The 72,089-nt window shown below is 47.4% G+C and overlaps 1 protein-coding gene and 1 long non-coding RNA gene across 2 annotated transcripts; one reads left to right on the top strand and one right to left on the bottom strand.

The window, feature by feature from the left end:
* Nucleotides 1-6,378: 6,378 nt before the first annotated feature.
* Nucleotides 6,379-25,736, bottom strand: LOC134757226 (uncharacterized). The gene is made up of 3 exons (XM_063698391.1): nt 9,786-25,736; nt 9,296-9,452; nt 6,379-7,099 (listed from the first exon to the last, which is right to left on the bottom strand). The coding sequence occupies exon 1, from the start codon at nt 16,559-16,561 to the stop codon at nt 15,569-15,571; it is 993 nt and encodes a 330-aa protein (XP_063554461.1). The 5' UTR covers nt 16,562-25,736; the 3' UTR covers nt 6,379-7,099; nt 9,296-9,452; nt 9,786-15,568.
* Nucleotides 25,737-32,782: 7,046 nt separating this feature from the next.
* On the top strand, nt 32,783-34,289 carry LOC134757225 (uncharacterized). Its single transcript, XR_010130908.1, has 2 exons — nt 32,783-32,976; nt 33,772-34,289. It is a non-coding gene; the product is annotated as an uncharacterized lncRNA (long non-coding RNA).
* The last annotated feature ends 37,800 nt before the right edge of the window (nt 34,290-72,089 follow it).

The following is a 72,089-nucleotide window of genomic DNA, read 5'->3' on the forward strand; positions in this document are numbered from 1 at the left end:
TCCCTAAGCACCCCCAGCAAGGTCTCCCCTGCAGGTGACCCCCCTGTTTTATGGGTTTTGTCTCTCGTGCACTCTTGCTCCCTGTGGCTTTCCTGGCATGGATCGGGCACTCGGAGTGCATGTGGAAAGAAGGAATGGTCTACAAGGAGCAGTGCAAAACATGCTACACACAGGCGTGTGGAGCCGTGAACCCAGGACAGGGCTGAGGCCGCACACTGAGTGTCCAGGGGAGAGGAAGGATGTGTCCAGAGCCTGGGCGGAGGGCAGGGCCAGGCTAGCCCCAGGATAGAGGAGACGGTCTATGTGGAGAGCAGAGCCAGGCCCGGGCCGGGACAGAGGAAACGGTCTGTGCTGGCTGCATAGGAGTCCTGGCTTTGTCTCGAGGGCAATGGGAAGCCACAGAGGCTACAGGCAGAGCTATGCTGGACGAACCCTCCCTGGAGAAGGTTAATGACAGGTGGGGGAAGAGGAGGGCCAGGCTGGGGACAGGCCCAGGGCAGAGCTGGTGGCCAAGGTTGTGCACAGATGGTGAGACACTCACAAGCAGGGAGACTGTGCCAGGGGCCATCTGACCTCGCTGGACACAGAAGAGTGAAGAGGCCTCCTCCATCTGTGCAGAGTCCAGGGCCCGCCCCACCCTGGACACTGTCTGCCGAGGGCACGCACCCTTCCTCCCTCTCCACTGAGGTGGGGGCACTGCTTTCTGACCTGGCAGGCAGCCCCGGGCAGAGGGAGCTGAGCTCTGTCGTGCCTCTGACTGTGTGTGCGTGAGAGATGGGGGCCCAGGGGGTGAGCAGGACTGTCCCTCATCTAGGCAGCCTGCAGGGGTGGTGCGCCCACCGGCCAGGTGGGGCTCCTCAGTGTGCGCTGTGACCATGGCAGGAGAAGGGCTTATTAACATGCAGCTGTCAGGTCTGGATATAGCTTGGCCAGGGGCCAGGCTGAGCTTGAAGGAGTGATAGTTTGCAGTGGTGGGGCTCATTTTAGGGGGCTCCATGAGAGCAGGGATAGACCTTATTTGTCTCTGTACTCTCAGCATCTAGCACGATGCTTGGAACAGAGTGGAGGAGAGTAGACTTTCTGTAGAATGGATCACCAGTGGTGTCCCACAGCCCCACCCTGGGTTCGAGTCAGTGTGGCACGCATTCAAGGAGAGACTCGAGGGTTCCACGATGAATGCACTGCTGTCTGCAAGATGAGAGGTGGCTGGTAGGGCAGGGAGGGCTTCCTGGAGGCACTGGGGCAGGGAGGGATCATGGGGTGGTCACTCTCTCAGGACAGAGTTAGCTCCAGGGCTGTGGCCTGTAGGCGCCAACCCTGGGGAGCTACTGGTCCTCTCCTCTGCAGAGCCCTGCCCTGTCCTGTCCCTGGAACCCCTGGGTAGAGTTCTGTGACCCAGCACACCTGGACGGTTCAGGCTGGCCCCTGACTGTGCAGAGAGATCAGAGGCCCCAGGCCACCGTGGAGGTGCTTGAGCCAAGGTCCACGTGAGGAGGGCTTTGATGCATGAGGAGTCAGAGCCAGGCCGAAGCATCTGGGGTCAGTGACACAGGCTCCGGAGAGCTGGCTGTGCTCCTGTGTCTCCTCCCAATGCTGCTTTCAGTGCCTTGGGGGCTCCAAGTCAGCCATGGTTGGGTTTACACCATGGATATCAGCAAATGCTAAAGTCAGGGCTCTCCCAAGCCCTGATGCAGAGCCAGTTGTTAAATCTTTACCAGCACGGCACTGACAGGGAAGAGGGAGAACTCAAAACAGAGAAAGGTCCCAGGATGAAGGTGTGGAGAGGACGCCCAGCACATGCAGGCACATATAGACACGCTTACATGCAGATACATCCAACACCTGAAAACACAGAGACTTCAGACAGGCAGACAGACACATGCACACACCGACATGCCACAGGCACAGCTATGCCCCAACACAGAGCCACATGCACACATACATTCACCCATGAGAGCACACTCAAACAGGCTTGCATACAGTTAGAAACACACACTGGAACTCTCAGACACACAACTCCATGTGTACACACAGCCACACACAGATGCACACACACAGGCAGGTGAGGCTCAAGGCTATGCAGCCTTGTCTTGCTGCCGTCTTTCCCCTGGCTTGGGCTTGTAGAGGGTGTGTTTCTGACAGCTGCCCAGCCCTACCCTGGGGGCTGCTTGATCTGGCCTCTGTTCATTGGCCACACTCTGCTAGGATATGGCCCCAGTTTGGGCCTTTGATTGACTCATTGTCCCTTCACTTATCACACACTTTTCATTTATGACCCAAATATTTGCTCACTCATTCATCCACCAACCTGAACATCCATCCATCCATCCATCCACCTATGTACCATTTATCCACCCATCATCCATGATATAACCATCCATCCATCCATCCATCCATCCATCCATCCGTCCATCATCCATCCATGCATACATGCATCCATCCATCCATCCATCCACTCATCCATCATCCACCCACCCATCCACCCATCCACTCATCCATTATACACCCACCCATCCACTCATCCACTCATCCATCCTCCACCCACCCATCCACCTATCCACTCACCCATTATCCATCATCCGTGATATATCCACCATCCACCCATCCATCCACTCACTTGAACATCCATCCACCCATCATCCATCCATCTATTATCCATCCACCCGTTCAATCACCCGTCCATCCATCATCCACCCATCCATCCACCCACCTTAATGTCCACCCATGCATCCATCCATCTACCCATCCACCCACCCATCCATCATCCATTCACCCATTCATCATCCATCTGCCCATCCACTCATCCATCCATCTATCCATCATCCACTCATCCATCCATCCATCATCCACTCATCCATCCATCCATCATCCATGTTACACCCATGCTACCACCTATCATCCACCCATACATCCACCCACCTTAACCTCCATCGACACATGCATCCATCCATCCATCAACCCATGCATCCATCCATCTACCCATCCACCCACCCATCCATCATCCATCCACCCATCCATTATCCATTCACCCATCCATTATCTACCCATCATCTGTCACCCATCCATTCATCTGTATAAACAGGTATTTCCTCCCCCCTCACTTGCCCTTGTCAAACCATCAATCTTCCTGGGGCCATGCTGGGTGTCTTGGGAAGACTGTACTCACCTCAGGCTTTGTGTTGTGTGGTTTGTGTGAGTGGTTTGTAAGTGTGTTGTGTGTGTGTGGTGTGTTGTGTATGCATGTTCATGGGCAGAGGCCTCCAGGAGCACCCACACACGGGCAGGGATATTTGCCCTCCCTTCACACTGTCCTGCCACTCCCCTCTCTCACTCAGCCCCTGCTCCCTGTAGGAGCGGGATTTCTCCTCCGTCCAGGTGGGGGTGGTTTCTGACACCTTGGCCTGGCCTCCTGCTCTCACCGTCTGTGCCCCTGGGCAGGGGCAGGGCCTTGTCCTGGAGCCCCCACAAGATGAGGGCCCCTGAGTGAGGGTGGGGGGTCAGCAGGGTGCCCCGTTTCCTGACCCTGCTGCCTGGGGAGGCTCCCAGCTGAGCGGGAGCTGAGAGAGGCCCTTCACACTTGCTGGCCTGCCTGTTAGCTCGGAGCCCAGCCTGGAGCTGCACATGGGCTCTGCTGTGTACCGGGGGTGGTGGGGCAGGGTGGTTGGCGCCCTTGCCTCCAGCAGCACCCAGGCTGCAAGTTCCCCAGGTTGTGAAGACCAAAGAGAGAAGAAAAGCAGGGACTTCCTTTATTTTGGGGGGGAGGTTTCTCATGGGAGCTGCCTTGGGCACCAGCCTAAGGGGCTGAGAGACAGGCTGGTGTGTGGAGCGTGGAGAGCGAGGCTGGGCAGAGAGGCATCCTCTCAGGGTGCCTCGCCCTGGGGGCCCAGCGGCAGGTTACAGAAGGGAAAGGTCCTCGTCACTCCTTGCGGAGTCGAGGGTTGCGTGGTCTGGGAAGGCCGGGGGTGAGGACTGTGTCTTCCTGACCACCTGGAGTGTGGAGACAGAGCTGAGGATGCCTGTGGGTTCTGTCAGGGACTGGGGCCCACATGTGGGAGACGGTCTCACAGACCCAAGACCTTGAGAGCAGACCCTGCTCCCCAAGCCCACTCTGCATGTGGGGTGTCCCCAGGGTCCCATGGAGCTCTGGAGTCATAGAGTCACCTTGCCTTAATTAGTTCTTTGTGCTGTTTGAGTTTACTTAAAGGGCGTAGGGCAGGAGGAGGCAGTGACTGTGGGGGTTTGAGAGGATTTTGGAGGACAGATCTACGGGTGGGGGTCCCTGAGGGGTTCAGGGCAGGCATTACTGTGTGTATGATGGACTGAGGGCAGGGAGTGCCGTGCCACTGTCCCAGGCCACTGGGGCAGGAGGACTCTGCCTCCCCTCTGGGATTGTTCATTTCAGAGACCCTGGCCTCCTGGCAGTGAAGCTGCAGGTCTCAGTGCATCAGAGATTTCGAGTTTCTCTCCCTGCCCACCTGGGAGAAGTGTGGGCAGACCCCGGAGGCTTAGCCAGTGGGGAGGAGGGGTGGGCCCATGTGCAGGTTGCCACAGCAACCAGCTACTTCTTTCCCACAAGGCTCCAGGCTGGGAGACAGCAGAGGGCCTCTGTGTTGACCCTCCAGGCCCCAAGACCTGATCCCAGGCAGGGGAGCAGGCTCTAGGTTCTGGGGAGGGGCTGGTCCAGTGGAGGGTGGGGAGGGAGCTGCAGGCAGGCTCCCCATAGCTCAGTCCAGGGGTCCGAGAGATCTGGGGGAGAAGGGTGGGATGGGGGGTCTATTCTAGGGGTGTAAATGCCCCAATCCCTGAGGAAGGGGGTGCTCTGATGGAGAACAACACACGTGCCACACACTCATGCAGACATCATACAACAGGTGCAGCATACATGCCAACACACCACACACACCATGGACACCACACATGGCACATGCATCAGACATGCAAAACACCACACACATCACATGACACACACAGCACACACAGCATGCAAGCAACACACCACACACATCACATACACCATGCACAGCACATGTATCATACATGCAACACAACACACACAGCACACACACCACTCATGGCATATGCCACACACCCAGCACATACCTCATACATTCAACACACCACACACATCATATGCCACACACAGCACATGCATCATACATGCAAACACACCCCACACAGCACACATGGCACATGCATCAGACATGCAAACACACCACACATACCACACACGGCATATGCATCATACATGCAAACATACCACACACAGCACACACCACACACATGCATACTGCTGTAAACACACACACACTACACAACATAGAATGGAGTCTCAGCCACATGGGCTAGAGTCTGGGTTGGAGGATGGCTCCCCTACCCAGTGACTCTGCCCCTGGGCTCTGCCCCTCCCATCCTCAGCTTCTCCAGCCAGTCACCAGGAACTTATCCTGAACCACCAGCTGGCAGCCAGCCAGTGTCCAGGCCTAAGGTTCTGCCTCCTAAACACCTCTTTCTGTGGCCTTTTGCCCTCTCTCCCGCCCCCGGATCGAGGCCTCTGCGATCTCTCTCCTGGACGATGAACTACAGTGGCCTCCGACAGGTCTCTCGGCCTCCCACCTCCCTGCAGCCCGGCTCCCTGTCACTTGCTGATGGCCCCTGCTGCCCTGGGATGCAGCCCAATTTCTCAGGCCGGTGTGGCAGATGGCATAGTTGGCCACAATTTTTCACTCTGTCCTGCATCCGGGCCCTCTGCCAGGAGACTGTTCCTCCTGCAGAAGGAGGAATGCGTGTCCTGGCCCTGAACTGGGCTCACCCCGGGGCACGTGGGCGGAGGAGAGAGTGTGCAGGCCCGGGGCCTGGGCCTACAGAAGCGGAGGGTTTTCTACTCTCCCCAGCACCTTCGCCATTGCTGAGGGAAGCAGCTCGTCCCCACCAGCCCGATGTCCACGAAGGAGAAGCAACAATGGGACACCCCAGACCCAACGGCTCCAGCCAGCCAGCCTCCCGGTGCAGCCCAGATAAATTACTGCATTGTGCACCGTCAAGATTTCACAGGTGCTTGTTGGCTGCAGGGGCTGACTGCTATTGGGCCCTGCACCCAGCTCCAGCCTCCTGGGCAGCCTGCACGTCACAGACTGCTGTCTGCCCAAGTGCCCACTACGGCCTCCACTTGTCCAGAAATGTTCAGTGAATACCTCCTCACCGCACATCTCCCTGCCCCCCGGGAGGTGGGGTCAGAACTCAACGGTCAGGAAGATTGAACCAAGCCCTCATGTCGCTCCAGTTCCTCAGGCTTTGGGGAGGTGCTGGGCTCGGCGTCCTTTGAAGAGTCTTGTATTAGTCCGTTTTCACACTGCTGATAATGACATACCCAAGACTGAGTAATTTATGAAGAGAAAGAGGTTTAACAGACACACAGTTCCACGTGGCTGGGGAAGCCTCACAATCATGGTGAAAGGCGAAAGGCACGTCTTACGTGGCGGCAGACAAAACAGAATGAGAGTCAAGCGAGAGGAGTTTCCCCTTTTAAAACCATCAGATCTCAGGAGACTTATTCACTACCATGAGAACGCTATGGGCAAACCGCCCCCACGGTTCAATTATCTCCCACTGGGTCCCTCCCACAACACATGGGAATTATGGGAGCTGCAATTAAAGATGAGGTTTGTGTAGGGACACAGCCAAACCATTTCCAGTCTCATTCTCCCCTCGCCTGACTTGGTCTCCCTGACTCTTTTTCTTTTTATGCCACCCAGGTCTTTCCTGCTGTTGAACGCGTCATTTCATGCAGGCTTTGTGGACTGGGCTCATCTTTAGGCAGTGTTTTCAGGTGGGTGGTGGGAAGGCCGCACGCCCTTCACCTGTCCGGAGTGTCTCGCTATTGCTGTCTCGGCTGGCGTGTGGGTACTGGCGCATAACCCGGCACCACAGACTGGGGGCTTCAATAGCAGAAATGTACTTTCCCCCAGCTCTGGAGGCTGGCAGTCTGAGATCAGGGGTTGTCACGGTTGGTTTCTGTCTCCCTGGCTTGCACACGCCGTCTTCTCCGCGTGTCCTCACAGGGCTGCCCCTCTGTGCATATCTGTGTCTTCATCTCCTCTTCCTATAAGGACACGTGTCAAATTGGATTAGGGTCACCCATGTGACCTCACTTTGTATTAATCTCCCCTATCGAGTCCCTGTCTCAAAACACAGTCACTTTCTGAAGTCCTGGGACTCAGGGCTTTGACAGATGGATTGGAGGCAGACAGAATTGCCCCAGACGGCTGAGCACAAAGTTCCTGGGTCACCGTGAACACTGGAGATGGGGAGAGGTGGCAGGGGGGGTTAGTGTGATGGCCCTCCAGGACCCCAAGCCCCATGGTGGGTGGACCTCAGGCACGGGGTCCCTGTAGGGGCAGGCGGCCTAAGGCGGCACTGAGTGGTGCGTTTCACCCCATTTCCCCAGCCTAGCTTGCCTGTCCACCTGCGGGAGTGGCAGCAGTGTGAGCTGTGGTCTCTGTGGATTGCAGGGATTCTGGTGGTGGGTCGGCGGGGTCTGTGCAAGGGCCATTTGACAGGCCTCTTTAAACCAGAAGTGTTTTCCTAAACTCTTCGGGTTTGTGCCCCACATGTTTCTTTTGTCTGCCTTTAAGAAATGGCATTCGCGGTTGAAGCTACAGATTGATGCCCAATGACAGTTTGGGCTCTGTCCCTTGTTTGCTACGTAGTATGCTTATATTTATTTTATTACAAATGATATGTCATTGTATGTCCTCTTTGCTCCATTACTTTTATATTTCTAAGTGGTTGGCTTCTTTGTTTAAACTTTTATGATTTGTAGCTTCATTGCATTACAAGAAAGCAAGAGTGGTGTAAATTTTGCATTTTAAATATTTGCTTAGATTTACTTTGCATCTAAATGGTTGCAGTAGGCATCCCTGTGCGAGGCGCTCCTGCAACGCCAAAGCCCTGCTCATCTTGTCTTCCCACCCCTCACTGGACTCATTTATTATGGCCTTCAGAGTGGACCTAATCCCTTCCCCCATATTTATAAAGATTTCCCTTTTTTTTTGGTGTTTTGCCGCTGTCTTGGTGAGTTCACAACTGCTGCTTACTGTTAGCACTCCATCTTTATTTGCATATATGAAGATTATAAAATGATTCCTGATGTAACAGTGAATGCTTCCTGTTGTAAATTCAATTTTGCAATATTAATGTGCCAGCCCCAGCTTTCTTGACTTTTACTGTAGTCTGTGCTTTTTTTCTTTTCATTTTAAACCTTTCTGTGTTATTTTGCTTTATGAAGTCTCTTATAAGTGGTAAGACATTAGACTGGTCTTTTTTTTGTAACCAGAAATCCTTTATATTTACATAATTCTACCTGGTGTTTGGAATGAGTGTGTCATATTGACCTCTCGTCCTTCCCCTCCCCCTCTTCCCCCCTCCTTCCCTCCCTTCTTCCCTCCTGTCCCTCCCTTCCCCTCCCAGTCTCCCTTCCTTCTTCCCTCCCGTCCCTTTCTTCCTCTACCTTCTTCCCTCCTATCCCTCTCTTCCCCTCCCCTCCTTCCCTTCCCCTCCGTCCCTTCCCTCCCTTCCCCTCCCCTCCCTCCCTCTCTTCTTTTCTTCCTCCCTCCCTTCTTCCCTCCCTCCCTTGCCCTCCCGTCCCTCCCTTCTTCCCTCACATCCCATTTCTTCCTTCCTTCTTCTCTCCCATCTCTCACTTCCCCTCCCTCCCATCCCTCTCTTCCTCCTTCCCTCCCCTCCCTCCCTTCTTCCCTCCTATCCTTCCATCCCCTCCCCTCCCTTCCTTCCTTTTCCCTCCCATTCCTCCCTTCCCCTCCTCTTCCCTCCCTCCTTTCCCCTCCCATCCCTCCCTTCCTTCTTCCTTCCCATCCCTCCCTTCCCCTCCTCTCCTTCCCTTCCCCTCCCTCCTCCCTCCCTTCTTCCTTCTTGCCCCTCCCTTCCTTCCCCTCCCTTCCTTCTTCCCTCCCCTCCCTCCTTTCCTTCCCACCTCCCATCCCTCTCTTCTTCCTTCCCCTCCCTCCTTTCTTCCCTCCCATCCCTCCCTTCTCCTCCCCTCCCTATCTTCCTTTTTCCCTCCCATTTCTCCCTTCCCCCTCCCCGCCTTCCTGGACAATGAGACGGCTGACCTGCACCCATCATGATTGTCTAAGGGACCACCTTCTTCCTGTTGACCACCTCCTCTTCTTTGTGCCCCTCAATTCTTGTTTTTCTACATGTGGTTACTTTTCTTCCCTGCTCTATAAACCCCTAAATTTAGCCAGTTGAGGTGATGGATTTCAGAATGAGCTCTTACCTCCTCAGCTGCACACCTGCATGAAGCCTTCCTTCTTCCCTGCAGTATTCATTGTCTCAGTGACTGGCTTTCTGTGCAGTGAGCAACAAGACCAACATCAAACTCCTGGTGTTTCAGTCACATATTTTCTGTCCACATATTTCTTCTTTTAAAAAATCTGTAATGATTTAGAAGGCAGACATCATGTTTTTGAAACAGTCTTAAACTTATATTTGTCTAACAATGAAAGATTAAACAATGACTTTTGACTCCCTTTTATGGAAAACAGAGAACTTAATGCTGCTCCTCCTTGTTATCTTCATCCCTTTCCTAAGTGCATTAATTTCCTCTGAATTTACAAACCTCATACTTCTTACTTGAAATTTTAAACCCCTTAAAGTTTTCCAATGCGTTCCACTTTGTTGGCATTGTTATAAACTGTATTTTAAATTTGTGTCAGCAGCAGCCTTTCTCACAAGAGTTGTGAATGCTTTGATTCTCTTATTTTTACCTGGCTTATCATTCCAGCCCAATTCTTTCTATGGTGATGTCCCTGCTGTCCTGTTTGGTATTTTGAAGGATTCCGTTCAAGCAGCTTTTACAGAAGAGGTGACAGGTGCAGCCATCTGGAGATTTTAGAAATGGCCAGAAAGTTCTCAGGTCCTGGGGTTTCCCACACAGATATGCCAGTATCAGTTATCCCATGGTGTATTAGTCCATTCTCACGCTGCTGTAAAGAACTGCCTGAGACTGGGTAATTTATAAAGGAAAGAGATTTAATTGACTCACAGTTCTTCACGGCTGGGGAGGCCTAGGGAAACTTACAATCATGGTGGAAGGGGAAGAAAACATGTCCTTATTCACATGATGGCAGGAAGGAGAAGTGCTGAGCAAAGAGGAAAAAGCCCATTATAAAACCATCAGATCTTGTGAGAACTCACACTCTATCATGAGAACAGAATGAGAGTAACCACCTCCATGATTTAATTACCTCCTACCAGGTCCCTCCCACAATACTTGGGGATCATGAGAGCTACAATTCAAGATGAGATTTTGGTGGGGACACAGTGGAACCATATCACATGGTCTGGAGGCATCTTTTATTTCAGCAGACACATTTGAAGACAACTTAATTTTAGCTTATTTGAAGATAATCTGTTTACTTTTTTCCTCTTGGGAGCTTTTCTGATGTCCTGTTTTTCCTGAAGTGCAAACTTCAGTGTAGCACAACACCCTCTGGCATTATTGCTCTCTCTGCATTATTTTTTTGCTCAGCATTTTCAATTTCTCCACCTTGAAAGTTTTCTTCTATTATGTTTTTGGCTGCTACTTCTGCTCCTTTCTTCATTTTCTCCTCAGGAGCATCTGCTGTGTGTGGTTTGGCTCTGTAAGACCTTCACATCCAACCTGCCTCTGTTCTTGACTTTTCACTTCTATATTTTAATTTCACTTGCGATTTGGAAGTGTTTCTCAAATTTTTCTGTTGTACCATGACTTTGCTTTTCTGCAGCTGCAAGTCTGCCATTTACACTGAAGATTTTACAGCAGCTGTTGTGTTTCTTGTTCACAGAGGAGAGAATTGGTCTTGCCTTGAGCTCTGAGGGAGAAATCAAGTTTCAGCCTTGAGAGTATGATGAAATGAAAGGGCCTCCACAGATAATGATCTTGTCCTGGTCAGCATTACCCAGCCTCCAGAGACAGACAGTTTTAAATCCTGATGAAATTCAGATTCCTGCCTCTGTGAAGGATAAAGCAGCAGAGTTACTGGCTCTTCCATTTTCCTTAATGAATGTCAGGAGTTGTCTTAGTTGGCTCTCTTTGCCATAAGGAAATGCCACAGACTGGGCAGCTCCAACAGCAGACATTTATCCCTCACACTTCGGGAGACCAGGAGTGCAGGATCTTGGTGCCAGAAGGGCTGAGACCAGCAGTGCAGGATCCATAGGCCAGTAGGGCTAGCATCTGGGGAGGGCTCTTCCCTGGGCTGTGGGAGGCCGCCTTCTTACTGTGTCCTCACAAGGCCTGTCCTCTGAGTGTGAGGGAGTGGGGGGAGAGAGAGCTCTCTGGTGTCTCTTCTTCTAAGGACACTCATCCTGTTGGATTGCACTCCACCCTCATAATCTCATTGAACCTTAATTGCTTCCTTAGAGGCACCAGCTCCAACTATAGCCACATTAAGGGATAGTGGTTCAATGTATACATTTTGGGGGTACCCAGATATTTGGTTCCTAAGAGGAGCTGAGCAAGATGTTCCTCAGGGAAGAAGAAACAAAGAGGAGGAGGTCACAGGCACCTGAGCCCCAGGCATTATTATTGGTGGAGGGTGTTCAGTTTCTTGGCATTTTGAACAAAGACTTGGACAAAATGCACAAACCAAGCAAGGAAAGAAGCAGAGATTTATTGAAAATGAAAGTACACTCTACAAGGTGGGAGCCAGCAGCAGAGATTTATTGAAAATGAAAGTACACTCTACAAGGTGGGAGCTGGCTGAGCACAGGGGCTCAAGAGCCCCGTTACAGAATTTTCTGGCATTTAAATAACCTCTAGAAATTTTCCATTCGTTACTTGGTGTACACCATATGTAAATGAGGTAATGGCTTGCAATCAGTCTGATTGAGAAGCCACCAATCAGAGGCTGAAGTGACGTTACAAAGGTTACACCCCATGCAAGCGTCTGATTGGTTGTGAAAGCAACCAATTAGAGGCTAAAGCGAAGTTACAAACTTACACTTCTATGCAAATATCTGATTGGTTGCAGAAAGTTACCAATCAGAGGTAGTTTCAATTTTCAATCTGCCAAGCAGAAAAGGAGGGGTGGGTTGCAAAGGGAATAGCCCCTGGTCTTTCTGTTACTTAGGTGTGGAAAGTTGTGGTTTTCCTTTTGATTTAGCTCTAGGAAGTCAGCGTGAATTGGCCTCAGGTTCCCTGCCTCCAGACCCTATTTTCCTGCCTCAGTGCAGCTGAGTGAGCCTTCTGTTTGGGTCATGCCCTAAGACCCAACCAGCTTTTGACCTTCTCCTGGGCAGGAGCCTGGGGGTGGGGGGTGGATCACAGACATTACATTCTCCTGAGGCAAATGCCCAGGATGTGAGGACAGTCTGTCTTGGATGGGCTGCAGGCCCCTCTCCCTTTCTCTCCACTGCACCCACGTCTAGGCCTCCTTTCCAAGGATCCAGAGCACCTTGAGTGAGGAGGAAGCAAGGCATGTATAGTGCATGGAGCAGAGGCCAGGTCGTTGCCAATGTTTAACGCACATCAGCTATTTTTATTGTGAATTCAAACACACTTTTATTGGAGTATAAGGTGTGTTATAGACAAACACACTGTTATGAGTGGAATAGTGTCCCCCCAAAAGATATGTTGCAGGAGGCTGGGCACAGTGGCTCACAGCTGTAATCCCAGCAGGAGTTTAAGACCAGCCTGGGCAATGTAGTAAGACCCCCAAATCTAAAAAAATAAAATAAATTAGCCAGGCATGGTGACATGCACCTGTAGTCCCAGCTGCTCAGGAGGCTGAGATGGGAGGATCTCTTGAGCCCAGGAGTCCAAGGCTGAAGTGAGCTGTGATTGCACCATTGCATTCCAGCTTGGGTGACAGAGCAAGACTCCATCTCAAATAAATAAATAAATTAATAAAAAAGATATATTGAAGCCTTAACCCCCAGTAATTCCAGAATGCAAGCTTATTAGTATATAGAGTTGTTGCAGATGTTATCAGTTAAGATGAGGTGATATTGGGGCTGGGTGAAACTTCTGCCTCAGGTGACTGCCCCATTGACTCTCTCACCAGCAGCTGCAACAGAGTTCTAGTTGTTCCATATCCTTGCCGACACCTATCATTTTCTGTCTCCTTATTTTAGTCATGCTGGTAGGTGTGTAAGTGGATTACACTGTAGTTTCAATTTGCATTTTCCTGATGATTAATGGTGTCAAACACTTTTTTGTATATTTCTTGGCCATTTGAATTGCTTCTTTTGTGAAGCATCTGTGCAAGTATTTTCCCCTTTTCTGTGGGATATCAATCTTATTTTTGTTGGTTTACATGAGTTCCTCATATGTTTTGGTTAAGAGTCCTTTTCAGATATATGAATTGCAGTTCTCATAACAGTGTCTTTTGATGATATGAAGTTTTTTGTTGTTGTTGTTTTGTCTCATTTGTTGAGACAGGGTCTCGCTCTGTCACCCAGGCTGGAGTAAAATGCTGCGAACTTGGCTCACTGCAACCTTGACCTGCCAGGCTTCAGCAATCCTCATGCCTCAGGCTCCTGAATATCTGGAACTACAGGTGTTCACCACCACAGCTGGATAATTGTTGTAATTTTTGTGGAGACAGGGTTTTGGCATGTTGCCCTGGCTGGTCTCAAACTCTTGGGCTCAAGTGATCTGTCCACCTCAGCCTCCCACAAATGCAGGGTTAATGATTTGTGTTTTGTTTAAGAAATCTTTGCTTAAGCTGAGGTCATGAAGATGTTTTTTGTGTTTTCCTCTAAAAGCATTATTGTGTTCCCTTTTGCATTTAGATCTCCAGGCCATCTGAAATTTATTTTTGTATGTGGTGTAAGGCAGGGGTAAGGCTGCTTTCTTTTTTCCATTTGGATATCCAGTCGACTCAGCAATGGAAAAGACCACACCCCTCCAGCCCCCCAGCCCCACATCTCAGCCTTGTCTTTGTTATAGATCAGGTGACTGCAGAGATGGCGTGGCTTCCGGACTCTCTCTTAGGTTCTGCCCGTCAATTTGCCTATCCTTATACCAATGCCACACTGTCTTAATTTCTTGTTCTTGTTTTCAAGGGTGATCTACTTGTTTGGTTCTCCTTGGTGGATCAGGTGGTCTCGGATACACTTTTCCCTTGATTTTAGTTTCAAAGCCCTGAACCGTTTTGTTAGAACTCCATCATATCCTAACTGTGTAACCTGGCCTCAGTTCATCTCAGTGTACCATCTTTAACATAGAAACACAAATTCCTATCTTAGAGAGTCTCTGGGAGAATTAAATGAGATAATGCGGCTGTTGTGCTTGGCACATAGAAAGCATTTAGTAAAGGTTAGTGATTTCGTAGTTTAGTGGTTGGAGGTACAGCACCTGGAGTGAAACTGCCTGGATTCAAATCGTGGTTCCTTCACTTTGAAATGCGTGACTTTGGGAGAATTACTTCATGTGGGCCTACTGTCTTTAAAATGAGGATACTTGTAGTGAACACTGGAGCTTAGAATGTGGATGAAGTGCACACAGCAGTTCTCAGCTTTGTGCTCATGGGGGAAGACAAAGATAATAACAATTTCCATGCAACATCTGGAGGATACAGGACCAGGCACCCCGTCTAGACTCACCTGTGACTCACCCACATACCAGGCTACTCCTGCATGCCAGGGCATTCCGCCTGGAAGTGCTGAGTCCATATGTGTGAGGGGCACTCCGTTTTCTGGCATGTGGTGGGCAATCACTCCATTGACATTGCCTCTTAGAATCTTCCTCCTGTTGATCAGAGTGTCCTGGCCCCTGTGAGCTTGATTTTGATTTTTAGCAGCTGCAGTCCTTGTGCCTTATGGATAGCACAGTAAATCTTTTTAAAAATATATATATTTTTTTCTGTTATGTGAAGCACATCTATTTGTGAGGAAGGATTTTCCTCTGAGCCCTTGTTCCCTTGCTCTTCTGCTTGTGCCGCTGGTGTTTTCATAAGCTCAGTGCTGATTTCTTTCTGAATATCACTGCCCCTTATACACAGGTGGTCTGATTCTGCCTTCTGCCCCAGTGAGGGTGGGCTGAGCCCCCTTCCAGAATGACAGAGCAGGTGACTGCAGCACGCTTAGTGCAGGCTTTGTGCCTGATGGGATGGTGTCTCCTTGGGGATGTATGTCCCAGGCAGGTGCCCCAGGATGGCTTAAAGGGAGGGCCTAGAGCAGAGTCGACAGCCTTTCAAGTGGGACCCACCAGGAGGTGTCACCTCCAGGGCTCATTAAAGCGTGTCCAGGCTCTCAGATTTCCTTGGAAACCAGAAACTAAAGGCAAAGTTGGCGGAAGGGTCTTCTGGCATCTTCCTGTGGGAGCAAATGTGGGCGGGAGCAGCTTCCCCCTCTGCTGCAGGGCTTCGCCACTCCCGCCCTGCTGCCTCCCTGTACCCCACAGCCTTCCTACTCCGCTCCCAGCTCTGGCTCAGGCTGCCCTTCTTCTTGCTGATTCCTTGCTCTAGTGCAGGGTTTCTCCAGTGGCTCCCCACGACATGCCCAGGGTGACATGCCAGTGTGTGTCACCAGAGCTGCCCACGCACAGCCCTCTCATAGAAAGCAGTTACAGCGAGCCTGGGGGGTGGGCCCTGTGGGCTGTGTGGGGGAGGTCGTTAGCACAGTGACTGTGACCAGCAGGCAGGATGGGTGGGTGGAGGCCCAGGAGGAAGGAGAAAGGAGCAGGGAGCAGCAAGACACGGGGGAGCAGCATGGGAGTGGGAGAAGCTGAGTGTGGGTTCTGGGAGGGATGGGGAGGGGCAGCCTGGGAGGGGGAGAAGCTGAGTATGGGTTCTGGGAAGGACAGGGGGGAGCAGCGTGGGAGGGAGAGGCTGAGCGTGGGGTCTGGGAAGGGCAGGGGAGGAGCAGTGTGGGAGGGAGAAGCTGAATGTGGTGTCTGGGTAGGAAAGGGAGAAGCAGCCTGGGAGGGGGAGGCTGAATGTGGGGTCTGGGAAAGACAGGGGAGGAGTAGCCTGGGATGAAGGAGGCTGAACATGGGGTCTGGGAGGGAGGGGGGGAGCAGCCTGGGATGGGGAGAAGCTGAGCGTGGGTTCTGGGAAGGACAAGGGCAGAGCAGGTGGAAGGGAGAAGCTGAGTGTGGGGTCTGGGAGGGATGAGGGAGGAGCAGCGTGAGAGGAAGAAGCTGAGCCTGGGGTATGGGAAGGACAAGGAGAAGCAGTGTGGGATGGGGAGAAACTGAGGATGAGGTCTGGGATGGACTAGGGAGGATCACTGTGAGAGGGAGAAGCTGAGTGTGGGGTCTGGGAAGGACTGGGGAGGAGCAGCTGGGAGGGAGAAGCTGAGTGTGGGGTCTGGGAAAGACTAGGAAGGAGCAGCGTGAGAGGGGGAGAAGCTGAGCATAGGGTCTGGGAAGGACAAGGAGAAGCAGTGTGGGATGGGGAGAAACTGAGGATGAGGTCTGGGATGGACTAGGGAGGATCACTGTGAGAGGGAGAGGCTGAGTGTGGGGTCTGGGAAGGACAGGGAGGAGCAGCGTGGGAGGGGGAGAAGCTGAGTGTGGAGTCTGTGAAGGAAAGATGTCTGGATTGGATTTCTTCATGGTGTTCCCTGTAAACCGCAGGGAGGTTTAACAAGGAAACTGACAGTGAAGAACTACAATTCCTCAAGTCCCTCAGCTCTGATTTGGCTTCCTTTGAAGGGAAGTCTGTGCATGGACTGGGCCATCTGGACCCCTGAAGATATTTGGGTTACAGTGCCAGGCCCTGGATTGAATTCCTGTTTAGTAGAGTTCATTGATTACTCACAGCCACCTCTCCAGCCTCCCCCCACTTAGATCCCCATCAAGCTGTTGCCAGAATTACACCCCAGCCTCTTTGCAGATGCTGCTTGCCCCTGCTTGCCTGGCCAGAACCGTTGGAGACTCACAGCTGGCTCTGGTCTCCTTTCTCTCCATCCTCCTGCCCCAGGTAGGACCAGCCTCCTCCTCCCCAGGGTCAGGCACAGGGGGACACCTTGTGTATACTCTAGTGTGACTGGCAACGACTTGTCCCCCCAGGGCCGACGTGAGCACATGTGAAATAAGGAAGGGCTCAGCGTGCCTCAGAGGGGCCGCCCCTACCTAGGGGTTGCCATCCTTGGTGTTTTTGCTGTTGTGGGGACAGTGTTGACATGTCCAACTGAAAGCTTTGCCTCCATGCCCCCAATCCAGGATCCGCCATGAGGAAATCCCTTCCCTCCTGCTGTGCCAGCTCAGCAAATATATTTTTTCTTCCTTATGACTTTCTTTCCTCTATCTTTTTGTTTTTGTTTTTAAAGACAAATTCTCACTCACCTAGGCTGGAATGCAGTGGCATGATCCCAGCTCACTGCAACCTCTGTCCCCTGGGTTCAAGCAATCCTCCCTCTTCAGCCTCCTGAGTAGCTGGGACCATAGGCATGCACCACCATGCCCGGCTAATTTTTGTATTTCTTTTTTGGAGAGAAGGGGTGTTGCCATGTTGCTCAGGCTGGATGCCTCTGAGTCTCTCTGATGGTGCTCTGGAAGCGGCCACAGGGGCCTCTCAAACACACTCCCTGGGCCTGCCCTGCACCGTCACCACATCACCGCAGAAGACAGGATCTCAGATGAACACAGCTCTCAGCACCCTCCTGGCAGCTGGCATAATTGGGACTGATCTTGTTAGAGGGAGACAGCTAGCTCAGTTGACAGTTTTGTGTTCACAACTTCATATATTTGGTGAAAAGACACAGGGAAATATGAGATGCGGAAGCAAAATGGCTCACAGGGGCTGCTCGAATGCCCCGCGGCCTTTGGAGACTCTTTCTCAGCTCACAGAAGGGCTGGGAGGCAAGGGAGGGATGGCGAGGGGTCGCTCTTGCTTAGTAACACCCAGAGCAGGGTGCCAGTGAGGGGTCACCCTTGCTTACTAATACCCAGAGCAGGGTGCCGGCGAGGTGTGGTGTCACCAGATGTGGACCACACTGGCCTGCCAGCCTCCTTGCCTGTGGCCTCGAGGGTCCCTTATCCCTGCAGCCCGGTTCACCAGGGACTCGCAGTGATGCTCACAGTACAGGTTAAACAGGAGCTTGTGCTCACTGCCTTCCCAAGCAGCCCGGTCAGCTGGGACTCAAAGAGCCCATCTCGCCCAGAGCCTCCCAGAACCGAACCTGTACTCTGGGTGACCTGAGGGCTGAAGGCAGTGTGAAAGGGAAATAAATCTTGGGACGCCAACATCACTACACAACGGGAAAAATCAAGCTGGGAACTGCTGTGGGCAAACCTGCCTCCCTATTTGAAGCCATCCCTCTGCTCACTGAGAGACGTGCATATCTGATTGCCTTCTTTGAAAAGGCTAATCAGAGACTCAAAAGAATGCAAGTTTGTTCTTCACCTGCCTGTGACCAGGAAGCCCCCTCCCTCCTTCCAGTGGTCCTGCCTTTCTGGATGAAACCAATGTACCTCTTACACATATTGATTGATGCCACATGCCTCCCTAAAATGTATAAAACCAAGCTGCACCCTGACCACCTTGGGCATCATGACCTCCTGAGGATGTGTCATGGGCGCACGTCCTTAACTTTGGCTAAATAAACTTCCTAAATTGACTGAGACCCATCTCAGATATTTTGGGTTAACACCAGGGTCAAGACTTCGCTCACCCTGGCCTGTCCTGCCTGTCATCCTGTCCCTTCCTGGACCTGTGGGGCAGGACCTGGGGCTTGGCTTAGACCACAGCCTCCCACCCTCCCCCCATAGCTGTCACATATGTGAGCCCCCAGAGAGCCTGTGCCATTGTGAGAAGGGTCATTTGTACAGTGCCTGCGTGGGGCCTTGCAGTGGGTCTGTCCCTCCTTACCACATCAGCCACCGAGCAGAGGGACCCTGTGTGCCACAGTTCCTGGGTCCTCATGGAGCCCTGGGCCACAGCTGGACATGGGGCCAGGAATGCTGGTGTCTTCCCTGGGCAGGTGCAGTCAGAAGAGAGGGGACCATTGTCCCCATCATAAGAACCACTGAGAACCAATGCCAGAGAAAGACACGTGCAGTCTTAAGGGAGGGGCCGGCTGCAGGGAGGAGGATGCCTGACCATGAGCTCTGCAGGCGTCTCGAGGGTTGGGACAGGGGTTTTCTCTTACAGAAAGTGGTCGGCAAGGCTAGAGGCATGAGTGTTGGGAGAAAGGATGACGGTACCCATGGGACAGTGGAGTAGAGTTCCTCCTGGAACCACCCTGGCCTCTGAGGGGCTGTCTGCTGCCTCCAGTTGGGGCCTCAGATGAGGACCTGGAGGGCGGCGCCATGTTAACCCAAGCCTGGGTCACAGGCATCCTGTGGGGTGGCTCAGTGGGAGGAGCAGTCAGGGGGATCGTTCACAAGGCAGAGGGACTGGGGAGTTTCGGGCTGGCCTTGCCCCGGTAAACCAGGGGGTGTTGTGAGTCTTGCCTGAGTCCCATGAGGAAGCGGTTCCTTTCAGGAAACCCTTTTCAGGAACACAGAGTGGGGGCATGTCCGAGCCTGTGCTGGGTCCAGGAGCCCAGGGCCCCAGTGAAGTTCAGTATCGGTGCAGAAAACATTTAGAACTTGTTTTCACATCAGCTGTCACATATAATTGTCACCACAGCTCTTCAGGGTCCAGGTTCGAGATCCCATTCTAGGAACAGTGCAGCTTAGGAGCAGAGAGAGAAAGCGACTCATCCAAGGCCACTCGAACAGGAACGGGGGCTGGGCAGGAACCCCGGACCCTTCTAGCCTCGTCTCAGGACCCCTGCTTGGTTGCTGAGGGTGAGTGGTTTGTGGAGGGCACGGCCCTGAGCAGCCTGAGGGGAGCTGGCGGCAGACACCATCCTCATGGTGGAAAGCAACACATGTCAAGGTGGCATGTGTGCCTGGCCTCTGTGAGTCTGGATCCTCAGGGGTCCACCCAGCCGGGGCCTGGTGTGGCCTCAAAGGTGAAGGCTCAATGCGGCCCTGATGCTGGTCCCGAGAAACCGTGGGACTGAGGAACAGCCAAGTGTGGAGCCTCTGAGGGAAAGGCAGGCAGCTGGGGGCTGCAGGAGGCAGGGCAAAGCTCCCACCCAGAGTCAGTGCCTCGGCCACCTCTGAGCCCACTGCCGGTGGGCGGGCCCTGCTGACCTCCCAGCGTATGTTCCAGCCGCTCCCACCCTTTCCCAAGTCTGAACGTCACTCAGGTGGAGGATGAGCCTGTTTCCAGAGGCTTGGGGCTACAGCAGGTGGCCCGGGCTTGGGAAGTGAGGCTGATCGTACCTGTCCAGGCCAGCCCTGCCTCCTATTCACCCACAGAGGGGCTGGCATCTGCTGCTTCTCACAGCCTCGGTTCTGGATGGCTGACAGCCACTCAGTCCCCTCCAACCTCCAGAGCATCCTCGGGCCTCAGAGCCACCGTGCTTCCTGTACCCTCTACCTGGAATGCCCTTCGTGCTTCATGTCTCCCTCGTCTCCTCAGATGCCGCCTTTTTCAGAGAGGCCTTCCCCACCACCTCACCCAGAAGAGAAGCCCGTTTCTCCCTCCAGGACCCAGTTCTGCCTTACATGTAGCACTTATCCCCTGACATGCAACAGCTCTTTGTTGATGTTTCCTGTTCGTCTCACCCGGCTAGAATGCATGCTCCTCTAATTTGTTCCTGAGGTGTACCCAGCACCTCAATCAACACCTGGTGTTGGTGAGTGCTTGCTAAGTGTTTGTTAGTGAATGCATATTTGTTGAATGAATTTGTGGGTGGCTGGATATGTGGGGAAGAGATGGAAGGAGGGTTCAGGAAGTGGCCTGGATAGTTGGAAGGGGTGGACGGATGACAGGTGAAGAGATGGGTAGATGGATGGGGGGCAGTCACTATGGATGCTTGCCTGGGGTGTTGGATGGATGGGTGGATGATGGGGTGGGGGGAGGAATGGTTTGGCAGGTGGATAGCTGATACATTGATGGACAGATGGGTAGGTGGCTGGTTAAATGGATGGGTGATAGTTGGTTTGGTGATGTGTGAATAGGAGGATCAGCCAGACTGACAGATGGCTGGTGGATTAGTTGGTGTGTGGTTGTATTACTGAAGAGGTGGTTTGGGTTAGGGTGGATGGGTGAATGGATTCCTGGTTGAATAAAGGGGCTGATCAATGAATCTTTTGCTGATTGGATGGAGGTACTTGTTGCTATTGGATTGATGTGGCAAGCAACTGGATAACTAGTTGATAAGTGTGTGTTGGGTAAATGAAGGGCACATGGGTGGTAGGTTGACAGGTGGGTCAGGGTGAGTGGCTGGCTGGATGTGCATGGAGAATGGGTACACAGGTAGGTGGATGGTTTGATGGCAATGAATGGCTAGTGGGTAGGAGGACTGTTAGGTTGTGCTTGTGGGAGATGGTGGGTGGCACTGGAGGAGCTGGGCATTGGCCGGTGTGTGTGTAGATGGATGGTGAGGGGGCTGCACTGGCACGTGTTGGTGTGGGGATAGACTCATGGAGGATGAATGGCCATGTGTAGATGGATAATGAGGGGGATGTGCTGGCAGCTGGATGAATGGTCAAGTGGCTGGCTGGCTGGACTGAGCAGTGGGTGACCCCATCCTACAGCCCATCTTGTAACCCGCCCTGCACCTGGGGGCTCACAGGATCAGGCCCTGCCAAAGCCGAAGTGTCCTGCCTCCCAGCTCCTTTCCTGTCCTCCAAGGACACTTGTGGTTGAGGGTCTGTAGGACTCTTTGGGACCCTCATTCTTCTCAGGAAGCCCCAGGTCAGCACTGATCCTCAGCGGGAGTTTTCTGGAGCTGAACCCCGCCTGTGAGAGCCCAGAGCTCCTGCTGGGGAGTTTCATGGGAGGGAGGCTAGGAGCAGCCACTCAGACCAGAGGCTGATGGAAAACCCTGGAGCTGGTGCTCCCCCCGTGGGGGTCCTGATGAGAGTGAGGGATCGATTTGGCATGTCCTGATGTGAACCTACTCTCCCAGCATCTGAGCTGCAGCCAGGCCCGCCTGCAGGAGATGCTGGCCGGGCAGAAAAAGGATGCTAATTCCTGTTTAAAAGTCAGGGATCCGGAAACCAGTGCTGCCTGGAGAATCCAACAGCAAAAACTGGGGTGATGTGGTTACACCACTCTAAGCGGGGCTGGAAGTTGCCTCCCAATGCTAACATTAACTGATGAGATTCTGACCAGCTCTGTCTGGAAGGTTCTGTGTCTCTGCGTGCAGCTGTCACTGTGCCCCTCCCTCCCATGGTGCTGTCCCCACCTCACCTGGGGTGGCAATGTGGGTGCACTCTGGCAGGAGCAGCACCACTCCCTCCCCCTCCTGAGCTGCATCGGCTGGCTGGGGTGGGGGTGTCTGGGGCTGAACACCTGCCTCCTGGAAGGATGTTGGAGGCCAATGGGCTTGGTGGGGGGTCCTTTCCCTGTGCCCCTTCCAGCTGGCAGAGCACCAGCCCCTTGTCGGAAGGGCAGCCTTCACCTTGTGACCGCCTGGGAGCTGTATGGAGTGGGCAGGAGTGTGCGTGCATGTGTGTGTGTGAAATCGTCCCCATAAACTTCATAAAATTAACCAGGGAAGAAGGGAGGGGGAGAAACGAAAATGAACCCAGCCTGGCGCCCTCACACTCGTCCCTGGGTGGTTGTGCTCTGACAGGCTGCCTCAAGCCTGTCTGCTGCCTGTGGCCCCAGAGTCACACAGGCCCGGCCACAAGTCCACTGCCTTCTCGACTGCTCTGCAGATGAGCGCTGGGAACATGTGTTTCCCTCTGAGATGCCCCTTCAGGCCCTGCGTGCCGAGGAAGCTCCTGATGCCAGCCGGCCCGTAGGACCCTGGAGGACCTGAGCTGCCGAAGAATCGTGAAGTCCCCACATCTTGATGATTTCAGCCCCTTACCCCGGCCAATCAGCCAACCCAATTCTCCAGCCTCTCACCCTCCATGATCCCCTGAAAAACCCCAGCCCGGAACTCTTCAGGGACACGGATTTGCGGCTCCCTCCCACCCCCTCACTCACTGCCCTGTGATCAATAAGCCCTTTCTCTGCTGCAAACCCTGCTGTCTCCATGTCAGGGGTGTGTTACAGCGCTGTGGGCATACGCATCTCCTGGTCCTGTAACACATGTGCGTGCCTCCTCCATCAGACGGGCTCCTTGGGGCAGGCCTGGAGTGTCTGTCCAATGCAGGAACGCCGTCTCCACTGCAGCCTCTGAGCTCATCTGGCGAGCATTGTCTACTTGATTAGGTTATTTCAGAGGCGTTTTCTCACTTGGTCCTCCCAGCTACCAGTAAGGAAGGTACTAAAAACCTCAATTACATTTATATTTGGGGAAACAGAGGCTCAGCAGGGGACATGACAGAGCAGAAGGCAGACCCCAAGACAGGCCAGCAGGCAGCAGGAGAAGCAGGCTTGGGCCCTGGCTCCCTCTGAGTCCAGAGTCTCTTTCTGGGCACTTCACTTGGTGCCCAGTGCGGTGCTGACAACAGGCATCAACTCACGGAATCCCCAAACCAGCCCATCTACTGCTGGGGAAACTGAGGCTTAGAGCTGCACCTGAGCCTGAACTGAGGCTGCAAAGGCAGCGCACACAGATGCAGGGCCCTCTGCTCCAGAGCCTGGCTGTGGTGATGCCTCGAGGCATTGGCCCACCCCACAGCCCCGCTTTGCTGCTGTGGAGCTAGGGGTGTGGGAAGGGGCCTCGGGCCCGGGAGGGTGGGAGGAAGAGCCCCTGGGCAGCCTGCAGGTGAGACCCTTCTCCCGCTGCCAGCCTGCCCACCAAGCCTCCCTCAGAACATCGCTCAGTAACTCTGCCCAGAAACTGGAAAGATAATTGGGTCATGGCAAAGAGTGAATTATTCCTCCGGAGAAAGTTCTAAAATGCATGAGCCTTCAATGGCAGAGAGAGAGGCAGTTATGAAGCTCAGAGGCAGTCTTGGAATTGGAGCCACAGAGTGGCTCTTCCCTGTGCCTTCCGGGGTTCAGGGAGGAGCTGGACAGGACCCCCATCCATAAAGGAGCCCCTATTCTGGTGGGAGAGACAGAGACCCAGACATGAGTGCTGGCAATGCTGGCAATATGACCTTTCAGGGCTGTGGGAGGAGAGGGAGAGCCTGGGGCCAGCCTGGAGGGGGAAGAGGAGGGTCAGGGAGCACCCACAGAAGAGGAGACAAGACAGTGAGGGGTGCCTTAGGGGGAGGGGACCATGCAGGCTGAGGCTGGGGTTTAAAATTTCCTAGCATGGTGAGACTCCTTTGAGGACTGCTGAAAGGGAGGGCACCCCAGCTAGTGCAGCAGGCACGCCGGGACCTCGGGCAGCACAGGGAACCCCCTGACCACAGGTGGCCTGAAAGTCGGAATAGGAGAACTCCTACCCAGGCTTCAGGGCCCTGCTCAAGTGTCCCAAATCCCTCCCAAAGGCTGAGGATACCGCATCTGAGAAATGGGCTTCTGAGGATGTGTCAGACATGGACCAGGAGGCATCAGCCAGGGCGGGGCTCAGGGGCTCCTAGGAGCTGCTCCTGGCTGCTGTGCCCTGCCTGCTGGTCACCCATCCTGCACTAGGCGATAGGGTCCTGGAGGGCAGCAGGACCATGTCATAGGAGGTGTGAATGGGGCTTTGCTGCAGGCTGTGGGGGGGGACTGGGGCTCCTGGGGGCCGAGGCACATGGCAGGCAGGGGAAGAAGCTGGGGCGGGGTGCAGAGTATGGGGAGAGAGAGCGCTCTCCCGGCCCAGGCCTCATCTGGAAATTGGAGGTGATTTTCCAGCACAGGCAGCTCCTGGGCTTAGAGGCTGGACATTGCCTCAGTGAGCTACGGGCAGTGCTCCTCCTGGGGTGGGATGGGAGGGGGGTCTTATGGCCCCTGGGGACCTTGGGGCCCGGTGGGGTCCAGTGCCCTGGGAGGGTCCCAGTGTGGGAGAAGGAGGGGTCGGGGGGTGGTGTTTAGGCATGCAAAGGGTGGAGATGCCCCTGTAAGTCTGGAGCTGGCAGCCCGGGTGTCTCAACTGCAGCCTTTAGGGCCGCAGTGGACCAGCAGAGGCTTTGCCTCCCTGGAGACCCCAGCAGAGTGCGAGGCAGGGGCTTCTGTAGGCCTTGATCCCACTTTTCTCTGGGCGGGCCCGCGGCAGCAGATGTTTGATGAGCCGGAGATGGGGAGCCTGCCTTGCATGGCCTCGCCCTGCCTGCATGGGCGCTCACCCCGCCCCACCCTCCAGGACACTCCGTGGGGCATCGCTGCTGTCCCGTGAGGATCCCCCTTGGGGGGTGGAGGTGTGTGGGGGCCAAAGGCAGGGCCTGAGGAGCTGTGTCTGGGGCCTCAGAAGATGCTGGTCCCCTGCCCTGTCTACACAGCCTGGCTGTCCTGGGGGGATGGGGAGACAGGACACAGGCCACGGGTCTGTGCGGGCTGGTGTGTGGCTGGGGACAGCCAGCACCCCAAGGGAGGAGGTGGCTGCTGGGGAGCAGGATGAAGCAGGAAGGGGTCACCCCACTGAATGGGGTGTGGGTGCAGTCCCTTCATCCTGAAGCCACACATGCCTGGTTCGTGGCCTTTGACTCATGCTGGTGATGGTCACCGTGTGTCCAGGACAGAGCCTGGAAGATTAAGAGCGTGTTTAATTTTTACCACTGGCCGGTGATGCTGGTGTTTTCAGAGGGGAACTGAGGCCTGTGGAAGGGAAATAGCTGACCGGGGGAAGAACACTGCTGGCCAGTGACAAAGGGAGGGACCTACACTTGCTGTGTGCCTCTAACACGCGTCCTCCCACGTGGCACCACCCACAGCGACCCCAGCCCCTTTGCCTTTCTTCAGCACCTGTCATGGGGCCAAGAACCCGAGACTCGGCTGGTGTCCGGGCTGTGACCACAAGCCCCTCCTCTCCGGCTGGGGCCCATGTCTTCAGGTTCATGCGGGTCCAGACGGGTCAAACAAACACAGCTCGCCCACGCAGGGTCATCTTGAAGCTGAGGATGGAACTTGAGAAAACATGTTTCTTTGTTTGGCAATGAGGTCTGCGGAGGGTTCTGAGGGTTTGGAGACATTTTCTTCCTGGAGAGGGCCCTCGTTCCTCCCAGGTATTTGACTCCCACTCCCTGCGAGGCCTCTGAGAGCCGTGCTGGGCTCTCCTTCCTCGGCCGCCTCCTCTCCAGGGCAATAGCCTTACTGAGTCCTTGCTCACCTCCAAATGACTCTTCTGTGGAACTTTCCAGTGGAGAAGGAGGAGGGAGAGGAGAAGCAGGGAGCAGCCCGGCCTTCCTCCTCTGTGCCCACTGCCCTCCTGCCATGGGCCCTGTCTGGGCACCCACTTAGGGGTCTCCAGCCTGACTGGTGGCACTGCGGCCTCCCCATGGCTCTAAGGCTGTCTGGGGTGTCCAGGAGTCACAGAGATGGAAACAGATTCACCTCAGTTCTGCAGTGCCTACTCCCTACACCATATGTTCAGGGTTAGACGGTGTCCCCCGCAAAGTCATGTTCATCCAGAACCTCAGAATGTGACCTTATTTGGAAACAGGCTCTTTGCAGGTGGAATTAGTTCAGATGAGATACGGGGGTAGGGTGGGCCCTGAACCCTGGTGACGGGTGTCCTCACAGGAAGAGGGAAATCCAGACTCAGACACAGAGAGGAGGAGGAGGAGGCTGAGACGACAGAGCAGACAGTGGGGTGATGCGGCCACAAGCCAAGGATGCTTGGAGCCACCGGGAGTGGAAGACACAGGAAGGGTGCTCCTGCAGAACCTTCAGAGGCAGCGTGGCCCTGCCCGCACCTCCATCTGGGACGTGGGACTCCAGACTGCGAGGGAGTGGACGCCCGTTGTTGAAGCCCTGCGTGGGCACCCCCATCGCGGCAGCCCTGGGACTCCTCAACTGTGCCCTGTCACCTCTCACCCTGCTGCTGGAGAGGCTCGGTTTGCTCCTGGAAGTCATGAATGTGAAACGTGGATGTTTTGTTGTGGCGTCCATTGCTACTCTCATGCTGGGGTCCTGCTCTCTCTGTCCGGGTTCCATCACTGCTGAGCTGGACATCAAGGCCGAGGATCTTCTCAGTGGGCAGAAGTGTGTCTCTACAAATAGTGCCAGGTCCTTTTCATTATCCTCCCTGGTCCCTCCCCTCCCCTCCCCTCCCCCTTCCCCTCCCTCCCTCCTTCTCTCCCTCCCTCCTTCCATGTCTGGAGAGGACCCCGGCTTGGAGCAGGCATGCTCTGCTCTGTTGTGAGGCAGATCTCGGGCCTCCTCACTCACCGTCCCACTTGCCAGGAGTCCGGAGGGCATGGTTGGGGGCTCTCAGTTGGGGTCTCTCAGTGGGTGCCCTCGGGGGCTGCTGCCATTGAAAACGCTCTGGGGTGGGAGGCCGGCAGTGTTTGCTAGTGGTGGGAGCTCAGCTGGGCTGCCAGAAGGTGTCCCCACATGGGAACCCCTGGATGGGGGGCTCAGATGGTGGCTGTCCCCTGCAGAGAGATGGCCCAGGAGAGTGACGTGGGCTGCCTGCTGCTCTGCACCAGCCTGGACATGGCAGATCACCGTGCTGTGTCCACTTTCCAGTGTGGGGCCTTGAGCACTGCCAAGAGGTTTTGCCCCAGGGGCTTCCAGGAGGCCTTGTCCTCATCAGTGCATGATACCAACCTCCCTGGGTCTGAGGCTGCTTTCTGGAGTGCATGGGTCCCTCCGAGGGACTAGGACTGGCAGATACTCAGTGTCCACAACTATGAACACCTGAGCAGATGCGGGCTGGGATCCAGGCCCAGCTTGCTGGAAGCTTCTCCATGGGATCTCTCAGGATCCCCATTTTCTCCCGTACCAGTGAAGAAAACCAGCATCCACCCACCACAGAGCCCACAGCTCAGGCTCCTGGCCCAGTGGCCTGGTGATGCCTGGAGATCAGGCTTTGTCTGCTGGTCATTGCTAGAGGCCCCTGGCCACTCTCACTTGATCTCCCACATGGAACTTCCTGCAAACTCTTGAGCGGAGGCGCAGTGGCCACCATTGCCAACATTTCAGTCAGCAGGACTGTGGGCCTGGAGGGCCCCAGGGGCCGAGGTTGCAGAATCGGGGTATCAAAGGCCGCCACCGACATCCAGTCCAGCACTTCCTGCTGGAGTCCGAGGACACTTTGAGCTCCGCCTGGAGCTGTCTGCTGGCCCCTCAGAGGGGGTGATGCTGGATGCGGCTCTGGTCACTCACAATGTGGCTCCAGGGAGGCCATCTCTGGGGTCTCAACTAGAAAGGTCAGGAAAAGGGGCCAGATATGTGTTCAGGGGTCCCCAGAGAGTTGACGGAGACTAGCATCTCCTTAGGGTAAGGAAGGCAAAATGCCCATTCCTGATCCCAGATTGCTTAGATACTGTGCCTGGGAGTCCTCCCACCTCACCTTAATTCCTATCTCCACTCACAGCTTGGCCAAGTTTCTTCCCCTGTTGGAGTCTCACTCCCAATCCCCTACTCTATCTCTCCAGGAGCCTACAAACACTTTGAAATCTGAAGTTTGTGGGAGGTGGCTCTATCGCACAAATACTCTGAGGTGCAACATGACTTGACTGGAAATGAGGCAACCATTCCACCTAGGGCAGAGTTCAAGGACTGCCTTCAAGAGGGGCTGGCCTCAGTTTGCCTGTTACAGAAGCCAAGGGCTAACAGAGGCTGCCCTCTGCCTCACAAAGAAGGAGATAAATGGGTCCACTGGAGAGCAACGGTCACAATCAAGTCTTCATGATGAATTAATAATTCATAATTACCCCAGACTTGCAGATAAGCACAAGCCCACTGGAATTATTTCCCAGGGAGGAACACAGTCAGAAAGTGTGAGAAGGGGACTTCAGTACAGACATTACTTCCAGAGGCCGTTAAGTTCATTCCTCTGCTTCCCAACCAGAACCTGGAAGAGATTCATTAGCTTCCTTGGCTGATTCCTCCTAACAGCTACCACCCCCTGAGCTTCTAAACAGTGCCATATTGCCCCTCTGTTCTTCATAAGGCCAGAAGACCATTCCTGCCAAAGTGACCTCAGAGCCTGGACTCTGGATTTCTGGGGTCTCTCTGTTCTCTGCTCCCCATTCTGCTATTTACATATGAGGTCCCCTGTAGGAGGGCCTGGTGCTAGGTGTCCTGGTGAGATGTGGACATCTTTCTGGCTCTTCTCCTTCTCTTATCTAAGTCCTTACATGGTGGGAAAATACCTCTCTAATGCTATGTAGAAAGAGAAGCAGGGAGTGCCCCTTCTAGCATGGATGCCTTTGGTTCCCAGATCTGGATTCGAGGGGATGGTTCTATCTCTTAAGAAGACATTTACCTAGCATCAGTAATGGAGATGGGGCCTTAATAGGGCTAGGGAGGCACACCCAACCCCAGACCCAGCTCTCTGCTGTTCCCCTTCCCAGTGCACGCAATCGCAATTCCCACTCCAGAAAATTTTTTAGAAACATATCTTTAAAAAAAACCTCAAAAAGCCAAGCAGACCCTCAGCTTCAAGATATCTCCTCATTCTCTCTCTCTCTCTCTTTCTCTCTCTCTCTGTCTCTCTGAATCTACAAAGAAGCAGTGAGTTTTGTCTCTCCAAGTACTCAGAGCCTTAGATCACAAAGGGGCCTTAGATCCTGGTCTTTGGGAGATCTTTGACCACCACCTCTGCTGTGGCATGACCATTGTCAAAATGCTAGAAAGAAGAGAGACTGGCTCTTAGACCAAAGGAATTTGGGATTTGAAAGGACTTCCAATTCCAGTTCTATAGATTTTCTTCCTATTAGCCTCTTCATGTGCATCAAATGTAAATTGCAGGCTAAACCTACAGGATGAAGAGAGTTGAAAGACTGCTGCCTAAAAATGCCCTTTTCCAAATCTGTGGGTGCAGAAGCACATTGAAAAGCAGCTACCCAGCCTGGCGGTGTGGCACATGCCTGCAGTCTCACATACTTAAGAGGCTAAGGTGGGAGGACTACTTGAGCCCAGGAGTTTGAGGCTTCAGTGAACTATGATGGTGCCACAACACTCCAGCCTGGGAAACAGAGCTGGACCCCATTTCCAAATAAAAAAAAAAAAAAAAGTAGTTACCCAGGTAAGGTGGATGATCAAGTACACCCAGTCAGAAGCACACAAACCTTACCCTTTACCCAAACTCTGTCCCTTACCTGGCCCATTTCCGGTCTCTAGAGGAGGATCAGTTAGGGGGTGTGACCCAAGTTACCAAGATAATTAACTGCGGAAGCACGAGTTTTTTTTTCACTCCTTTGGCCTCTAAATATGAGAGATTTTTACATCTCTTGCCTAGCTCCCTCTTATTCTCTACCCTCTCCCCAACACGCATGCAAATCCTAACAAAAAAAAATCCTAAATATAGGAAGACAAACTTTCCTGACCTACCATTTTGGCCCACCTGCAACCCCTGTCCCCCGCCCCCCCTCCAATTTTTTTCTCTCCTGAGCCTCTGCTCTTCGCTTCTAAAATAAAAAAAAAAGAAGAAGAAGAAGGAATTTTCAATAGTCCAACTTGTCAAGCGAAGACCATCTTTTAACTTTCAACAGCAGCGAAAGCCGTGTGAACTCTTGGTGAACCAAGATTGAAGTCATAAATCACGCGTACAAAGGCGGCTGCGGAGGCTGGCGCGGGCTGCTGCACCTCTAACGCTTTCTGGGGCTGACAGGCGGCGGCCCAGCTAAAGTTCACAGCGCCCGGGGAGGGCCCGCCCCCGCCTCCCCTCCCGCCCCCGCCTCCCCTCCCGCCCCCGCCTCCCTTCCCCCAGCCCGGCCCGGACCGGTCCGCCATGCGGCCGCCTGAGCTGCGAGCTGAGGAGGCCCCTTGGCTGTTCCCGCAAAGGGCCGGGGGGCGCATTTTCTCTCCCGCCAGCCAGCTCCATCCTGGTCATTTACTCCCAGCCTTCCCTCACCCCCCACCCCCACAGCCTGCTGTATGTAAATAGGGAAATAGATCTACACGGACACAATAATTTAGCTTGGTTGGTCTTTGGCATTTTCTACAAGACCCCAAGAGATGGACTTTCCTCTCCCCTTCCTCCTTTTAGAAATGGCATCCTTCATCTCTGTCTATGCAGGCCCAATTATCCAGATCCTCGGGGCTCCAATAGGGTCTGAGTCATTGGAACCAGGAACACCTGGCTGAAACATGCCACATAATTAGATTTTCTTTTTCTTTTTCTTTCTTATTTTTATAAGAGGCCTGGAATTAGCCTCTTCGACTGGGGTGGAGTAGCTGGGATGTGGGAAAGGAACACCTTCATACAACTTCCAGCTTTCAGCCCCTTGGAGAGATTTCCAAATTCCCTGGAGCCGCTAGGACTTCCTTTCCTCGATCTCTCGGCCACCTTCTCCTCCTTCTCCGATCTTTTTTTTTTTCCCTCCTCCCACTGTCTTCTCTACAGTTTAATCAAAGTTCAGCGACTCCACTTGCCTCTCCTCTCACTTCTTTCGGAAAGCGGAAACCAGACGACCCAGCGGCCACGGGACGAGTCGCCCCAACTCAACCCCAGCAGGACGCTGGAGGGGCCTCCCTTGCCCACCTCTCTTCGCTGGCACTGGCCTCCCGCACCCGGGTCTGCAGTCCCTCCGCCATCTCACAGGTGTGCAGCCGCTAGGCCTGGGGGATCCTAATGACTGGGGCTGGATACGAATGCCTTCGTGTTTCCCAAGACCCCCGGGCCTGCTCCACAAAGTTTGAAGGGTGGGTACACCCCGACCCAGGCAAGTTGCTCCCCCAAACCCATGACTGACTAATCTGATATGACAAAAGCCCATGATGGATTTGGTATATGTTAATTCACAATGCCCTTTCCTCCAGAATTTAACTATAAGTTAATACACACCGGAAACCACGCGCATACACGCTCCTTAATGGGCTTAGGTATTAGCCAGTCCTAACGATGCATACAAATGTGCTCTGCGCTCTGTAGACCCCTCAAGATTTACGGGCCTTGAGCTCTCTGAAGCTGTAAACAAGGAGAAAAAAAAAGAGAAAGCGAAAGCCACTGGGGGGGAAGAGACAGAGGCCTGACTCGCCCCTCCAGGTTTTGGAGAGAAGGGATTCTTTATGTATTTTCCTTTCCTTGCAAGCTCGGTGCGTGTGGGTTTTGGCGTTGGTCTGGGGGTGGTGTTCTGCCTGAATGCTGATGTGCGAGGGCAGTGTGTTGTTTGCGTGCTGGGGTAGGAGGCCTGCCTCTTCGGATTGCTGTGCAGGGACCTGAACACAGCAGGCATTTGTGAGCATATATGCGTGAGTGTGCACTGTGTTAGGGTGTGTGTGTGTGTGTGTGTGTGTGTGTGAGAGAGAGACAGAGAGGGAGAGGCAGGCTTCCACCTGGGCCAGGCTGCTGTCCCTTGAACGGTGGTGAACAAATCTCTAACAACAATCATAATAACAATAAATAATGAATAATAATAATAAAACAGTAGTTAACAGTCCCTCCATAACAGAATAACAATAAAATGCAAGAGGAAATATTTTGAGGTGGAGACAGAAAGAGTCAGGATCACAGCATCTGAGGGGGAGATAGGAAAGGAAGGGAGGAAGAAAGCTTCTTAATATGCTCTTGGCGGGGCTGGGGTTGGGAACCCCTTTCCCAGACAAGGGACGGAGCAGGGGAAGGAGAGCCAGGAGGCCACTCTTTATTGCTTTTTTTCTCAGGCTTCTGCTTTGTGTGATCAGGGAAGGGATCCCACATATGGGTATGGTTAATGGATTTGGAGACTCTCTAGGAGCCCCTGTTTTAAGAAGGAGGCCAAACGTGCAGGCTCAGGCCAAGTGGCAAAGATGAATGAGGTGATGACCACAGCCTTGATCCAGCAGGAGCTCAGAGATGACTGGGAAGACGGGGGGTCCGAACGGAAGCAGAAAAACACTTAAGGCCGCTGGGAAGTTGGGAGAGCCAGGCTGGGGCTCCGGCAGGCCCAGGGAAATTTCCCTTTCTAGGCTCTTTATTAAAAAATTTAAAAGGAGGAGTTGAGGTGCCTTGAATTTTCCTTCGCGAGTTTGGAGACCAGCCGATTTTTCATGAAGCAAGCAAAGACCGCGGTCCCGGATCCTGCAACATATACCTCATTTTCTCCAGGTACAGTTTTCTGGTCATTTAATTAGTTTGTTTTCTTGGGGGAGATGGGAATCACAGGCGTAGAGATAGTAAGTTTGCTAGAGAGGAAGCCACCCCACAGTTTCGGGTCTAACGAAATCCCTCCTTTAAAAACATTTGTACCCCAAATAAAAATAAAATTAAAGAGGAATATAGAAACACAAATTAGCCAACTTTTTTAAAAGAGAAAAAAGAAAAGAAAATCATCGTAACAAATGAGCGTGAGAACTTCTAAAAAATTTGTCACGAACCCTTTCAGAGGTCTGGATTCTTTTTCAGTAGCCGGTGACCCATTTGGTCTGAAAACAGAAATACACTATCCACTGAGTCACTTATTTAAAGCCAGCACACACATGCACACATACACACACACACACACACACACACACACACACGCATTCAGAAAGCCCTGGGTGCCCTCGCATTTGGAAACAACACCGGGTGGAGGACGCTGTGATACCTAATTGGACAAAACAGCAATAAAATAAGACCAGTGGAAGTGCTGAGCACAGGGCGCAGGGCTAGGGCCCGGGTTTTGAGTTCCAGGCCGCCAGCGAGGCAGCGGCCCCGGGAGATGGGGGGGCCGGGCGGTCAGGCACCGGCTGGCGACTCTGCTCGGCCCCCGCAGCCCGGCCTGCAGCCCCTTTCCCCCAGCCTCTGGGCCTCGTGGGCTCTCTCCTCTCTGACGCCTGTTCGGGGCTTCCCTGTTGAGAGGGTTTTAGGCCGAAGGGCCAAACGACTCAAGCCAGGCTCTGCTTTTTCATTTTTCTCCCTTAGGCCTCTCCACTTGCCCGAGCTCTCAGCCACCAGGAGACAGACGGAAGGGGCTTCTGGGCTGCGTTGGGAGCAGGCACTGTCCCCTACCCACTCCTGCACAGTTTCCCAAAGTCCAGCGACCTCCGACCCTCCTTGGGGGAAAAATACCAGTACCCAGACACCTCTGCACCCTGTTATATGACTGGGCTTGCTTCAGGAATATCTTACAAAGAAGAAGAAGAAGGAGGAGGAGGAACGGCTTGGAGTCATGTTTACATCTAGTTCTACTGATCCGTTCACATCTGGAGAGTTTATTTATAACTCCCTCTATAACTCTCTGTTTGGAGGCACTGGTGGCTCTACTGACAGACTGATGTCTAGGAAATATTGCTCTATGTCTAACGTACCTAAATGTGCTGTGGTTGTATTTACAGATTTACGTTTGAGGGAAATATAATTATTTCCATTGTATTTGTGCATATACAGTAGTTATAGGAGCAGATTTATATATGGGAAAATATACGACTCTCTTACAGCCATCCAGCTTTATGTACATTTGATATCCTGACTGATTTATATCTCTGAACAGCTATATAGATAAAAACGTATATTGTTAGAATTATGTATCAGGAGATATATACTTATTGATTGTGAAATAGAGTAGTTAGAGCATTCACTTAGAGCCATATATGGCTATGGAGATATTTCTATATTATTATCACTATATATAGGCATATCTATTTATAACTGCATAGTTATAAAAATAGACATAAGTAATTATAGTCCTATATGTGCATGCTGCAATCTCTCTCTAGAGTTATAGACACTTTCAAATATAACTCTATAGAGAGATCTGTATGTATATAAGGTGTAATTATCTTGTGATGTGTTTACGTTGGGACTTAGGCCCGTCTGTCTAGAACAGACATATTTATATGTAGGGGCTGGGAGAGACTTATTCACAGATATCTGCAGAGGGCCAACTGGAAACACTGTATCTGCCCTCTAGGAAACCAGCTAGGAGAGTTGTGTACTTATGGAGGGATGGAGTTACAAAAGGGTAAATAGAGCTCAGGGAGCCTTAAGGAAGGGAGGTGAATGGAGGGTGGGTGGGCTCGGTTTGAACAGATAGTGGGAGGAAAGGGGTAAACACCAGCACCCACCAGAAGGCGAGAACCAGTTTTGTGAGGGGCTGGTCCAGACAACTGTGGACAAGGAGCTTGTAAAATGAGAAGCGGCTAACAGTCCTGCCACCTCACCCTGAGACACTCTCCACCGAGGAAGCAGCCTTCAGTTTGGCTTTTAGTGCACTGTAGCATAGGGACTGTCGTGTCACTCCTGTAGTCCTAGAGTGTTTCTGTTGAACCCTAATTTTTAGGTCTCAAAGAGTGGGCTTCAGAGATAAAGAGGTTTAGGCAGGGACAAGGCGAGGAGCGTGGGGTGTACTTTCGCTTTCCAATAAGTGAGGTAATCCAGGAAAATGAGTTAATTTGGCCAAATAAAGCTTGTTTTTATGTGGGCCTCCTGTGCCCTGGTGGGGATGTAGGATGGGACCAGAATCTGGTGGACTGAGGAGTGAATTTCCAAGCATTGGGCCTGCTCTGATGGGGGCTTGGGGAGGTTGTCCTCACCACCTGCCCTCCTTCTCTGAGGTATGAGTGGCCTAATTCCCTCTGGGCACAGAGGGACTCCTTCAGCTCCCTAACAGTGCTGCCCTGGGTCTTTTCAGGGAGAATTTGACTTTAGGAACAGGGAACATGGACTTACCCCACCAGATCTCACTTCTCCCACTCACAGCTACACCACTCTTATGTCAGCCTCATTCCAGGCGCCACTTGGCCAGGGGTCCACAGTTCTTCCCCTGCTACCAACCAGCCCAGTGGGGAAATACCTCCCACGACTGTCAGTTTTTGTGTTTGTGTGTGTGTGTGTGTGTGTGTGTGTTTTAACCAGGGAGTTAGAGATAACTTCATTAACTGCATGAAGGAATTGTCCTGAACTCAGTCTCTGTGGCAGCAGAGAAAGATGAGCTCATCTCTCTCGCACCATGCTCACTGAGCTTCCAGCCCTACTGAATTTCTTCAGTAACAAACTCTCACATGTCAGAGCCTTTGCACATGCTTCTCCCTCTGCCTGAAAAGTAACCTCTACCTCCTCCAATAGCAAACTGCCACTCAACCTTCAAAACGCAGCTTAAGGATAACTCCAGAGCTCTTTCCTGATTTCAAGCTAAATGCCTTTGCTATATTATCCCCCATGTGCATACCACCACCACCACCACCACCACCACCACCACCACCACCATCACCACCAGCACCACCACCATCACCACCAGCACCACCACCATCACCACTACCACCACCACCACCACCACCACTACCACCATCACCACCAGCACCACCACCATCACCACCAGCACCACCACCATCACCACCACCATCACCACCACCACCACTACCACCACCACCACTACCACCATCACCACGAGCACCACTACCACCACCACCACCACCACCACCACCACTACCACCACTACCACCATCACCACCAGCACCACTACCACCACTACCACCATCACCACCAGCACCACTACCACCACCACCACCACCACCACCATCACCACTAGCACCATCACCATCACCACCACCACCACCACCACCATCACCACCACTACCACCACCACCACCACCACCACCACCACCACCACCACCACTACCACCATCACCACTAGCACCACCACCATCACCACCACCACCACCACCATCACCACCAGCACCACTACCATCACCACCACCACCACCACCATCACCACCACTACCACCACCACCACCACCACCACCACCACCACCACCACCACTACCACCATCACCACTAGCACCACCACCATCACCACCACCACCACCACCATCACCACCAGCACCACTACCATCACCACCACCACCACCACCATCACCACCACTACCACCACCACCACCACCACCACCACCACCACCACCACTACCACCATCACCACTAGCACCACCACCATCACCACCACCACCACCACCATCACCACCACCATCACCACCACCACCACTACCACCATCACCACTAGCACCACCACCATCACCACCACTAACACCACCACCACCACCACCACCACTACCACCATCACCACCACTACCACCATCACCACCACTACCACCATCACCACCAGCACCACTACCATCACCACCACCACCACCACCATCACCACCACTACCACCACCACCACCACCACCACACTGCACTGATCCACCACTAGCCGATGACTCCTTTAGAGATCTTGTCTTTGGGTATTTCCAGATACTGTCCTATACAGTAACAGATACATTAAAAATAATAATTTTAAAAATTTATTAATCACGGCTGGAAAATACAGTGAACCTACTGATTACACTGGAAACTGGTAAAGAAAGGTAAACAAGCAAACATTTATTCTGCCTTTCCCATATGAACAGTTACACTGGGCAACCAAGTAAGAGGTGGTGGAAACTTTTCTTTTTATAAAACAGTATTCCAGATAATAAAATGAAGGAGTAACACAACTAGAACATTATCATTTTACAACTCTTAATGAATCAACAGATCTAGGCATTAGTCACCAACAGTTGCTAGTGTCACAAAAAGAGACAACCACATTTTGTGCCTCCTGATGAAAGAATGCACCACAACATACGAAGCAGTCTTGTAAAATAAGACTGAACCTGACTCTGACCAAGCCTCTGGTTCTAACTACTCATTTGGAAATACAGAAAATAGAGAAACATCAGGGATAAACCTGGTATTGAATCTCATGAATCAGCAAAATCCTGACTACAGGAACTCTACAGGGCAAATAACCCATTTCTTTAACAAATAAATTGTGAGAATAAAAAGGAAGGTGGCAACCTACAGATTAAGACACTTAATCGCAATATGTAAGCCTTATTCAAATACTTTTAAAAATTGAGACATGTTTACCTTAACATAGAATATGATGACATTATGGATTTAACTGTCAATTTTTTTTAAGTATGATGGTGGTATTAGGTTTTTCTTAAGCCTTCACTTTTTAGAACTACATTCTCTAATATTTATAAATGATATCACATTATGCCTGAGGCCAGGTGCAGTGGCTCATGCCTGTAATCCCAGCACTTTGGGAGGCTGAGGCGGGTGAATCACCTGAGGTCAGGAGTTCAAGACCAGCCTGGCAAACACAGTGAAACCCCAACTCTACTAAAAATACAAAAATTAGCCTGGCATGGTAGCACTCACCTATAATCCCAGCTACTTGGGAGGCTGAGGCAGGAGAAGTGCTTGAACCTGAGAGGCGAGGTTGCAGTGAGCTGAGATCACACCACTAACACTGCACTCCAGCCCGAGCGACAGAATGAGACTCCATCTCAAAAAAAAAATTAAAAATAAAAATAAATAAAAGCACAGACCCTACAGAAAAGACTGTCTGGGCTCAAATCCTGTGTCCATGACTCACTCTGAGCCTTAGCTTCCTCAGCTGTTAAAAAAGACAAAAAAAAAAAAAAAGGACAATAGTAGTCTTTACTTCAGAGGACTTTTGTAAGAATTAAGTGAGTTAAGATGGTTATAACATATAGTTCTCCCAAAACAGTGCTTCATAGAAGTTTTCATTATCATCCCCCTTCCCACTTTACAGAAAGAAACACGGACCTGGAGAGGTGAAAAGTGACTTGCTTAATGACTTGAAAACCATCTTCCAGGAACTGTGCTTAGCACTGGTGGCAAAAACTGGCTATTTACCAAAGCATTTCCTTTTCCTCCTGGCATATGGCTAAACTACATTTCCCAGCTTCCCTTTCACATGACTGTTCTGGACAATAAAATGTGGGCAAAAGTGTAAGATGCCTCTTTACTACTCCCAGGCCTTGTCCCCAAACCTCCCATGCAATCCCTCACCACTTCTCACCCTCATTTGCCAGGTGGACATCAATGCCTAGGGCAACAGAGAAAAGATTAGCCTGAGTCCCAGTATGACTTAACTGTTACTGTGTTACACTCTTGAAATTTCGGCCATCATAAAGTCAGTAAGACTGTATTTTTTATGGACTCATCACAACAATCATTATTCCTATTCAACAGTTGGGGAAACTGAAGTATAAAGAAGTCATGGTCAATTACTCAATGGTAGATCCAGAACTTGAACCAGCACTGGCTTAATACAGAGCTCGGGATCTTAAGTGACTTCCAAGATCATAAGACCAGTAAGGGCACCAAGATTTCTAACTTAGAGTAGATACATTTTATATAGAATTTTGTTAAGTATTCCTTAAAATATCACTTTAATATGCCACAAGAATAACCACAGAATAGTGTTACTTTTAAAGTAAAAAGATATAAATAGGAGCCCAAAATGTTAAGTGGGGTTTTACAATCAAGAAGACACACCAGAATAAGATATTTTTAAAATACCATGTACGTTAAAGAGATCACACTTCCTTACCCTAATAAACAGCCATGTAGTACACGTTTTAACTTTTTAATTAAATATTAAAATTATTAAAAATATTAAATATACAACTTCTATTTGGTTTTACCTGAGCCATTCCTTTATACTGACAGTTACATGATGTGATTTCAGTTATATACGTAGTTATTGGTAATTTTTCAAAAATAGAATATAATGAAAAAACTTCATTTCAATCATTACTGAACTGCACCTACATTAATCACGATATACCTATGAAAAGATGTATAACATATACTAACTAGTATGCCAAAAAAAAAGTAAGTGACAAAACAGTATTTATAGTATAATTCCATTTGGTTTTTTTTGTTTTTTTTTTTGTTTGTTTTTTTTGAGACGGAGTCTCGCTCTGTGGCCCAGGCTGGAGTGCAGTGGCGCCATCTCGGCTCGCTGCAAGCTCCGCCTCCCAGGTTCACGCCATTCTCCTGCCTCAGCCTCCCAAGTAGCTGGGACTACAGGCGCCCACCACCATACGCAGCTAATTTTTTGTATTTTTTAGTAGAGACAGGGTTTCACCGTGTTAGCCAGGATGGTCTCGATCTCCTGACCTCGTGATCCGCCCGCCTCGGCCTCCCAAAGTGCTGGGATTACAGGCGTGAGCCACCGCGCCCGGCCTAATTCCATTTGTTTTCAAAGAACATATATGCCTATGTCTGTATTTTTTTCTACGTACATACATGTCTTATCTACAAACCAAAAACATCTGGAAAAATATACAAAAAAAGTTTCCAGTGATAACCTCTGGGGAGTAAAACTGAACTTGTGATGTATACCTTTTCTTAGAATTTGAATTTATGAAAAGCACATATACCTTTAGAATAAAAAATACTTTAAAATAAAGCTCTATCATTTACAGTAATGCAAAGTGATCCAACTCTGAAATTCCCACATAATCATGTTACGCAGTGAAGCTTTCTAGGCTGGGGGAAAAAAATGTAACCTCTTCAAAAAATAAAAATAAAAAATAAAAATAAAATAAAATAAAAACAAAAAACAAAAAATTGTAACCTCTTATAATGAATATATAAATATATATAATTTCATCAATTTCATTCATTATGGGTATACATTTATACATCTATTTACAAGTAAGTCTGTTTAAATACACATATCCACACCTGCTAAATAAATAAGTATGCTCTGGCCAGGCGTGGTGGATCACGCCTGTAATCCCAACACTTTGGAATGCCGAGGTGGGTGGATCTCCTGAGGTCAGGAGTTCAAGACCAGACTTGTCGACATGGTGAAACCCTGTCTCTACTAAAAATACAAAAATTAGCCGGGCATGGTGGTGTGTGCCAGTAGTCCCAGCTACTCGGGAGGCTGAGGCAGAAGAATCGCTTGAACCTGGGAGGCGGAGGTTGCAGTAAGCCGAGATTGTGGCACCGCACTCCAGCCTGGGCGACAGAGCGAGACTCTGTCTCAAAAAAACAGAAACAAATGAAAAAAGTATCTAATCAGGAGATTTGGAAAGTTTTTCAAGCACACCCTTTTTTGTGAAACTGAGTTCTAACCTGAAGAATACCTGGGATTACATGGCGAAAAAACACAATATATTAAAATTTTAAAACAGTTCCCATTTTAGGCTCAAATTTTATGTTTTGGGGACTACTTAGACTTTTTTTTTTTTCCTGGGATGGAGTTTTGCTCCTGTTGCTCAGGCTGGAGTGCAATGGCGTGATCTGGGTTACTGCAATCTCTGCCTCCCGGGTTCAAGCGATTCTCCTGCCTCAGCCTCCCAAGTAGCTGGGATTGCAGGCATGCACCACCACGCACAGCTAATTTTGTATTTTTAGTAGAGACGGGGTTTCTCCGTGTTGGTCATACTGGTCTCAAACTCCCAACCTCAGGTTATCCGCCTACCTCGGACTCCCAAAGTGCTGGGATTACAGGCATGAGCCACCACACCCGACCAACTTTTTGTATTTTTAGTAGAGACGGGGTTTCACAGTGTTAGCCAGGACAGTCTCGATCTCCTGGCCTCGTGATCTGCCCGCCTCAGCCTCCCAAAGTGCTGGGATTATAGGCATGAGCCACTGCGCCCAGCCAAGTGTCACTCTTAATTTTTTTAAATTAAAAGAAATTAAATTTCTCAATTCTGGAGACTGGAAGTCTCAGCTACTCGGGAGGCTGAGGTAGGAGAATCACTTGAACCTGGGAGGCCAAGGCTGCAGTGAGCAGAGATCGTGCAGCCTGGCGACAGAGTGAGACTCCGTCTCAAAAAAAAAAAAAAAAAAAGTGACTGAGTGTCACTTACGTCACTCAGTTTGTGGTATTTTGTTATGGTAGCTCTAGCAAACTAATAGGAGAGGCCTCTAGTTTACACTATTTAAATTTTCTAATTATTTGCTTTTTTTTTTTTTTTTTAAACACCTGGTGGAGTGCAGTGGCACAATCACAGCTTACTGCAGCCTCAAACTCTTGGCCTCAAGCAATCCTCCCAAGTAGCTGGGACTACAGGCATGCACCACCATACCTGGCTAAGTTTTATTTTTTGTAGACATGAGGTTTCACTATGTTACTCGGGCTGGTCTTAAACTCTTAAGCTCAAGTGACCCTCCAGCCTTGGACTCCCAAAGTGCTGGGATTACAGGTGTGAGCCACCATGCTCGGCCTACACGAACTTTTTTTAAACTAGCAGGGGTTATGTGAATAGTGGGATTACAGACATTTTCTTCATTATGCTGGTCCATATTTAAATCCTCTCCCCCTCGCAAAAAAAGGTAAAATTATACAGCCATTAAGAATGGAATCATGTCCTTCGCAGCAACATGGATGGAGCTGGAGGCTACACTCTTTTTCATCCTTTATCCTAGAAGAAGTAACTCAGAACCAGAAAATCAAATACCACATGGTCTCATTTGTAAGTGGGAGCTAAACAATGAGTACATGTGAACATAAAGATGGAAGTAATAGACTAGAGATTCCAAAAGAGAAGGTAGAAGAGGAGGCACACAGGTTGAAAACTACCTATTGGGTACTAGGGTCACTTTGGATGATGGCTGCGCTAGCAGGCCAAACCTCGGCATTACATAATCTAGCCATGTAACAAACCTGCACGTGTACCCCCTGAATCTAAAATAAAATAATTTTTTTTTAAATTGTAAAGGAAAAAAGTACTAAATGACATAACTAAATATTCTAGACATCATTCTACCATAAGTCGTCCAAGAAAAACCACATTTTACCTTACTGTTTATCATTTGAAATAAAATATTATGTTAAGATATTTTAAATTTTTACCAGTTCCACAAAGGAACTGGGAAGTAGAAACTGGAGAACACTTTGTTAAACAAGTCCTTGGGGATTAAAGAAGTAATAGCTACGAAGTATACAACAGTGTGATGAGTGAATCCTTCTCATATTGGGGTTAAAATGGTCATTATAGCTACTGCGTACCACAAATCCAATCAAGTTAGGTATTTTGTATACATTATCATTTAATTCTCATTACAACCCATCACAATAGATGTTAATTAGTATGTCCCCTATTTTTCGGATAAGGACATTCAAGATCAAACAGATTAAATGGCCAAGGTCATACAACTAAGAAATGAAAGTGCTGAGACTCAAACCCAAGTTCATGTCTTAAATCCCATGCCGTTTGATATTAAGGACCACGTGTGTTTAACAAATATTAGACACCTGCTACAGACACACACACTGTGCCAGATGTATAAGATAGAGCCATGACCCAAGAAATACAGTCACTATTCTCAAAAAACTTAGAATCTCTGCCAGGAGCAACGGCTCACGCCTGTAATCCCAGCACTTTGGGAGGCCGAGGAAGATGGATCATGAGGTCAGGAGTTCAAGACTAGCCTGGCTAAGATGGTGAAACCCCGTCTCTACTAAAACTACAAAAATTAGCCAGTCATGGTGGCAGGCGCCTGTAATCCCAGCTACTTGGGAGGCTGAGGCAGAGAACTGCTTGAACCAGGGAGGCGGAGGCTGCAGTGAGCCGAGATCGCACCACTGCACTCCAGCCTGGGCGACAGAGTGAGACTGTCTCCAAAAAAAAAAAAAAAAAAGCCTTAGAATCTCCTCTTTAACATTCTGTTGCATGTATGTTTTTTCCTAGGTTTTTTGTCGTTGTTTTTTGATTGTTTTTTTGTTTTTGAGACAGTCTTGCTCTGCTACCCAGGCTGAAGTGCACTGACTGGTGCCATCTCAGCTCACTGCAACCTCCGCCTCCCAGGTGCAAGCCATTCTCCCGCCTCAGCCTCCCAAGTAGCTGAGATTATGGTGCCTGCCACCACGCCTAGCTAATTTTTGTATTTTTAGTAGAGACAGGGTTTTGCCATGTTGAACAGGCTGGTCTTGAACTCCTGACCTTAGGTAATCTGCCTGCCTTGGCCTCCCAAAGCAATGGGATTACAGACATGAGCCACTGCATGCCCGGCCTTTTTTTTTCTTTTTTTTTTTTTTTTGACACAGAGTCTCTGGCACACAGGCTGGAGTGCAGTGGCACAGCTCACTGCAACCTCTGCCTCCCAGGTTCAAGCAATTCTCCTACCTCAGCCTCCTGAGTAGCTGGGATTACAGGCACACACCACCACACCGGGCTAATTTTTGTATTTTTAGTAGATACGGGGTTTCACTATATTCACCAGGCCGGTCTCGGCCTCAGCCTCCCAAAGTGCTGGGATTACAGGCGTGAGCCACTGTGGCCGTTCTTGTTTTTCCTGTCTTTGTAACCAGACTTTAAAGCTCCTCAAAAGAGCTGGAGTATAAATGAAAACACAAAGAGCTTTGAGTCTCAGATCTGGAAAAATTCTAGCTTTATCATATACATACAAAATTTAAATGCTGGATTCCTCACCAGTAAAAGGGTCTTGGATTAAGTGATATAAAGTAGTCCTGTGCTTATCCATAGGAAATACATTTCAACCCCATACCCTACCCCTGCCTGGCTCCCATAAATGCCTGAAACCACGGATGCTACAAAGCCCTATATACACTATGTTTTATATTTTTCTTTGCCTCCAGTGAATTCCCTCTCTTGGCAATGCCTTATAAGTTACCATGCAAAAAAATATAAATGTATCTCATTTATCTGTTCTCCCCTACCCCCCACAACCCTATCTACCTCTCACAGGACTAAGAATTGGAAAGGCCTTAGTGCAGCCACCACCTAACCATAGAAATGATCCAAACTCACATACTACTACTTCTTTATTCTTCAGTAAAGTTCTCCAAACTAAAATGAAATATGCAGTTTGAAAATAGGTAGTAAAAATACAGCTTTTAAAATATATCCTCTATGCTGTTTCATAGCCACTTCACAATGACCCTACTTCCCCATTTATAACTCACCTAGTTAGTTATTAGTAAACAACTCTTAATCAAAAGTAAAAATGAAGGGCTATGGAACTGTTCTCATATCCCCTTTAGTGTCTTAAAGGCACTGTGCTCAGCATTCCACATGCATTATCTTATTGAAAACGCAGTGTTTAATGAACTTGCCTAAAGTCACATCAGAACCACCAGGAAGCACAATTTCATTGTATTTTGTGTGAATGCCCTCCCCAGCACAACAAGAATGGAGCTGTACAATGAAGTGGTCTGGGTCACACAGCTAATTAAGTAATGGAGTTAAGGCTCAAAAACTCTTCAGTGTCTGATGAGAAAGCTCACATTCAAAACCTCCAAAAAACACTGCTTCACATCACTGAAATTAAAGAATAATAATACAATATAAGTAAAATAAAATGAGAATTCCTTGTTATATAATAAGCCAGTTTATCAGCTTTTTTTGGTGAAGGAAGAAAGGGCAACATAGTGATATCTTGTCTCTACTAAAAATTTAAACATTAGCCGGGTGTGGTGGTATGCACCTGTAGTCCCAGCTACTCTGGAGGCTGAGTAGAGGGAGGATCACTTGAGCCAGGGAGGTTGAGGCTGCAAGGAGCCATGACTGCATCACTGCATTCCAGCCTGGGTGACAGAGTGAGATCCTACCTCAAAAGTGGTGTTTTGTTTTTTTCCACCACCCCAATGCTACCTCTGTAACTCACACATGATAGTTTTATAAAGATAACTACCTGGCATTCAGGTTAAAATGACAACTGCACCCAGAATAGGAAAAACTATAAATTATGCATTGGACTCTGCGATCACCAGCCCCTACTTGTAAATTTCAATGGAGATTCACTTTATTTCAAAATTAGAAAACTGATCTCAGAGTTTAAAACCTCATTTACAGCTCCAAAATATTTAGAATCTAGAATTATATAACAAATACTTTCTTAGCATGCAAAAATTATTTACAAATCATTTAAAAAGGATGACCGACTTAACAGAAAAATGGGCAATGACAAACAGACTATTAGTTACCTAACCAATAGCCACTCCCCACTCACAACCTGTTCCTTACAGAGTCCACCTCCCATTATCATGGCTGCAAGGAACATCCTTGCTCTCTCATCCTCACTTGTATCTAGGACATGGATGGATACCAATCACGGCTGATGGGATTTAAGAAAAAAATCTGCTGGCCGAGCGCGGTGGCTCATGCCTGTAATCCCAACACTTTGGGAGGCTGAAGCAGGCAGATCACCTGCCTGACCAATACGGAGAAACCCTGTCTCTACTAAAAACACAAAATTAGCCAGGCATGGTGGTGCATGCCTGTAATCCCAGCTACTCGGGAGGTTGAGGCAGGAGAATCGCTTGAACCCAGGAGGCAGAGGATGCAGTGCAGTGAGCCGAGATCGTGCCATTGCACTCCAGCCTGGACAACAAGAAGCAAAACTCCATCTTAAAAAAAAAAAAAAAAAAAAATCTGCTAAGGGCTTCCAGGAAAGGTTTTTAATTCCAAATAAAATAGATGTGCATGAACAAATATCTTTACTGGTCATTGAACCTGGTGTGAACTACGAATCCTCTTTTTCTCACATGCCACATCCCTCAACAAATCTTTTCGGCTCTTCCTCAACTGATATGCAGAATTACTTCAACATTTCTCTGATGCTTATCATGCTTCAAATCATCTGTTACCCTGATAATATTATCTAACATGCCTGCTTCTTCCTTGATCTCCTTCATTCTAGTCTCAACACAGCAGCCAGCATGAGAGTTTGAGAGTCTTGGTCAGATAAAGCCAGTCCTCCACTCAAAAGCCCCCAAAGGACTCTCATCTAATCCAGAGTAAAAGTCAAAAGATCTCACAATGGTCTACAAGGCCCTGCACAATCTGACTCCCCACGCTACTTCTCTTATGATGTTTTCTCCATAACTCAGCTCCTGCCACACTGGCCCTTTCAGTTCTATGAACATGCTAAGTACATTCCTGCCTCTGGGGCTTTTGCACTCACTGTTCCCTGCATCAGCAATGCTCTTTCCCCAAATATCTGCCTTTGCATTCTTATTTCCTTTAAGATTCTATTCAAACATCAGCTCACTGAGGCCTTCTCTGATGGCCCCACTTAAAACAATCCAACCCAGCCCTTCCCGTCCCTTCCATGGCTTTATTTTTTTCCATAAAACTTAACATCTTCTGACAATCTATAAATTCTACCTATTTGTTTGACTGTCTTCTCCCTTATCCCCACTAAAATATAAGCCCGTGAAGGAAGGCAATGAACTTTGTTTTGCTCACTGCTGTATTTCCCGTGCTTATAGACTACTGCCTAATACATTTTAGGTGCTAAATGATTATTTAAGTGAATTAATTTAGCAACTATCGACAACAAGCTGAGTATAAAACAGCGGGAAAATGAAAACCATCTAGGTCTGTGATAATTTAATTGAGCCACTGAATTACACCTGGACTTCCAGTCATGTGAGGTAAATTTTATGTACAGTTTAAGCCATTTTTAATTAAAATTTTTCTTATTTGAAGCTGCAAAGTACCCGAAATAGGGTACTGGTAGGCAGTTTGCAAAAAAAAGTGACAAATATAATCAATTTAACTCAATCGTAAGGCATGCAAATTAAAATAACCATGAAATAATCTCACTCAAGAAAAAATAAAAGTTTGGTACATGTATAATCCCACTTAATATGACTCATTACAACATTAGTAGCATTAAAAAAATTTTAAGGGTTTTTTGTTTGTTGAGACAGGGTCTTGCTCTGTCGCACTGGCTGGAGTGCAGTGGCGCAACCATGGCTCACTGCATTCTCGACCTTTTGGGCTCAAGTAATCCTCCCATCTCGCCTCCTGAGTAGCTGGGACTACAGGCACGTGGCCGCACACCTGGCTTTCCCCCCGCGCCCCCCCCCCAATTAGAGACAGTGTCTCACTATGTTGCCCAGCAGACTGGTCTTGAACTCCTGTGCTTAAGTGATCCTCCTGTCTTGGCCTCCCAAAGTACTAGAATTATAGGCATGAGCCACAGTGCCTAACCATTTTTAAGTTTTGTTTTGTTTTGTTTTGTTTTTGAGACAGAGTCTCCCTCTGTCACTCAGGCTGGAGTGCAGTGGCGCCATCTTGGCTCACTGCAACCTCCGCCTCCTGGGTTCAAGTGATTCTCCTGCTTCAGCCTCCTGAGTAGCTGGGATGACAGGTGCCTACCACCATGCCAGGCTAATTTTTGTATTTTTAGTAGAGACAGGGTTTCACCATGTTGGTCAGGCTGGTCTCAAACTCCTGACCTCAAGTGATCTGCCTGCCTCAGCCTCAGGCGTGAACCACCGTGCCCAGCCCCACTTTCTAAGTTTTATACCTAAATATTAATATATATAACTCAGTAAGAGTGTGATATCCTATCACCAGTATTTTCCCCACACTTTGAGTGCTAGATACGACTGCCCACTCTTAGCCAATTATGTAAAAATATTAGTTGACGCTGATAAAGTGCTTCCTCTTATGCTGGCCACTTTTACACGTGTAACTTACTGCCCGCAACAATCCTACAACCTACAAAACCTTGTTTTCCCATTTTAAAGCTCAGAAGACTGAGCTACAAAAATAGATCAATGATCAGCCCCAAATCAAACAGCTACTAAGTGTGAGGCTGGGATTTGAACATAGGCAGTTCTGAAAACCAAAACCCAAAGCATTACAAACACTATCACCCATAAGCAGAGCATTCTCCTAAACTGAATGTGCCTTTTCCTGCCATTTATTCTGTGTTTGGATTCTGACCCACAACTACTGACAAAAGGTATTCAAGTAACAGCGCCAAACTTCCCAAAAGATATTTTGACAGAAAAAAATTTAAAAAACACATAAATGAAAAGACAAAGATTGGTGGACATCCTCTGTCTCACCACTTCAAGAAATCGAGATAATAATAGTAATTACTTTTTAGGTTGTTGTGAGGATTAAATAAATTAATATAGTACGTGTAAAGCACTTAGGATAGTGCTTGGCATACATTAAACCAATTAATAGTTTTCATTTTCATTGTAATTCTCATAATTATTATGAAAGGCTCCATAAATACCACTAAGCCTAGAAGGACTGACCAACAGCTATATGATTAGTAACTGGAAAAAACTATGGCCAGAGACATGTTATGACTTTAGGGATACCAAAAAGAAAACGACAATTGCTGATTTTCATTCTAGGAACAAAGTGCCAAAGTGATTTAGTAAAGAAAAAATGCTACTAGAACTCCCACTCCCATTTTCAGAAATGTAGGCCCTGCCTACTTTCTCTCCCACCAGGTATGTTGTTAGTGAGGATGCCAGGAAAAAGGCATACTCTGTTGGGGGAATCCAAGCCAACACCTCACTTTTGGAGGGCAACTAATGAATATCCATCAAAACTTGAAACATATGTACTGTCCTCTTCGATGAGAGAACTTTACATCTAGGAATTTATCTTCCAGAATATGTCCACACGTACAAATACACAAGTACAAGGATATTTCTTACAAACATAATAAAACTGGAAATCAACTAAATGACCATCAGTAGGGGAATGGTTTAACTAATCAGAGGGCCTTCAATCTAGTTTAAAACCTGTTTCTCCACTAAGATCAATCTCTAATCTAAGTAAATGACATTTCTGTCCACTCAACTACTGAAGCCACAAATCTAGAAGACAATTTTAATTCTTCTTTATCTCATATCCACCTCATCAAATCCTTTAGCAGATCTTACTGCTGTAACTTTCCAAGCTTTTTTTTTTTTTTTTAGATGGAGTCTCACTCTGTTGCCTAGGTTGGAGTGCAGGGGCTTGATGTCAGCTCACTGCAACCTCCACCTCCCGGGTACAAGCAATTCTCTCCTGCCTCAGCCTCCTGAGCTTTCCAAACACTTCTGATTGCCTTTCTCCTCTGCCATCACTCTACTCTAAGCCATATCTGTCAAGGTTACTTTCACAGCCTTATGGGTGCCCTGGTTTATAACCTTCTAAGGGCTTTCGCTGCACTAAGGATAAAATCCCAGCTTCTTACCACGGTGTGAAGGGCACTGTTTGGGCTCCTGCTTGCCTCTCAGATATGGTCTCCTAAGTTCCCCTCATTACACAGTAACACCAATCGTTTATTTTGGGAGATGGGAGGATCCCTTGAGTATAACACATTTGATATGGTTTGGCAGTGTCCCCACCCAAATCTCATCTTGAATTAAAGCTCCCATAATTCCCACGTGTTGTGGAATGGACACAGTGGGAAAGAATTGAATCATAGGGGTGGTTTCCCCATACTGTTCTCGTGGTAGTGAATAAATCTCACGAGATATGATAGTTTTGTAAGAGGAAACACCTTTCACTTGGTTCTCACTCTCTCTTGCCTGCCACCACGTAAGACATGCCTTCTGCTGTGAGTGTGAGGCCTCCCCAAACACATGCAACTATGAGTCTATTAAACTTCTTTTTCTTTAAAAATTACCCAGCCTTGGGTATGTCTTCATCAGCAGCGTGAAAAACGCACTAATACAACACCCATTCTTGTTTTGAGTCTTCACAATAAATCCTGCTCTTCCTAAAATGCCTCCACATCATTCACGTGTGTTTCAATGCCATCACTTCATACAGACCTTCCTGACCACCTTAGCCACATGCGTTCTCTCTCATACCATTAACAGACTCAGTACAGTACCACATTTTATTTTCTTCATAGCACTTCTCAGTATTTGAAACTAATTACTAGAAATGCATTTATTTTGTGTTTCTCACCATTGAAATATTGTTCCGTAAGGGCAGGAGCTTGGTCTCTCTTGTTCACCACTGAATCCTTAACACCTAAAACACTCCTTGACAAATTAAGCACGTGATTCGTATCTTTGGATAAATTTTGAAAAGAATGAGATAGATGTGTATAAGCTAAAATGGAAAGATGCCTAAGATAAACCACAAAGTGACAAAATCAAATCAAGATATAAATTAAATGATCCCATTATCATAAAAATGGATTTAAGTACATACACATACATAGAAATAGCAAAGGTATACCCATAACAAAAGTCAAGGATACAGTAATTGTCTCTGAAATGTGGGGCAAAACAGGGAAAAGAGGGTCTTTCACATTTTTTGTTTTTTATTTTAGATAAGAGGCTCACTCTGTCACCCAGTGAAACACATGTTGCTCAGGCTGGCCTCAAACTCCTGGCCTCAAGTGATCCTCCTACCTCGGCCTTCCCAAGTATTGAGATTATAAGCGTGAGCCCCCTGCACCCAGCCCCTTTTACTTTTTAAGTTATGCCCTCCTGTGCTCTTTAAATATTTTTACCAGAATGTATTACATTCATAACTTTTTATGTGACATCTTCTAATCTTTCACATACTGTAAAAGGCTTAACACACATAATGAGTACTCAGTTTTGTTTTGGAGACAGGGTTTCAGTTCTGTCACCCAGGCTGGAGTGCAACAGCACAATCTTGACTCAATGCAACCTCCACCTCCTGGGCTCAAGGGATCCTCCCACCTCAGCCTCTGAGTAGGTAGGACTACAGGTTCGCACCACCAAGCCCAGCTAATTTTTGTGGGATTTTTTTAGGGGTAGGGTTTCACCATGTTGCCCAGGCTGGTCTCCAACTCCTGAGCTCAAGCGATCCACCCACCTTGGCTTCTCAAAGTGCTGGGATTTCAGGCGCTCACCACCGCACCCAGCCAGTACTCGCTTTTATAAACACGCAAAACACCTCCTACACCACTTAAAGCTGCTATTATATTTCTACAACCTAACACATTCTGAAACACTGGATAAATAAATATCTAAATAATTATTAGTTTTTGGTCTAGTCCAGTTTGAGAACTGAAAGAGATTCTCTGGCTCAAATAGCAGATCAAACATATACATTTATCTCTCTTCAGCAAAAGACCATTTTAAACAGTAGTTTAAAAAAATTTAAAGCCAAATTATTATTAAAAAACAAAGTAAAATTAATGGAAAGAGATCTCTTCTAAAGTAAAGAAACTGGAGTCTGGGAGAGAGGAAACTAGTGAACCTAGCATGGGAGTTGGCACTTTGGGGTAAAACAATGGACTCTTGAATGTCAGAATACAAAAGACTAATTAACAGCTTAACCCTAAAGTAAAGCCTGCCTGCCAACCATTAATTCCCACCAAGAGCTCATTGTGAACCCTTCTACTAAATCTTAAAGCTGAGTGATATCCAAGGTCAGCAGATATTTGGTTAAAAGCCTACAATATAAATGAGACTCAGATAACAACAAAAATTACAATAGAGTTGACAGGTAACAGGGAGGGCAATAAAATTTTAAAAAAAATAAACCTCATTAACATTTTCAGAGACTCAAGAAGATTATTAATCCATAAAATGAGAAAAGATATTGGCGGGGGAGGAAATGAAGGAGAAATCTCAAACATTTAAAATATAACTTCCAATATAAAATTAAAAGGTCCAAGAATAAATAAAGTAGAAGAGATGACCAGACCAAAAAAAAAAAAAAGAGAGAACAAACAGACAAAAATATTGGGGAGGATTAATTCAGTAAGTCTAATAATCCAACTAAAAGCAGCTATAGAGAAAACAAAGAAAAGATCACTAGAGGCCGGGTGTGGGGGCTCGCACCTGTAATCCCAGCACTTTGGGAGGCCGAGATGGGCGGATCACGAGGTCAGGAGATCAAAACCATCCTGGCTAACACGGTGAAACCCCCTCTCTACTAAAAATACAAAAACTTAGCCAGGTGTGGTAGCAGGTGCCTGTAGTCCCAGTTACCTGGGAGGCTGAAGCAGAATAGCTTGAACCCAGGAGGCAGAGGTTGCAATGTGCCAAGATGGTACCACTGCACTCCAGCCTGGGCAACAGAGCAAGACTCCGTCTCAAAAAAATAAAAAAAAGAAAGAGATCACTAAAGCCGTAATATGAAAACTTTCAAGAAGTGAAGCACATAAGTATTTTGCTTATTGTAATGGAAATGAAAATACATCTGGACATCTTTGAGAAATTTCAGTTTAATGAGGATAAAATGAAGGCTCTAAAGGGATGGATGAAAATATGAAACACATCACCCACAAAGGAAGAAGAATCACACAGTATTCGACTTTTCCTCACCAACAACAATGGACATAGAAGACATTGGAGCAATCCCTTCAAAACTCTGAGGGAAGATAATTTTCAGCTTAATTGCACTTGAATAAAATAATACCAGTCAACTGTAAGGGCTAATGAGGACTTTTACAGATAAGCAAGGATTCAAAACTTTATTTCTCACATATTCTTTCTTAGATATTTATGTGGGTGTACTGCATTAAAACAAGTTAGTAACTCAAGAAATGACAAAGCTCTAGTAACAGTAGTAGCACTGTGCAAAAACAGTAAGGAAAAGTTCAGCACAAAAGCAAGGCAACAGGTCTAAATACCTCTAGTCCACACTGAAGGAAATAGGACTAAGGGAAAGCAGGGGAGGGTAGGAGGGACTTGATATGCATAAAATAAGTAATAATGACAAACCACAGAAAAAGATTGATAAAATGAAAGAATCGTGAAAATATGACAAGAAAAACGCAGTTACAGATTCAAAAACCAAGAAACAATACAAAGAAATGTAATTATATACTACTTGCCTCTGCTGTGAAAAATATTACATGATCATAATAATGTAGAAACTATTCATTAACTTTCTTTTTTTTTTCACTCTGTCACCCAGGCTGCAGTGCAATGGCACCATCTCGGCTCACTGCAACCTCCGCCTCCCGGGTTCAAGCAATTTTCCCTGCCTCAGGCTCCCAAGTAGCTGGGATAACAGGCATACGCCACCACGAATTTTTGTATTTTTAGTAGAGACGGGGTTTCACCATGTTGGCCAGACTGGTCTCGGCCTCCCGACCTCAGGTGATCAGCCCGCCTCAGCCTCCCGAAGTGCTGGGATTACAGGTGTGAGCCACCACGTCCAGCCCATTAACTTTCAAGTATTAAAATAAAGTCATACCGGCCAGGTGCAGTGGCTCACACCTGTAATCCCAGCACTTTGAGAGGCCGAGGCAAGTGGATCAATTGAGGTCAGGAGTTAAAGACCAGCCTGGCCAACACGGAGAAACCCCGTCTCTACTAGAAATACAAAAATTTGCCAAGCATGGTGGTACGTGCCTGTAGTCCCAGCTACTTGGAAGGCTGAGGTAGGAGAATAGCTTGAACCTAGGAAGCGGAGGTTGCAGTGAACCAAGATCGCACCACTGCACTCAAGCCTGGGCAACAGAGCAAGACTCTCAAAAAAATAAATAAATAAACAAACAAAGTAGTAAGGAGTACAATACAGCGCATAACTGTTCTCAACCTTGACAATGTCAATGTCAGAAATGACAGATGTAAGCACATAAAGGGAAAAGGAAAGGTAAAAAGAAGAGTTGCGGCCGGGCGTGGTGGCTCACACCTATAATCCCAGCACTCTGGGAGGCTGAGGCAGGTGGATCGCCTGAGGTTGGGAGTTCAAGACCAGCCTGACCAACACGGTGAAACCTCATCTCTACTAAAAATACAAAATTAGCCGGGCATGGTGGCGCCTGCCTGTAATCCTAGCTACTCGGGAGGCTGAGACAGGAGAATCGCTTGAACCCGGGCGGCAGAGGTTGCAGCAAGCCGAGATCGCGCCATTGCACTCCAGCCTGGGCAACAAGAGTGAAACTCCATCTCAAACAAACAAACAAACAAACAAAAGTTACTGCTTGGTACATCAAGATCGACAGTCTATATAACATGAAGGAAAGTTCTGATATAAACTGCAGAGATAACTAGCAGAGAAATTAAAAGTGATTTTTAAAAAATCTATTGGGGAAGCAGATGTAAAGAAGCCAAATCCTCCTTTATCAGAGCAGAAATCAATCATAAATCACAACATTTGTATATTATATAGTCACAACAATACCACAGGAAGAAATAATTTGAAAGTTTCCTTTGGAAATTGGACCCCTATCTTTCACCATATACAAAAATCAACTCAAGAAGGATTAAAGACTTAATCCAAAGACCTGAAACTATAAAAACCATTAGAAGAAAACCTAGGAAAAACTCTTCTGGACACTGATCTATACAATTCATGACTAAGAATTCATGAATTGAAAGAATTCATGACTAAGACCTCAAAAGCACAAGCAAAAAAAAAAAAAAAACAAAAATAGACAAATGAGACTTAATTAAGCTAAAAAGCTTCTGCATAGCAAAAGAAAGAATCAGCAGACTGAATAAATGGCCTACAGAATAGGAGAAAAAAGTTTCAAACTATGTATCTGACAGGGTACTAACATCCAGAATTTACAAGGAACTCAATCCCATCAAAAAGTAAGCAAAGGGCTGTTCTGAGTACCTCACTACTGATAACTGGTAGTGAGTTATCCCAACTGATGGTTCACTGTCAGTTACTGATCAAACTCCTTGTTCTATACTCTTTACTCCCCTTTCACTACTGCACTTAACTGGTCTTAAGAAAAAATTTTAATAAATAATTTTTAAGAATTTTAAAGTTAGCAAAGGACATTAATAGACATTTCTCAAAAGAAGACATACAAACAGTCAACAGGTATGTGAAAAAAATGCTCATCACTAATCATCGAGGAAATGCAAATAAAAACCACAATGACATATCATCTTACACCAATCAGAATGGCCACTATTAAAGAAACAATAATAATAACACATGTTGGGGAAGATGCAGACAATAGGGGACACTTACACATTGTGGGCGGGAATGTAAATTAGTACCACCTGTATGGAAAACCATATAAAGAGTTCTCAAATGACTAAAAAATAAAACTACTGGCCGGTCTCGGTGGCTCACGCCTGTAAGCCTAGCACTTTGGGAGGCCAAGGCAGGTGCATCACCTGAGGTCAGGAGTTCAAGACCAGCCTGGCCAACATGGTAAAACCCTCTCTCTACTAAAAATACAAAAATTTGCTGGGCGTGGTGGTGTGCGCCTGTAATCCCAGCTACTCGGGAGGCTGAGGCAGGAGAATCACTTGAACCTGGTGGGCAGAGGTTGCACTGAGCCGATATCATGTCATTGCACTCCAACCTGGGCAACAAGAGCGAAACTCCATCTCAAAAAAGTAAAAATGATAAAAAATAAAACTGCTATTCAATCCAGCAATCCCACTATTGGGTATCCACCCAAAGGAAAATAAATCATTATATCAAAAAGATAACTGCACTCGTACCTTTATCACAGCAACACTCACAATAGCAAAGATAGGGAATCAATCTCCATACCCATCAACAGATGACTGGATAAAGAAAAATTGGGACACATACACACACACACACACACACACACACACACACACACACACACAAATTCAGCCATAAAGGAAGAATGAAATCATGTCTTTTGCAGCAACATGGAAGGACCTGGAGGCCATGTTCTCACTTATAAGTTGAAGCAAAATAATGTGTACATGTGGGCACAGTGTGGAATAACGACACTGGAGACTCAGAAGTTTGGGAGGCTGGGAGGAGGGTAACAAGAAATTACTGAATGGGTACACGTACATTATTTGGATGATGGATGCACTAAAAGCCCAAACTGCAGCACTATGCAATGTATTCATGTAACAAAACTGCACCTGTAACCCTTAAATTGATACAAAAAAGTTGTTTGGAGAATGGCACTAAGGAGTGAAACAGAATTCTTGATCCTTATTATAAGCATTCTGGGCTATTAGACTTTTTTCAACCATGTACATATATTACTATGCAAAGTTTTTAAATGGACTTAAAATCTGAAAGAACACTGATCTTTTAATGAAAAACAAAACCATAAGATACTCTGCCTAAACTTTCCCTCATAATGCAATGAATAAAACTTTAATCTTTCTCTTCAGGATAAATAATTTCTGAGGCTTTAGAACCACCTTAAAAGGTATCTGTAGGCCGGGCGCGGTGGCTGACGCCTGTAATCACAGCACTTTGGGAGGCTGAGGTGGGCAGATCTTCTGAGGTCAGGAGTTCAAGACCAGCCTGGTCAACATGCTGAAACCCTGTCTCTACTAAAAATACAAAAATTAGCCAGGCGTGGTGGTGCACATCTGTAATCCAGCTACTCAGAAGGCGGAGGCAGGAAAATCTCCTGAATCTGGGAGGCAGAGGTTGCAGTGAGCCAGGATCGCAGCACTGCACTCCAGCCTGGGCAACAGAGCAAGACTCAGGTCTCAAAAAAAAAAGATATTTGTTGACAACTAAATAAGTCAAGTTACATGATGTATAGACTATCATCAAAATTACTGAACCGTCACTGCTTATCAAAGTAAAATGTAACCAAAAATTTAATGCACAGTACTTCGACCAGAACAAAACATCCAATTCATCCATAGTTTCCTAATTTTAATACTTATTTTACCAGAGTATGAAAATCTTTTTTGTTTTTTTGTTTTGTTTTGTTTTGTTTTTTGAGATAGGGTCTCCCTCTGTTGCCCAGTTTGGAGTACAGTGGCACAATCTCAGCTCACTGCAACCTCTGCCTCCCAGGCTCAAGCAATCCTCCCACCTCAGCCTTCTGAGTAGCTGGGACCACAAACGTGTAGCACCGTGCCTGGCTAATTTTTGTATTTTCTGTAGAGACGGGGTTTCTTCATGTTGCCCAGCTGGTCTCAAACTCCTGAGCTCAAGCAAGCCACCCGCCTTGGCCTCCCAAAATGCCGGGATTACAGGCATGAGGCACCACACCCCACCAAAAATGTATCTTTAACACCTGTTCTCTAGATTGATTTAGGTTTTACTGATCTTAGAGGTATATACAACCATCATTTCAAACTCAACAGACCTAAATTTATTTCAACTTCACTTTTTTTTTTTTTTTTTTTTCTGCCCAGGCTGGAGTAGTGGCTCGATCTCTGCTCAATGCAACCTCCACCTTCTAGGGTCAAGTGATTCTCATGCCTCAGCCTCCCAAGTAGCTGGGATTATAGACATGCACCACCACACTTGGCTAATTTTTGTATTTTTAGTAGAGATGGGGTTTCGCCATGTTAGCCAGACTGGTCTCAAACTCCTGGTCTCATGTGATCTGCCCACCTTGGCCTCCCAAAGTGCTGGGATTACAGGCAGGAGCCACTACACGCTGCCTAGTTCACTTTTCATTCTATTTTTTCCTTTGTACCTTTTAGAAGAAGCTTTTAAGTAATATAAAGATTATTATTTTTCAATCTGTCAGAAATTGACAGGGAAAAGAACTTAAAAGTTTAAATACACGATACAAAAAGATTAAAAAGTTATCGCAAATTGGCAGGGTGCGGTGGCTCACGCCTGTAATCCCAGCACTTTGGGAGGCCGAAGTGGGCAGATCACCCGAGGTTGGGAGTTTGAGACCAGCCTGACCAACTTGGAAAAACCCAGTCTCTACTAAAAATAAAAAATTAGCTAGGCATGGTGGCGCATGGCTGTAATTCCAGCTACTCGGGAGGCTGAGGGAGGAGAATCGCTTGAACCTGGGAGGTGGAGGTTGCAGTGAGTCAAGATCATGTGCGCCATTGCACTCCAACCTGGGCAACAAAAGCAAAACTCTGTCTCAAAAAAAAAAAAAAGTTATCACAAATTATTGCTCATAACAGTTTAGTTAAAATAAAGAATGCATGTAAAACTACAGAGTAATAGCTTGATAGCAAGACAAAATAGTTTTTAAAAAAATTCTAGGAAAAATATGGCTGACTAAACTACGATGAAAGATTTGAGATATCAAAAATGGGCTGGGTGCAGCTGGCATATGCCTATAATCCCAGCACTCTGGCAGGCCAAGGTGGGTGGATCACTTGAGCCCAGGAGTTCAAGACCACTCTGGGCAACATGGCAAAACCCAGTCTCTACAAAAAATACAAAAATTAGCTGGACATGGTGGTGTGTGCCTGTAGTCCCAGCTACTTGGGAGGCTGAGGTAGGAGAATCATCTGATTCTGGGAAGTCCAGGGTGCAATGAGCCATGATCACACCACTGCACTCCCGCCTGGGAGACAGAGTGAGAACCTGTCTCAAAAAAAAAAGGCATCAAAAATGGCTAAAAGAAAATCTTAAACAAACCATGAGTTAACAGATTAAAAAGGTGTTCTTGTTTGTTTTTTGAGACACAGTCTTCCTGGGCTGCCCAAGCTGGAGTGCAGTAGTACAATCATGGCTCACTGCAGACTTGAACTCCTAGGCTCAAGTGATCCTCCTGCCTCAGCCTCCCAAATAACTGGGACTATAGGTGTATCACGACACACAGCCATTTTTTTTTCTTATTAGAGATGAGGTCTCCTGATGTTGCCCAGGCTGGGCTCAAACTCCTGGTCTCAAGAGGATCCTGCCTTGGCCTTCCAAAGTGCTGGGATTACAGGTGTGAGCCAAAAAAGGTGTGGGGCCAAAAAAGGTTTTTTTTAATTTTTGGGTTTTTTTTTTCTGTTGTTAGAGGTGGAGGTGGTAATGGTTTCTGTTTTGGAGGGAGAAGAGGTAGTGGTGGTAATGGTTTCTTCTTGGGAAGGAGAAGACAGCTGAAGGGGACTGCTGTAGTATTAAGGTTTAGTGTTTACCATTTTGTTTAACAATATTCTACTATAGAAACTGAAACATTTTAGATGTTAATAAAACATCTAAAATCATACTATGATTTACTTCTCCAAAATACAAATTACATCACAAGTAAGCCTCCATGCAGTGACATTTTTATCTTTATGGAGCGTCATCAATATCAGTTAAATAAATTAGTGCAAATTGTTCCTAAGGAAAAGTTTAGTTTCCACTTTACCATTAAAAGCCAAGTGCCTATGATGCAGATGAATGCATTGTACAATATATTTCAATCAAGTCACAGACTCACTTCCCCACTCTCCATGAAATATAACAAAGAGCTAAGAAACATTAAAAAATAATGTATCAAACTTCCCACAAACCAAAAGACAGGAAGCTACTGAATAATCTGACACTTGGATTACATTTTCATTATCATTAAAATGTAGCAAAGGGGCCGGGCACGGTGGCTCATGCCTGTAATCCTATCACTTTGGGAGGCCAAGACAGGCAGATCACTTGAGGTCAGGAGTTCGAAATCAGCCTGGCCAACATGATAAAACCGGTCTCTACTAAAAATACAAAAACTTAACCAGGCACAGTGGCACACGCCTGTAATCCCAGCTACTTGGGAGGCTGAGGCCGGAGACTCACTTGAACCCCTGTAATCCCAGCTACTTGGGAGGCTGAAGCCGGAGACTCACTTGAACCCCTGTAATCCCAGCTACTTGGGAGGCTGAGGCCGGAGACTCACTTGAACCCCTGTAATCCCAGCTGCTTGGGAGGCTGAGGCCGGAGACTCACTTGAACCCCTGTAATCCCAGCTACTTGGGAGGCTGAGGCCAGAGACTCACTTGAACCCGAGGGGCGAAGGCTGCAGTAAGCCAACATCGCACCACTGCACTCTAGCCTGGGCGACAGAGCGAGACTCTGTCTCAAAAAAAAAAAAAAAGGTAGCAAAGGAAAAAAAAAAATAGGTCAGTGTTTAGAAAGGATACCACTATATCACGTCTTTTACTTATTTTACATTTTGTATTGGTCTAGAAGTTGAAAATACGTGCCCAAAACAACTATACAACTTGAGCAATGATTTTAAAACAAATATGACACTTTATATTAGAAGCAGCAACTATTTATTCAGAAACATATACTATTAGTTACATTTAAAATTTATCTTGTTAGAATACACTGTTTCCAAATCAACAGTCCTTACAAAACATGGAACATATACTTCAGTATTATTTAGCTTTACTTTTGTAATAGCGGCCAAGGTGGCCGGGTGGGGTGGCTCACGCTTGTAATCCCAGCACTTTGGGAGGCCGAGGTGGGCAGATCACAAGGTCAGGAGTTCGAGACCAGCCTGGCCAATATGGCGAAACCCCGTTTCTACTAAAAATACAAAAATTAGGTGGGTGTGGTGACGTGTGCCTGTAATCCCAGCCACCTGGGAGGCTGAGGCATGAGAATCGCTGAATCCAGGGAGGCAGAGGTTGCAGTGAGCCAAAATCGTGCCACTGCACTCCAGCCTGGGTGACAGAGTGAGACTCCATCTCAAAAAAAGAAAAAAAAAAAAAATAGTGGCCAAGGTGGATTTTGTACTCTGAATATAAACTATATAGTTTATACTATACATATGTCTACTTATAAACTAGGCACTACTGCTTCAATATATTAAAAAAATTATTCTAGAAGATAGTTTATCGTACTCAGGGTTCCCCCCACCTATAGCTGCAGACCAATACCAGTCGGTAGCCTGTTGGGAACCAGGCCACACAGCAGGTGAGCGGCAGGCAAGCCAGCATTAACCTGAGCTCGGCCTCCTCTAGATCAGCAGCGGCATTAGATTCTCATAGAAGCACAAACCCTATTCTGAACTGCACAAGCAAGGGACCTAGGCTGCATGCTTCTTACGAGAATCTAACTAACCTAACTAATGCCTGATGATCTAAGGTGGAAGAGTTTCACCCGAAAACCATCCCCTCCCTGCTCCCCCTGGGGTCTGTGGAAAAAACTGTCTTCCACAAAACTAGTCCCTGGTGCCAAAAAGTTTGGAGACCACTAACATAAACTACAAGGTTTTGTTAAAAAAAAAAAAAAAAAATGTAGCCAATGTCCCCTTGAGGGTTAATATCAAATATCTTAGAATAGGTAACAGTCTAACATGAATTTAATTGTGAACATAATGAAGTTAATTCTACACTATCTAAAAAACAGTTTCACTTAACATGTATCTAATTCATCAAACTGGGTGGGTTTCTCTTTTTTTTTTTGAGACAGAGTCTCCCTCTGTTACCCAGGCTTAGTGTTACCCAGGCTTAAGTGCAGTGGCGCCATCTCAACTCACTGCAGTCTTGACCTCCGGAGCTCAACCTGATCCTTCCACCTCAGCCTCCCGATTAGCTGGGATCACACAAGAATGTGCCATCACACCTGGCTAATTTTTGTATTTTTTGTAGGGACAGGGTCTCACTATGTTGTCCAGGCTGGTCTTGAACGCCTTACCTCGAGTGATCCACCTGCCTCAGCCTCCCAAAGTGCTGGGATTAGAGGTGTGAGCCACCAAGACCCACCTTAAAACAAGTTCTTTGAAAACATATTTGCTACGTAATAGTTATGAGCTTTTTAAAAAATTTCTTCTAATGTAATTAAATTCTGGCAATCAGATTTTCAGAAGAAATATGTTAAAATGCTGGTTAAGTGGGCCAGGTGCAGTGGCTCACGCCTGTAATCCCAGCATTTTGGGAGGCCGAGGCAAGTGCATCAGGAGGTCAGGAGATCGAGACCATCCTGGCTACCACACAGTGAAACCCCATGTCTGCTAAAAATACAAAAAAAAAAAAAAAAAATTAGCCAGGTGTGGTGGCGGGCGCCTGTAGTCCCAGCTTCTTGGGAGATTGAGGCAGGAGAATCGCTTGAACCCAGGAGGCAGAGCTTGCAGTGAGCTGAGATCGCACCACTGCACTCCAGCCTGGGCGACAGAGCAAGACTCCGTCTCAAAAAAAATAAAATAAAATAAAAATAAATAAAATAAAATGCTGGTTAAGTGACCAGAGGTTTTATTTCCTGGGTTTTTTTTTTAAATCATCATGGAATTAAACACACATGAAGAAATCTGTTGAAACCCCTCAAACTTGCAATGCTATACCCGAATCACAGTGTTCTTTCAGAGACTTTTCAAATTATACAAATATTTCAAAATGCTGAGTTACTCTACTATAGCTAATAAAACTACTTAAACTAAGTGGAAAACCTTGAGAACTAAAGGGGGAGGGGATATTATTTATTCTCATTACTCTTAAATCAACCAACTTCCAAATCCAGAATATAAAACTTTTATGATTATTTGTTCTTTCCCTGTTTACAAACCTACTTCTGATTTCATTATTAAAAATATAGGCCGGGCACGGTGGCTCATACCGGTAAACACGGTGAAACCCCATCTCTACTAAAAACACAAAAAAATTAGCTGGGCGTAGTGGCTGGCACCTGTAATCCCAGCTACTTGGGAGGCTGAGGCAGAACAATGGCGTGAACCCAGGAGGCGGAGCTTGCACTGAGTCAAGATCACGCCCTCGCACTCCAGCTTGGGCGACAGAGGAAGACTCTGTCTCAAAAAAAAAAAAAAATTAGCCAGGTGTGGAGGCACACCCCTGTAATCCCAGCTACTCAGGAGGCTGAGGCAGGAGAATCGCTTGAACCTGGGAGGTGGAGGCTGCAGTGAGCCGAGACAGCGCCACTGCACTCCAGCCTGGGCGACAGAGCAAGACTCCATCTCAAATAAAATAAAAATTTTTTTAAAGTTTTAATTTATATATATTATATATTTTATATTATAAATATTATATATAATGTATAATTTTTATATATGAGATTATGTATATATGTATATGTATATGAAATGTATATATAATATATACATCTCAGCCGGGCCCAGTGACTCACGCCTATAATCCCAGCATTTTGGGAGGTTGAGGTAGGTGGATCACTTGAACCCAGGAGCTCGAGATCAGCCTGGGCAACATCGAGAGACGCCGTCTCTACAAAAAATGAAAGATAAAAAAATTAGCTGGTGGTGATGGCACATCCCCACGGCCCCAGCTGCTTGGGAGGCAGAGGTGGAAGGATCGCTGGGGTTGGAAGGTCGAAGCTGCAGTGAGCCAAGATCTCACTCCTGCACTTCAGCCTGGATGACAGAGCGAGACCAAGTCTCAAAAAATATATATATATGGTGTGTGTATATATGTATATGTGTGTATATGTGTGCATACACACACAATTCTCTATAACTAGTGCTGTCATACTTAATGCTTTAATAAGGTTAAATACATAATAAATACAATAGTTCATTTTGTCTTTAACAGTACAGTCCAAGTCAAGTCATCCTTCCAAACCAGATACAAAAATATCCAATGAAAAGAAACAAAAACTTTTTATCCTTAGGGTATTTTGGGGTTCTGGCCTTTTGTTGTGCCAGATATAACACCACTTGATAAGACTTTCAGCTTCATCCCATCCCATCCTGCAACAATGTTTTCAGTAGGGCGGGATCCGTGGCTCCCAATCAAGTACTGACAACCTGATCTCATGGCAAGGCCCACACAAGAAAAAAAAAAGAGCATTTTATTTCGTGCAACTTTTATGGCCCTGAGAATCTCCGACCTCCCACCCCCTCAACACACAATAATCAGTTGATCTCCCTCTCCCTCCCTCTCTCCCACCTCCACACCATCTATGAGAAAGAGGAGGGGGAAGAAGGTGGAAGAAAAGGCACGAGTAGAGAAAGTAGATCCGACGTAAAGCAGGCACCTAAAAAAGGTGGGATGGATTTCTCCCAAGCCCAGATCAGGGACTCTGCTACAGCCAGCCAGTGGAGAATGCCTCTAAGATTAACGCTTTAGTAACCACTTACAAGAACTTCCCCTGTCTACTGCTTAATTTCAAATAACCCAACAGGTCCATTTAATTACTTTGTATTATTTAAAGAAATCTAGGATTTCTTTAAATAATAAAAGGGGAACAAAGGCGTTTTAACATCATTTTGCATCACAATGTTAAAATCTTGGGTTAACTCCCTCAGTAAATCTCTAAATCCTTTCCAATCTACTATCTCTGGCCAGGAAGTCAAAACTGAAATATTAACCAACTAAAATGATCTTCATACTTTGGTCAATTTTGCAGAGCAAAAAATTTAAATAAATAAATAAATAGATCTTCAATGTGTATCAAGGATGTCCTACTTGGGCCTCACTCTCCCAAACAGAGCCTATTTTCTTCCACTTAACAAACGAAAATTTTCATTTAAACAAGTCTAATGAAGATGTTGCAACCTGGCCAAGAGCGGTGGCTCATGCCTGTAATCCCAGCAGTTTGGGAGGCCAAGGCAGGCTGATCACTTGAGGCAAGAGTTTGAGACCAGTCTGGCCAACATGGTGAAACCCAATCTCTACTAAAAATCCAAAAATTAGCCGGGCATCGTGGCCGGAACCTGTAATCCCAGCTACTCAAGAGGCTGAGTCAGGAGAATGGCTTGAACCCGGGAGGCGGAGGTTGCAGTGAGCTGAGATCCTGCCACTGCACTCCAGCCTGGGCGACAGAGCAAGACTCCCTCTCAAAAAAAAATTTTTTTAATGTTGCAACCAATTTTTCTTCCTCATATTTATAGATGTTTATCGTGTTTTTTCTTAAAAGTTTTTTAAACCACCTTTTCCAAACCTCAAAACAAGCATCTATAATTACAGACAATTATTCTCCTGGCTCCATAAACAATTCTATTTTTCCTTCTCCAACTTTCTAATCCTCTCATGAAGCTGGCCAAATGTATTCTACTCCTGACACCAAACAACAAAAAAAGAAACACGTAACTGCAGTCTACTTCTTTTGTTTTAATAAACAAATAAACTAGCTTAAATGAACAGTGGTCTTGGATCACATAAGAATTTCAAAATAAATGATTTAAACACTTTAAATATTGTGGTGGGGGGGGATGGTGCTGGTAAATAAGGGTCAAGTTCTGACTTTCTTATTAAGGCCAAGGTCAAGAAATTACTTTTTTCAGATCTATAAAATCTTACCAACTCAGAATCCTTATAGATTATCATCTCCTACTCAATACTTTCCAAATCTACAATGATATAGGAATCCCACTAAAATTCAGAATAATTAAAAGGAGTTAAGATTTAAGACATAACCAAAAACCAGCCCCTCTACAAGGCAGTTGACTGTACAGTTCATGCTTGTATACAGATGGACAGACTAAGAACAAACTCTACACTTCTGAGAAAAAAAACAAAACTAAACTAACAATGTAAATCTATTCTTTCATTATAACAATTTCTTTTTTCGGAGACAGGGTCTCAGTTTGTCCAGGCTGGAGTGCAGTGGTGCGATTTTACCTCACTGCAGCCTCGACCTCCTGGGTTCATGTCATCTTCCCACCTCAGCCTCCCGAGTAGCTGGGACTACTAATGCGGGCCACCATAGCTGGATAATTTACGTATTTTTTGTAGAGACAGGGTTTTGTCATGCTGCACAGACTAGTTGAGCTCCTGAGCTGAAGCAATCCGCCTGCCTCAGCCTCCTAAAGTGCTAAGATTACAGGTGTAAGCCACTGCGCCCAGCCACAAAATTTTTAAATATCATTCCAAAGAACCATCTATAATGAAATGTGAAATTATGTTAAATACATATGTTTAGAAGATACAATGCAACTTTCTAGTTTTTATTTCCACTGTAACTAACTTCAACTATGAATAAAATTCTACATAAGTTTCCATCTCAGGATTTTTGTTCTCTTTAAAATTACAAAAACTGGCTGGGCATGGTGGCTCACGCCTGTAATCCCAGCACTTTGGGAGGCCGAGGCAGGTGGATCACCTGAGGTCAGGAGTTCGAGACCAGCCTAGCCAACATAGCAAAACCCCATCTATACTAAAAATACAAAAATTAGCCAGGTGTGGTGGCGGGCGCCTGTAATCCCAGCTACTTGGGAGGCTGAGACGGGAAAATCGCTTGAACCCAGGAGGCGGAGGTTGCAGTGAGCCGAGATCGCGCCACTGCACTCCACTCCGGGTGACGAGGAAAACTCTGTCTCAAAAAAAAAAAAAAAAAATTTACAAAAGTCATTTAGAAAATGTATGAGGCCAGACGCGATGGCTCATGCCTGTAATCCCAGCTCTCTGGGAGGCCAAGGCGGGCGGACCACTAGGTCAGGAGTTCGAGACCAGCCTGACCAACATGGTGAAACCCTGTCTCTACTAAAAATACAAAATTTAGCTGGGCGTGGTGTCGCACGCCTGTGATCCCAGCTACTCAGGAGCCTGAGGCAGGAGAATCGCTTGAACCCAGGAGGCAGAGGTTGCAGTGAGCTAATACTGTGCCACTGCACTCCAGCCTGGGCGACATAGTGAGACTCTGTTTCAAAAAAAAAAAAATGCATATGAAACACAAAAAGCTGGGTGTGGTGGCTCACACCTGTAATCCCAGCATTTTGGGAGGCCAAGGGGGGTGCGGATCACCTGAGGTCAGGAGTTCGAGACCAGCCTGACCAACATGGAGAAACCCCATCTCTACTAAAAATACAAATTAGCGGGCATGGTGGCGCATGCATGTAATCCCAGCTACTCGGGAGGCTGAGGCAGGAGTATCGTTTGAACCTGGGAGGCAAAGGTTGCCATAAGCTGAGATTGTGCCATCACACTCCAGCCTGGGCAACAAGCACGAAACTCTGTCTCAAAAAAAGAAAGAAACACACAGAGTTGCCAATGTGAAAACTACTCAATAAGATTTAATAAAAATACTGTATTTGGAAAAAAATCTTTTTTTTTTTTTTTAGCTGGGATTACAGGCGCCCGGCATCATGCCTGGCTCATTTTTGTATTTTTAGTAGAGAAGAGGTTTCACCATGTTGGTCAGGCCGATCTCAAACTCTAGACCTCAGGTGATCCACCCACCTCAGCATCCCAAAGTGCTGGGATTACAGGCGTGAGCCACTGCACCCGGCCTTAACTATTTTTCATTAAGGTAATGAAATAAGTTAACTTCTCAATACTTTCTTTTTTTTTTTTCTTTTTGAGACAGGGTCTTGCTCTGCCACCAGGCTAGAGTGCAGTGGCATGATCACAGCTCACTACAGCCTCAATCTCCTAGGCTCAAGCGATCCTCCCTCCTCAGTCTCCCAAACAGCTGGGGCAACAGGTGCATACCACATGCAGCTAATTTTTTATTTTTTTGTACAGACGGGATCTCACCATTTTGCCCAGACTGATTTTGAAATCCTGAGCTCAAGCTAAAATGCTGGGATTACAGGTGATGTCATCTGGCCTTCAATATTTTCTGGATGAGAGAGGACTTATTACTAGTCCTAGATTATTATGAAAAACAGCAATATCATGATTAAAATTTTGTTCCTCCTCCCAGTACTGTGTTCTATTAATTACATAGGAAATGGGAATGAACAAAAATAGACATTAAATCAAATGATTTTACTTTCTAAAAGTCAAAAATTCTAATGCTTTGTTTACCTAATCTACAAATATTTATCTTACTACTTCTATAAATAATTGAATAAAATCTTAAATGAACTAAAAGAAATAATGGGACTTTTCACTACACAAAAGATAATTACCTATACAATGAAATGAGGTGAAATTCTTAGAGCAAATGTCTTAAAATATGTCATACAACAAGCTTAAATTAATAATACGAAACAGTTAGAATGCCCCCACCCCAATAAACCATGGACAAAACACGACTGGGCAATTCGCAAGAAATACAAGTAATAAAATTCAAAAAAAGGCTGACGCGGTGGCTCATGCCTGTAATCCCAACGCTTTGGGAGGCCAAGGCGGGTGGATCATGAGATCAGGTGCTAGAGACCAGCCTGGCCAACATAGTGAAATCCCATTTCTACTAAAAATACAAAAAATTAGCTGGGCGTGGTGGTGGATGCCTGTAATCCCAGCTACTTGGGAGGCTGAGGCAGAAGAATTGCTTGAACCTGGGACACGAAGGTTGCAGTAAGCCAAGATCGTGCCACGGCACTCCAGCCTGGGCAACAGTGTAAGACTCAGGTCTCAAAGAAAAAAGAAAAAGAAATTCAAAATATTCATTAGTCCTACTAATCAAGTAAGTAAAAGCTTAGAACTAAAGTACTTTTTTTCTGTTGTTAAGATAAAGATTTTAATATATCATACATGCCAAAGGTTTGATAAAACTAGACCTATCACACATTGCTAATGACATTACAAATTGATGCAACCTTTTTAGGGAGTGGCATTTCCAAACTTTAATAAAAATAAGAGATCAGGGCTGGGCATGGTGGCTCATGCCTGTAATCCAAGCATTCTGGGAGGCCAAGGCGGGGGAGATCACTTGAAGTCAGGAGTTCAAGACCAGCCTGGCCAACATGGTGAAACCCTGTACTTTTAGTATTCTACTAAAAATACAAAAATTAGTCAGGCGTAGGCCAGGCGCAGTGGCTCACACCTGTAATCCCAGCACTTTGGGAGGCCGAGGCGGGCAGATCACTAGGTCAGGAGATCGAGACCATCCTAGCTAACACAGTGAAAACCCATCTCTATTAAAAATACAAAAAATTAGCCGGGCATGGTGGCAGGCACCTGTAGTCCCAGCTACTCGGGAGGGAGGCTGAGGCAGGAGAATGGCGTGAACCCAGGAGGCGGAGTTTGCAGTGAGCCGAGATCACGCCATTGCACTCCAGCCTGGGCGACAGAGCAAGACTCATCTCAAAAAAAAAACAAACAACAATAACAAAAAATTAGCCGGGCATGGTAGCACACCTGTAATCCCAGCTACTTGGGAGGCTAAGACAGGAGAACCGCTTGATCTCAGGAGGCGGAGGTTGCAGTGAGCGGAGATCATGCCACTGTACTCCAGCCTGGGTGACAGAACAAGACTCTGTATCAAAAAAAAAAAAAAAAAAATTCAATGTAATTTAAAAAAATAAGAGATCAAGCCGGGCACGGTGGCTCACACCTGTAATCCCAGGACTTTGGGAGGCTAAAGCAGGCAGGTCACTTGAGACAGGAGTTCAAGACTAGCCTGGCCAACATGGTAAACCTTGTCTCTACTAAAAATACAAAAATTAGCCAGGCATGGTGGCACACGCCTGTAATCCCAGCTATTCAGGGCGCTGACACATGAGAATCCCTTGAACCCGGGAGGCAGAGGTTGTGGAGAGCCGAGATGGCACCACTGCACTCTAGCCTGGGTGACACAGTGAGACATCATCTCAAAAAAAAAAAAAAAAAGAGTTTATATTTATCTCAAAAAAAGAGTTTATATTTATTGCTTGCTAAGGCATCAAATATAAGAAGGAAAAAATTTTTAAAAGTTCATATTTACTAAGAACTTACTAAGTAATAGGCATAGCTCACTGCAACCACTTCCTCCCAGGTTCAAGCGACTCTCCTGCCGCAGCCTCCCAAGTAGCTGGGATTACAGGTGCCCACCACCATGTCTGGCTAATTTTTGTATTTTTACTAGAGATGGGTTTCACCATGTTGGTCAGGCTGGTCTCGAACTCCTGACCTCAGGTGATCCATCCACCTCAGCCTCCCAAAGTGCTGGGATTACAGGCATGAGCCACTGCACCTGGCCTCTAGCAGCTTTCTTAACACATATACCCTCTTTAAATCTTTTAATAATCCTGTGACAAAGATGCTATTATCATCCCTATCTTACAGGTAACAAACAGATACAGATTGAACAGCTTATACAAAGTCCAACAACTAGAAAGTGATAAGACCAGAATTTGACAATAAGCAAATAGACATTAGAGCCTATATGCTTCTGAATATCTACGAAGAATCAAAAAATGCTTTTTTTTTTTTTTTTTTTTTTTTTTTTTTGTTGAGGCGGAGTCTTGCCCTGTCGCCCAGGCTGGAGTGTAGTGGCACGATCTCAGCTCACTGCAAGCTCCGCCTCCCAGGTTCACGCCATCCTCCGGCTTCAGCCTCCTGAGTAGCTGGGACTACAGGCACCTGCCACCACACCCAGCTAATTTTTTGTATCTTTTAGTAGAGATGGGGTTTCACCATGTTAGCCAGGATGGTCTCAATCTCTTCACCTCGTGATCCACCCACCTCGGCCTCCCAAAGTGCTGGGATTACAGGCATGAGCCACCGCGCCCACCCTCTTTCTTTAAAAAAAAAAAAAAAAAAAAAAAAAAAGATGGCGTCTCACTCTGTCACCTACGCTGGAGTGAAGTGGCACAATCTCGGCTCACTGCAACCTTTGCCTCGATATTCCTTCCTTAGCTTTCCAAGTAGCTGGGACTACAGGTGTGCGCCACCACACCCAGCTAATTTTTGTATTTTAGTAGAGATGGGGATTCACCATGTTGGCCAGGCTGGTGTCAAACTCCTGACCTCAGATGATCCACCCACCTCAGCCTCCCAAAGTGCTGGGATTACAGGCGTGAGCCACCATGCCCGGCCAAATGCTTATTTTTTAACCTAATTATCCTGCCTATGGTAATCTGTCCTATAAAAATAACCGAAATATGAAAAAGGCTTTATCTACAAAAAGGTCAGCCAGAGCATTACACATAGTAACAAAAGGCGGTAGGGTGAGAAGAGGAAAAGGGGAGACAGCTGTATGGTTACATAAATTATAGTGTGGTTACTCAGTTTTTTGTTGTTGTTTTGAGACAGAGTCTCGCTCTGTCGCCCAGGCTGGAGTGCAATGGTGTGGTCTTGGCTCACTGCAACCTCCACCTCCCGGATTCCAGCAATTCTCCTGCCTCAGCCTCCTGAGTAGCTGAGACTACAGGCGCGTGCCACCACACCTGGCTAATTTTTGTATTTTTAGTACAGAGGGGGTTTCACTATGTTGGCCAGGCTGGTCTCGAACTCCTGACCTTGTGATATGCCTGCCTCAGCCTCCCAAAGGGCTGGGATTACAGTCGTGAGTGACAGCACTCAGCCCTCAGTTTTACTCAATGGAAAATTAAGCACCCTTCAAAAATGTTATAAAAGATTAACAATATGGAAATTTTCTTTTACATGTTACAAGGGAAAGTAGGCTACAAAACTCTACATGTACATAAGTAGTATCACAAAAACAAACTGTGTATATGAAAAAAGTTTGAAAGAGAATAGGTCAGGCTGGGTGTGGTAGCTGATGTCTATAATTTCGGCACTTTGAAAGGCCAAGGTGGGAGGATCACTTGAGCCTAGGAGTTTGAGACCAGCCTGGGCGACACAGTGAGACGACTGTCCCTACATAAAAAGATTTGTTTTTAATTTAAAAGAAAAAAATAGACTGGGCATGGTGGCTCATGTCTGTAATCCCAGCATTTTGGGAGGCCAAGGCGGGTGGATCACAAGGTCAGGAGTTTGAGACCAGCCTGGCCAACATGGTGGAAGCCCGTCTCTACTAAAAACACAAAAAATTAGCCAGGCATGGTGGCAGACGCCTGTAATCCCAGCTACTCAGGAGGCTGAGGCAGGAGAATCACTTGAACTCGGGAGGCGGAGATTGCAGTGAGCCGAGATCATGCCACTGGGCTCCAGCCTGGGCAACAGAGCGAGACTCTGTCTCCAAAAAAAAAAGTGGGGGAAAGAAAACATTTACATTTATAACAACATCAAGAACAATGAAATACTTAGGAATCAATTTAACAAAAAAAGTACAAGACCTGTGCATTGAAAATTAAAAAATACTACAAACAGAAATTAAAGGAGATCAGAAATTATACTTCATTTGATACTTAATCACATGCAAAAAATCATTAGTTCCAGTTTTACAGTTGTTGTCGGTTATTTTTCTAACACAGATACAATGTCATACCTCTGTTTAACATCTTCAATGGCTCCCTATTGTTTACAGTTAATATTCAAAATGCCCAATTTACTTTCCCTTCCTCATTTCCTCCCATATTGGACTGTAGTCTCTTAAAAAGCAAAGGTCAGGGTCAGACACACCTGGATTCAAATCCTGACTCAATCACTTACAAGCTATATAAAAATTCATCTTTCATTTGTAAAA

The sequence above is a fragment of the Gorilla gorilla genome, chromosome 16 (assembly GCF_029281585.2).
Source record: "Gorilla gorilla gorilla isolate KB3781 chromosome 16, NHGRI_mGorGor1-v2.1_pri, whole genome shotgun sequence".
Classification (NCBI taxonomy): Eukaryota; Metazoa; Chordata; class Mammalia; order Primates; family Hominidae; genus Gorilla; species Gorilla gorilla.

What these genes read in the sequence shown, in the direction of transcription:
- LOC134757226 (XM_063698391.1), bottom strand. Translation starts at nt 16,561, where the DNA reads ATGAAGAAATCCAATCCAGACATCTTTCCTTCACAGACTCCACACTCA.